Source organism: Leiobunum rupestre, chromosome 3 (assembly GCF_980474605.1).
Source record: "Leiobunum rupestre chromosome 3, qqLeiRupe1.1.hap1, whole genome shotgun sequence".
In the NCBI taxonomy this organism is placed as follows: domain Eukaryota; kingdom Metazoa; phylum Arthropoda; class Arachnida; order Opiliones; family Sclerosomatidae; genus Leiobunum; species Leiobunum rupestre.
This window is the reverse complement of record NC_143386.1, coordinates 61171160-61232107: the sequence shown is the minus strand read 5'-3', so window position 1 is coordinate 61232107 and position 60948 is coordinate 61171160. Positions and strand designations below refer to the sequence as shown.

The following is a 60948-nucleotide window of genomic DNA, read 5'->3' as shown; positions in this document are numbered from 1 at the left end:
ACTAGACCTAGTTTAACTCGACCGGACCTCTAACGGAGTTCCACAGTGGCGGCGTTACCAGCCCTCGCCTCGAGCCATCTGACTGGTAACTGCCAAGATTGAGCTTGCGAAATATACTTCGCGCTTTGACTAAAATCGGGATCCTACAAAGTGAAAGTTACACTTCAAAAAATAAAAAGGTTGGGGGGGGGGGGGGACGAAATTCGAGATGAAAAAATGGGGCAGCCAACTTTGGCTCCTTTTTGGATTATATTAGCGAGGGAGGCACTCATATTTTTTTCTTTGAGCTGGCCGATTTCCGACTATAAAAGACGGCGACCGATCCGTTGTCTAGTCAGTAATTTGCACTACTCCGAATAGGAAAAGCACCCAGTCATGTTCGCTAAAGTAAGCCCGCATCAATCCATCGAACGTGAAGCCAACTTATTATTTGTGGATTAACGTTTTTTTTCCAAATCCTTCATGGTTTTGCAGATCGCTCTCTTGGCCGCTTTGGCTTGCGTCGCTAAGGCCGGTGTCATCGGCGCTGGATACGGCTACGCCGCCGCCCCAGCTTTGGGTTACGGTCTCGCCGCCACCCCAGTTTACAGGACCGCCCCAGCCGCCCAACTTTTGGCCGCCCCAGGTAAATATCCCCGAAGCGAGAGAAGGTCTTTGGATACGTTGGACGTCTTTTTCTAATAGAATCCGTGTCTTCCAGCCCTCGGAGTCGCCAAGGTCGCCGCTGCCCCACTTCTCGCCGCCCCAGCCATCGGAGTCGCCAAGGCTGTCATCGCTGTAAGTCCTATCACATTTATTAAACATTGTCTCCAGTTATTTCTTTAAACAATAGGGTTAAAGGTTAGAATGGCATGTTTGTTATTTTCGCCATGAGGGTATATGGTGTTGAGACTAGTTTTCGCTGCAAAAACTGTATTAGACCTAACGCAATTTTTTGCGTCAACCCAGCGCTTAAGGAACAGTTCAAATGTCTAAAAAAATAGACTTGATTTCTTACACGGTAGCGTTTCGGATCCCTGGTAATCTCTAAGACGCCATTTTTACTATAATGTACAGGAAGCTCCACAACCATACGAATTCGGATACTCCCACCACACCGACGATGGAGCCGCCTCCAGCCGTCAAGAAATCAGCGATGCTGGAAACGCCAAGCAAGGATCTTACTCCATCCAAAACCCAGATGGAACTTACCGAGTAGTCACCTACGTCGCTGATGCCGCCGGATTCCGCGCCGTCGTCAAGACCAACGAACACGGAACCGCCCCACAAAACCCAGCCGCCACTCAAGTAAGGAAGCGTTTTTCACGTCGTCCACCTTACAGATATACGTAGTTCCTACCCTAATCTTTCATTCGCCACCCTCAGATCCTCGCTGAAGAGCCACCGTACAAGGTCCTCCCAGCCGCCGCCCCAATCGTCAAGACCGCTGCCATCGCTACCCCTGTTTACGCCAAGGCTGCCGTCCCCGCTCTCGGTCTCGGTCTCGGAGCCGGATACATCCATTAAATTATTAAATATCTATTAAATTAAATGTTATTTATAATCAACGCCGGTGGATGAACTTTGCAGGGATTACACAAACCGTCCGTGTCAGCTCGTTCCATGTAATATATAACAATTCGCTCAATGTTGTACAGAAATTGACTCAAATGTCTCCCCACTGTTCGTCTTCGTTTGTAAATTAGTTCGCTAAGGGTGCTTAGAACGATATGTATTATCGAATGAGTTATTAAAGCTGTTTGTCGTTACGCGTTAAGTAAATACGAAGTGTCTTTACTCACATACAAGTAAGCGCCGCGGCATAACCTAAAGGATTAATTACCAACGTTCGATTTATCAGTTACCACTGGTGGAAGGGGCATAAAATTGTTTGAATATTGAGGGTGGTGCTACATAATAACGTGTATTGAGAAGCGGGAAGGTCACGTGACGGGAAAGGAGGAGCTAGCTACTTGGAATTCGGCCAGAATTTTCCAAACGATTCTGTGTAGCAACATTTTTCTTTAGGTCTGAAGAAGATGACATAGTTGCTTTCTGAAAGCCATAGTTTATGGTGGGAGCACTGGAGTAGGACAGGTGCTAGAGAGATTTTGGGAAAGGCAAACTGGTAAATCCGGTGTGAACCGGTTAAAAAGGGAATTAGAAGTTTTCATAAAAGGTCCACACCAGATTTTGAATTTCACTACCCTGGTGGCATTGACTGGTTTTACCGGTGGTTGCTGTTTTTGAAGATCTTATGGCAGTCGGCTGATTGCCATTATTACACTTCCTATAGCTTCCAAAGATCACCTTAACGCCATCTTTGGGCCAACTTTCGTAAGTATTTGTACCTTATGATAAACTTTTACTCTACAAGCATTTTTGCGCTTCTGAAACAACCACACACTAGGTTGGCGAATTGGTATTTAACGAGTCGGTATGTCGCATTCTTACCGACTTGATCATTGCCGATTGTTTTCCGAGAGGATTTTAAATTTACAAGAACAAGGAAATGTCTATATTTTGCGATTTAATGAAACAAATTTAAATGATTCTTTGTTGAGCTCCATTCCTAAAATGGAATACCATAATTAATTATAATAAATTTACTTTAATACAATTACGTTTGAAGAATAACATTTTTGCAAGACTTTGGAACGCTTTGCAAACGTTGGAGGGACTTTGAAAACGTTCGGGATGCTTTGCGAGCGTCGAAGGTTAGGTTTGCAAATATCAATTTGCTTTGCAAACGTTGGAGCTGCTTTACTAACGTTGGAGCTGCTTAACAAACGTTGGAGCTGCTTAACAAACGTTGGAGCTGCTTAACAAACGTTGGAGCTGCTTAACAAACGTTGGAGCTGCTTAACAAACGTTGGAGCTTCTTAACCAACGTTGGAGCTGCTTTACAAAAGATTGATTTGTTGTGTCTGTTTCTTGGGATGTTTAAACTTTCTGGCGCACCATAATATTATTCGTCCTCCTAAAATGATACTTTTCTGCCGATACCTTGAACTAAAACACTAATTTGAAGACCGCTTTTGAAGCTCTAAAAACCTTAAAAAGTTCAGTTGACTACATGCGGCGGTAATATATAGTATTAATCAGCTAGGCTAATAACCAAGGTACCAGCTTAGGCCCAAGTCTTCTAGCGACTTTTATTGCCATTAAATCAGGTGCCCGGGTTACACTGCTTAGAAGGTGGTTGAAAGCCTTTCATGCCACACGAACCAACGGCTCCATGCAGGGGCGTACCGAAGAGAGTACGTTGGGGGGGGGAGGTAAGTGAAATTTGCCAAGTAAAAACAAAGTTTGTCAAGTTGTCTTAGTTTGGATTGTTGCGGTAGATTTCAATTTAAATGTTTCATTAAAATTATAATCGGTGGCGCCATCCGCTGTTAGCGGCGGGAACTATATACTATACAATTGAATTAATAGTACTAATGTACCTTGAAAGTTATAGATGGCGCCACCCGTATAATGATAGAGTTGACGGCTGAGTGCGCCAGTGTTGGAAATAAGGTGGTGGCGTCGGTCAAAGACCAGTTTATTTTGGGCTATGACCAGTAAATTAAATGGAATCTGGGGGGCTCACTGGTCATAATGGCCAGTTTATTTTAAATTAAAAGTATAATTCTATAACATAAAGAGCAGGAACGTCATTTCAGGATTTTACAGGAGGGGGCAGAACTATAGAGCTCCGGAAAACCAGTTTTTTAAAAGGACAAAAACCCATCAAATTTCATATTTTTGGGATTTTTAATCGAAATAGTTATTGCATATTTGCTATTGATTTTCAGGATAATAGCGAGAACCAAAAATTTCCCAAGATATGCATGAACATTTTAAGATCATAGAAATCCAGGGGGGGGCAATGCCCCCCCCTGCCCTACCCAAATGACGTCCCTGATAAAGAGCAAATGATAAAAGCGTTGCGCCATCAGTTTCTCACAGCCAATGTAATTGCCGATTTTGACTTATTTCTACTATTAAATCGAGCGTATTTCGTGGCATTTGGCAGTATTGCAATTTGACGTTCTTCCGCTACAATCAGTCAGATTAGTCGAGCTAAATGCGAAACATCTAGATCAATCATTAAGAATATGTTTAAGAAAATAAGCATAGAGGACATTGCAATTTCTTTATGACAAAAAGGAGTAAAACTGTTTTTATTCGAAGAACAAGAAGATGATGAAATATTTTTTAAAGTTCCTTAAGAAATGTGATAAATAAAACTCATTATAGTTCCTAATCGCTATTAACAATTCACTTTCAAAGGTAAAATAAAGGGGGAGGGGAGAGGGGGGTAGAAAAGGGTGGTCATGACCTGTACTTTTAAAAAGCTTATTTCCAACACTGGAGTGCGCCGACTCGAAATTTCAGAATTTGTTTCGCGAAAGCACGACTACCGAACGCGCCTATGTCATTCTAGCGGTACTATTCCAAATTTAATGGCGAAAACGGCTCGGCGTCTAGTTATAAGCATTTGCGTACACTCTTTATACAGGGTGTCTCAATTTGCTCGATCAGGCCATTTGTCTCAAAATCTATTTATGCTAGGGTTCTGAAATTTTCAGGGTTTATTTGTTAGGTATGGAAGGCTTTGGTTACTAAATTTCAGAAAAATCGAACGATTTTGTGCCGTTTTGGAAAATTTATTTTTTCACCGGTAGGTGTCACGCAAAATGTTTCAATAGAAAAGTTGTAGGGCATAGTCGAAAATGTAAAAATAATTTTGGTTCGGTTGAAAAAGACCTATTTTTCACTGAGTTTGGTACGTAGTCTAGATTATCTTTGGTTTGGAGGTCGGGGGAAAAACAAGTTGTACTAGCAGGCAATAGCCTTTTAACGAATTGTAGGTAACATGCATTTCAGTTATAAGATTTCGAAAAATAAACAAATAATAATTAGCCCAAGTGACAAATGTTTTTTAATGACTTCTACAAAATGTTTTCAAAAATGCCACCTTCTGATGCAATGCACAAATATGCACGATGTTGCATATTGCGAAATGCTCCCCGAACCATTTCTGGAGTCACCCGGCGACATGCTTCGATGATTCTTTGTCGTAAATCTTCAACGCTCGTCACAGGTGTTTGGTATACGTAGTACTTTACGAATCCCCAAAGAAAAAAGTCGAGTGGTGTTAGATCAGGAGATCTTGCAGGCCAACGAACAGGACCAGTTCTTCCGATCCATCTTCCCGGAAACTCGTCGTTTAGATATGCAACCACGTCACGATATTGGTGAGGTGGCGCCCCATCTTGCTGGAACCAGATGCGTTTGTACTCGGCCAGAGGAATGTCGTCCAACACGTTGGATATATCATTTTGAAGGAACTCCAAGTAGTTTTGACCGTTCAGACGATTTGGTAGGAACAACGGGCCAATAATTCTGTCACCTAACAGACCAGCCCACACATTTAAGCGAAACCGCACTTGGTGGCGGTGAGGAAATCCCCAGTGTGGATTCTCGTAGTCCCACATATGTTGGTTTTGACGGTTGAAAGGCCCATCTCTTCCGAATGAACATTCGTCGGACATCAGTAGTTGATCGTGAAAATCCTGGTGTGCGTCAGCCATGAGGCAAAACCAATTGCAGAAGTCGAGTCGGCGCTGTCTATCACCGTCATGCAGTCCTTGGTGAAGTGTCGCTCGATAAGGATGAAAATGGTGTCTTTTGAGTGTTCTCCAAACGTAGTTTCGATCCAACCCTAAGTCAAAGCTGGCAGTTCTGACGCTCGCTCGAGGATAGGCGACGAAGTAGGCAAGTATGGTGTTTTCCATGTCAATGTCCTGGAGACCACGACCACGAAACCTCGGATTGATATTACCCCAGTTGTCGAAGTCGCGGACCACTCTAAGAACCGTCGTATGACTTGGTCTGCAATTGGGAAATCTTCGTCTAAATAACTGACTTACTAGAGTAGCATTACGACGACCTTCTCCGTAAAATAATTCTAGCATATGAGCGCGCTGATCTCGAGTGTAAAGAGGCATACTGGACAACAATCGGCCAAGCTGAGATAATGTTTTAACTTTGAAATGTAAACGCTTTAAATACTACTCGGACAATTGATATTTCACGTTAAAAAACAACAAAAGAAAAATAAGCGTAATTTTTGGTCTACAAATCTTTGTTTGATGATCTTACTCGTAACCACGTCGAAATGGAAGACGCGGTCTTTGTCTACTTTGTCTAATTAGGTGTTGAACGTAATAATTTTCTTTAACAATAACTTTTTGCAGATCTGATTATTAACTACATAGCTGAAAGCATAAGTTCCCTAAAATAAATGTACATGTGTGTTGTGATTATGTACGATTGTTTACGTTAAAGGCTATTGCCTGCTAGTACAACTTGTTTTTCCCCCGACCTCCAAACTCAGTGAAAAATAGGTCTTTTTCAACCGAACCAAAATTATTTTTACACTTTCGACTATGCCCTACAACTTTTCTATCGAAACATTTTGCGTGACACCTACCGGTGAAAAAATAAATTTTCCAAAACGGCACAAAATCGTTCGATTTTTCTGAAATTTAGTAACCAAAGCCTTCCATACCTAACAAATAATCCCTGAAAATTTCGGAACCCTAGCATAAATACATTTTGAGAAAAATGGCCTGATCGAGCAAATTGAGACACCCTGTATATAAAGCGAGATACACGAAGAAGAAAAAAGAGATTGAACGATACTACAGCAATTTAAAAATCCCATCAAACCCGCTCACTATTTTCTCGTCGTGTATCCCGCTGTAGTAAAAAATAGATACGTTTCATCCTGACGAATACTAGTTGTTGTTTAACTGAACTGCTTTGAATAACTGGAATTATTCCTAACCAAATATAACATAAACAATTCAAACACTTGTTACTGAAATGTTAACGTAAGAACAACCGACACTGTATCGCACGTTATCTTTACCCAACGCAACTTTAGGAATATTGGCTTGTGAAATTTTCACTTTCCTAAAACATATCACTATACCTTACCTAATTTACCCTAAGTAAAAAAAACTGTAACATCTCCTATAGAAATTAAAACTAGGTATTTTTATAAATTTTATACAGATTGCCAAATTTAACGTAGAAAATTAACACTGAAATAATAACGAACAACCGATATTCTCTATCACGCGTCTATCTGCCTTTCAATTTCAATAGGTGCAGTAGGAAAAATGACTAATTGACTATTTAAAAAGCTTTTACTACAAGGCTGAACTAAAGTTCCTACACACTAGCTGCCTAGCATAGAAATCAGGTCTTGTAAGTTATACATAAGGAGAAGCAACTACATAGAAATCTCGAACATAGTTAATGACTTTAGGGAAGTAAATTGCTGGGAAATTCTAAATGATTTGTTGCAACATTAATTTAATTAACTAACATGTTTCATAATTTTCATCTTGCCAAGTCCACCTCGACGTCTACAAAGCTTTGGGGGGAGCCCCCCCCCCGAGCCCCCTGGCTCCATGCACTTACTATTACCCCAACAAGTTTTTAAGGTAGGGGAAACCGAAGTGGAGAGACCTTGCAAATTCTACACCAGTAGCGGCGCCAGGATTTTTTAAGAGGTAGGCCAACCATTTGGAGGCCCCCTGACCACAATTTTTTCAAATCCGTCCACGTTGATTTTTTTTAAGCAAGTGGTGTAATTTTTGGCTAAAATGGGTACGCGACGAACAAATTAGAACTCATTATGAATTTAAACATTACTAAAAACAGAGTGTGTGTTGTTCCTTTTTTGTGTACCGATAACACTTAACAAATGAGTCTATCAATTTACATTAATTCCTTCGATACTTCGCGTGTACATCCCTTAAAGAAAGTTTAAGAACCATTTATTTGTAAAGATAAAATTAAAGATACAATTTGGAGGTGGAGCTGCTAGATTTTCATACAGATTTTTCAAACTTCTCTAAAGGGAATATAACCTTCAATACGTTTTCTACTGAAGACCCTTACAATTTTAAAGATTACCTGAGTACCTCCGAAACAAATCACCAAACAGGGTCAAAATGTCAAAAGCCACAGGAGGGAGCGGTCAATATTGGAAATATTAGAACCTTTTCCATTTAATTAAATAATCAACTAGGCTAATAAACCAAGGCACCCCACCATATGCCCAAGTCAGCTAGCGACCTTTATTGCCTTTATATCCGGTAGCCGGTTATAATACGTAGGATGGTGGTGGAAAGCCCTTCGTAACGATGTAGGCACCGGCGCGCCGCCGATCGGTTTTTTGCGCCGAACGATTTTGAACGGCGCGCCGCCGATGGTTTATAGTATTTTTTAACAGGGCTACCAGATTATCCGTTGATATCAATCTCTTGTCACGGTTTATATATTTACACAGGTTAGACTACTTGTACCTTCATACGGGCTAGCGTTTTGAGCCTCTTAAGTTCTTCTGACAGGCAACCCTGTTTTCTACTATGCTACTGGTACGCCCTCTAAAGTATATAAACAGTACTAATTAATTTATTATAAATTAAATTTTTATAAATTTTAATTATAAATACACTAATGAGCTACCGTATTTATAATTTGATAATATGTATTTTAAAATTTATTAATTATCTACGATACATTTAAATTTAAAATATAGGTGGCGCTCAATTTTTATATATAAATATTATTTTAACCGCTGCCTACGTGTTTTTAGAATGATAATACTAAAATATTCTTTTGTAAAATGCAGGCAACACACCTTAGATTCTCTCTAGCAGTCGACGCAACCTAACTTTCTACAGCAAACGGCGGGAAAACTAGGATTTAAAATGTGTGACGTCACGAAGGTCCAATAAACAGCGCTCGCGGTGAGAGAATACGGCGACTTAAATTGCCAAAAAAAAATAGGAAATGGGAGTCGCGCACGGGCCTTGATTAACGTAGGCAGCGTTTTAACAATAGTTGATTATAGTTCAGAAACTTTACACAAGCCGACGCTGTAGGCGCGAAGTAGAATTTTTCAAATTCTCTAAACGCGGGAGTAGCTCATAAGCGTCCATCTCTGAGCCCGAGTAGTCTAACCTGTGTAAATATATAAACCGTGCTCTTGTAGTTCTTTTATCGCATTTCAATTATTACTTTCGTATTGCAAATATATGACAATTTATTTTCTACGAAATTTCATATTAACGCAGCGCCATGCCGACGCCGCCGTTAAGTTTTGGTTCTACGCCTCCGCCGACGGAAAATTCCCGGATCGCCGCCGCAGGTCAAAATTTCGCGGCGTTGGGGTCTATATTTCATACCACACGAACCAACAGCTTTCTACACTAACTAACACTCGCTCGTTACACTGACTAACACTCGCTATTACCGTTATTAGTTTTAGCATAAGTAACATAAGAACAATAAGTATGACAATTAACGAGATTTACAACCAAACTGATTTTCATAGTTATTGGCTTATTGCGTAATTAAGATGTTTTATCAGCACAGAGCCCTCTAGTGCATAAAATATGCGAGACTTCCGCTAACCCGAAATATCTGGTTACCGATGGTTAGGCGGAATATTAGGCTAAAATGATAAAAATTAAAAAAAGTTATTTTCGGCGCCACGAGCTCATGTTTTTTTTATCACGCGTGATTCGCACGCGGGCTTCTAAACCAAGCCAAAGCCCTCGTGACTCCAGAAATTTGTATCAAAACGTAGTCATCCAAAACTGAAAGTCGCGAGTCCAAGTCACAGCTTGAAGAGAGTATCAGTGCCGAAAAAAGGTTCGGGTAGAAAATTAGCATTAAAGCAATATTATGTTACTTATGGTTTTAGTGAAGTGTAGTTCTGTTAACCCGTTCGCAAGCATTAAACTCTAAAAAATATTTGTCGGTTTCAATCTAAATTACTGTGAAGAAAAACTTTAGGGTGTTTACTCTTGAAAATGCCAAAAAAAGACCGTAAGATTTAATCTAATACAATGACTAAAATAAACCTCCCTTTGTGATTTTTCTAACGGAAACTTTGACAACCACGAGTGGGAAATACCCCGTTCGCATCCCACAGCATGAAGTGGGTTCACGGTAAATACGAACACCGTGATTCATATATTGGCAAAGGATAGACTATTTATATTTGATAATGGAAACACTATGAAAAAATAAATATCGATAAAAGGTTCTTTAAGTTACGTAAATAAATTTAAACCTATAAATATAAGTTAATAATTATCTTTGACATTAGTGTGTTACTTTCGTTTATTAAGCGTGTACATTTTTTACTAAGATATATTTCTGAAATGTTTGGTGAACTTCAGACTGTTATTGCGTATTTTTGTCACTAGAGGCGCTTATCTTTATGAAGATGACGTCAATTCTACTTAAGCTTCTTAATAAATTTATTAATTAATTAATTAATTCATTCATTTATTAATTTATTTTATTACTCGAAGATCTATTTGATCCGAGATTCGCGTTTTTTGCTCGAAGACCTATTGGTACGAGTTATTAGTAAGTTTTTTAATTTCTTCAAATTTGTTTAGGATTTAGCTATATTATCCCTTTTAATTATGGACTAATCTACTTTTTCGCGTATTTTAATAAATAGACAGACTAGGTGTGGAAAACAAAACGATTTAGACTTTTTCTTAATTTTAATTTAAAATATTTAAATCGATATTTTAATCAAGTTATTTAAAAAGTTATTGATTTAAATCACGTATTATACTTCAATATATACAGGGTGTTTCAAAAGGTTATGGAAAAATTTTAAGAAGTTGTAGGGGGTGAGTTGAGAAGTATGCTTGTTTTTTCTTATACTCGCCCACACGCAATTCAATCAGTTCTACAGAAAGTTCGGTGTTGCTATTTTACCTTATGTTAACTTGTTTAATTGCGAATTAATAAATAATAATAGATTTACGTTCGAGTAATTGTCTTGGGTCATCTCTTTCATGATTACGCTTTGCTGCTAATTGAATTAATTTTAAAAAATTTCAAAATGTGTAGGGAAAACTTGTAGTGGTGTTACGTTGCTTTATTGTGTACGATCTACACTACTACAATTCCCCCGTTCACGTTTTTGCTTAACCCTAGGAGCAACAAACACAGCACCCCACACAAGGAGAAAGCAATCCGTCAAAAGTCGTGCATTTTCTGGCGTACATTTTCCATTGGTTAGACGCCTTAGCGCCTGCTGCCGTCGGAAGGGAAAAATTCGGTAATTGTCTTCCCCCCTTTTCGTACAACGTTCGGCGTAAAGGCTCGTCCAATGAAATTTGTACACGACACTGCGTTAGCGTGTTTAAAGGCTAGCTGCGTTCTCCTTGCGTTTGTTGCTCCTAGCTTAACCTGTCTATTAACAAAAAGATTTTCATCCTGAAAACGTCATCGACTGGGTGTATAACGTTTGGCAAAAAAAAAGTGACACCAGGAAAACTTTCAATTTCTGTTTCTTTCGAAAAACACCTCCTTGAAGGTGCGTGGGAGATCAGAAGTGGCCTTCTTCGGCGAGGCACGTTCGCTACAGGTGGCGCCCATTAATCCTATTTTTATTCATTTATCCGATTCATTTATTTCGGTTTGACCAAGATAAATAATTAAATTCTATTGGGGGTAAAAAAAACGTCAACGAATTGCAAACCATTTCCTCGTTAGCCGAAAAAAATTTCGTCTTTCGTACGTGCCAGGCGTTCGTTAAGATTTAAATAATAAAGTCGCAGTCCCAATTACAATCGGACAGTAATTGCTTTTCACGTAAAATTTTAATAGCCGATGAATGAACTCACGTAAGACAATAGGGCATCATTCTCGCCCGTTTTATGGTAATTCTAAGATCTCAATAATACCCGTTCCGTTTTTTAAAGAGCTTCACCAAACCGGAAGACACAGTCGTCGACGACCTCAACATTCCTAAGTAATTTCATTTCAAGCGAGGGTACTATAGAATCTTCAGATTCTCGTAATATTTTTGAATTTAAAATTATAATATACAACGTATCTCCGATCAGTTTGGTGTGTTCTTTCAGTCAAAATGTTTAAAATAGTTCAATGAACATAGGGTGCTTCGTTTCAGAGATATGGGCATCCGGAAACTAGTCCACTAAAACAACAACAGTTCATTATTTGGGAAATAATTTAGTAAAAGGTAAAATACCACTGCTGTTTATTTGGAATATAAGAGGAGTTTTATGCCAATGCCTCAAAGAAATCCTAGATGATAACAAATTATAAAATGAATGTTAGGGGATTTAAATACTGCTTTATCCATGACGCTCCTATACCTCCAATAAATTCATGAAGATCTAATTGCCTCAAAGGAATCCATTCGGATACATTTACCTCAAAGGAATCCATGGTGATATAATTACCCCTTAAGGAATCTCTATTAATACAATTTCCTCAAAGGAATCTATATTAATAAAATTACCTCAAAGGAAACTATATTAATAAAATTACCTCAAAGGAATTTATATTAATAAAATTACCTCAAAGGAATTTATATTAATAAAATTACCTCAAAGGAATTTATATTAATAAAATTACCTCAAAGGAATCTATATTAATAAAATTACCTCAAAGGAATTTATATTAATACAATTACTTCAAAGGAATCTATATTAATAAAATTACCTCAAAGGAATCTATATTAATAAAATTACCTCAAAGGAATCTATATTAATAAAATTACCTCAAAGGAATTTATATTAATAAAATTACCTCAAAGGAATTTATATTAATAAAATTACCTCAAAGGAATTTATATTAATAAAATTACCTCAAAGGAATTTATATTAATAAAATTACCTCAAAGGAATTTATATTAATAAAATTACCTCAAAGGAATTTATATTAATAAAATTACCTCAAAGGAATTTATATTAATAAAATTACCTCAAAGGAATCTATATTAATAAAATTACCTCAAAGGAATTTATATTAATACAATTACTTCAAAGGAATCTATATTAATAAAATTACCTCAAAGGAATCTATATTAATAAAATTACCTCAAAGGAATCTATATTAATAAAATTACCTCAAAGGAATTTATATTAATAAAATTACCTCAAATGAATCAATGGTGATATAATTACCCCAAAGGAATCTCTATTAATTCAATTACCTCAGAGGAATCTATATTAATACCATTACCTCCAAAGAATCTATATTAATACCATTACCTCAAAAGAATCTATATTAATACCATTACCTCCAAAGAATCTATATTAATACCATTACCTCAAAAGAATCTATATTAATACAATTACCTCAAAGAAATCTATATTAATACAATTACCTCAAAGGAATCTATATTAACACAATTACCTTAAAGGAATCCTAGAGGATTCAAATACCTCAAATGAACTTCTGATGATCCAAATACCTCAAATGTACCATAGCCAATCCAAATACCTCAAATGTACCCTAGCCAATCCAAATACCTCAAATATAATCTAGATGATATAAAAACCGATAACAACTTCTAGAGGACTCAACCTTAACATTTAAAAATATCGTAGATGAGCTTATCATTTAGGGAATTTCTAGGGAACCAAAATACCATAAAAAATCATGAGTTATCCTGATAATTCTTAACTCATACGAATCCAATCCTTTAAAAATATAGAAGATAACCCTAATGTCAAAAAAACAAAATTCAAATTATGAAAAATATAGTACCCATAAATACACCTAAACTACAAAAATCGTTTTAAAAATACACTAATAAAGGAAGATTATATAAAACCTTCAAACTTTACCTTGAAAAAAGCATCAATAAATAATTAACTAAGTGTTCTACGATCTCCGGGAGACATTGAAAAGAACAATTAGTCGATGACGGCGTAGGACGTAATTAGCAGGCTGCAAAGCTAAACAGCATATACATTCAGTCAAAGGTATAATGGCAAAATGCGTGAGCGCCACAGGAAGCAACAGAAAGATTGAGCGAAGCTTCGTAGACTTTTAAACGTAAACGTCAGAATGCTTTGAAAGCTGCTCAAAGCACTTTTGAAATCTAGACGTTCTAGTGGTTTAAGAAATGTTCGTGACCTCGGAGTCATCGTACGTGGCACCGCAACGGAAGTGAACAATATAATACAAGAACCTAATTTGACATCTCATCCAAATACAGGGATTACGAGATAAAATACGACTTTCTAATGCCAGGTGATGCTAGTAATAAGGATTTACTTTTGAGGAAAGTATTTGCGAAAACTCACGCTGAGGTTTTATGATATTTGACCCGGCGCCGCGTTTATTAATGAGGTCAGACATCCAGTAAAAGAAGAGAGACTAAACTCGTGAAATTTGCAAATACAAGATATAAAAATCTGAAAATTCTTCCGAATGTGGTACTACATAATCCGATATCATATTTTTTATCGAAATTTCACCACTAATGGTTGCTCAATCCGGAGTTTACATAATATTCGTAGAAAATAAAAAATTTAGCTTCAAGATATAACGAATTTATATTTCGCATCCTAGTGATAAGTAACTTCCGGTAATTGGTGATATCAGGCCTATTGAAAATTGAAATGCTTTCAAAAGTGTAAATAACGCTTACTTTTGGAAAATAATGATGAATTATTGAATCGGAAGATAAAAGTAACTATTATAAACACTGGCTACATTTCAGAAGTTAGTTTTTTTCGAATTTCAAACTTAAACGCGTGTACGCTCGTATTTCTCGCCATCAAACTAACCAACTATTTTGCCAACGGAAAGAGTAGGAAAGGACGAGTTTCCTGTTCGGAAACTTCCTATTTCGCAGACATTCCACGACAGACTATCATTAACCGAATTAATTAACCGCTTATGATTTAAACCAGGCCTGGAATAATGGCATTTAAATTAACTAGCTAACTTGGGTCTCAGATGATGCCAAGGGTATTAGCGTAGCTGATTAATTTTATATTATAACAATGTCGAAATATTTGTCATGGTCGTGGGCATGGCAAATGTGAACTGATTTTTATGAAATTTTGAACGTAGCTTTATCATTCTATTAAAGAAATGCGTGCTAATGGAGCTCAAATTTTAAATTTATATTAATGCATGATAACCGCAATTAAGTGCGTCAATCAGGGCGTGTGCATTATAAATGTTTCGATATTTTTATGTATATTTGCCACGTTTGCTTATTGACGTACTAATTTAATGTAAATGTATTTTCAAATACCACTAGTACAACCAACTTCAATAGTTTAGACACGCGCGTTTATTTTATCGCAATTGAACAAGGTAGTACTTTTGCGCGAGACTAATTTTAAGTGCTCAATTTTTAAACATTAAAAACCCTTAAAAAGTAATTTATGTTTAATTTTTTTATTTTTCCGGAAAATTAACAACTCTAGTAAACAAAGTGCATTTGTAAAAACATTTTGAAAATGGTTTTTCAAAATGCATTTTGTATTTTTATTTTGAGCTGCAAAAACCATTTTACATTTATAAAAACCAATTTTCAAAATGCATTGTGTATTTTACATTTTGAGTTATGGAGAAAGTATTTGGTATTTTGCATTTTGAAAAAAAAAAAGCATTTTGTACATTTTATTTTCCCGATCGATGTATAGTTTTAAAAAGTCACTTTATGACGTATTTCACTCCACACTATTTTGAGATTTTTCGAAAAATTAGTGGGAGCTTGCGATTAACATTAACAATATAGGGAAATTAATACTTATTTCTAAAAGTAAAATTATATACTTTTGGCTAAATTAAGGCAAATACCATAGCTTTCAAAGCTACCACTTATTTATATTTTGGAGAGCCAAGAATTTGCAATCTCTCTTTCCAATCTCGACGAAAAATAACCGTTAATATTAAATTGAAACGGTTAATTATTCGAAATTTGAAAACACGAAGAAAAATATTTCCGAGAATTGCCATTTAACGTTTTTCAATTAAACGCAGTCTTCAACCTTGACGTTTTTGGCACACGTATAATAAACGATAATCTCAAATCCTCAAGTTTATAACAATAGCAACACGTTTAAAAGAAATTAAAAAAAATCTACTAGAGAACATCAGAAACAAGTTTATCCCACCGAATTCATCTTCAAATCGAGTTTCCAAAACAACACAAAGAATCGAGGAGTAGAGCCTACACAAGTCAACTATTATTATTCGTTTGGGAAAAATCATTAAATTTAAAGAAACTGCGATCTATCCAGTTATTCCACGCCTAATTACTAATGTCTTCTGATGCGTGGACAAAAAAAAGATAAATTTGTAAGAAAATGAGGTTTTAACTCTATCATTAAACAAACGCGTGGATTTCGCGCAAAAAGCTACTATGTCTTCCACAATACTATATTTAACCCTTAGCTCACTTTGAAAGTGTGGTAGTTACGTTTCTTTTCACTATAAGGAAAATGTAACGAAAAATATTTTGTGAGTCATAGTATAATGAATACTCAAATATAATGGAAACCGAGGCTTAGGTTATAACGAAAGTCAAGCAAGTCGAGATACGTTACTTTTGAAAGAATTTATAAAATTAAATTAAAATTGTTTAAAGAAACAGAATATTATGGTTATTATGATAGATCAAAGAAACCTTAATTTTATCATATAAGGTTTTTAGATTTACATGATTTGTGCTCTCATACAGAGATAATGTACAAAATCAATACGTTAGTTCTTTAAGAAGTTTCTGAATGTTAGTGCTTCGGGGAATCACAGAGCAAGACGTTCATTTGTAAAATTGTAAGTATAAAAGTTACTATTTTTCATGTTTAAAGTGCATAGTTTGGTTAAATCTTAACGCTTTATAACTAACAAACAGAAGCAATTTCTCGACTATTCCATATTTATGTCAATATTGATTAAGTCCTAGTTACCGTAATTTGGCACTGAGGTTTCAAAATTATCATAATTTGGAGAGATGCTAAGACACACTTCAATTGTAGGTTCCCTTAACAAGGGGGTTGTATTTGAGGGGGGTTACCGTGTCCAGCGAATTTATAAGGATGAAATCTGGTATTAAGGATTTATAAGTAGACACAATAACAGGTAGTTTTTTGTAAGTGCTTCGCGTCTTATAAATTGCTTGGAATCTCGCCACCTACAAGTATCTGGCCGGGTGGGTTGGTGTCGGGGGGCGACAAAGGTCTTTAGGTTTTGAGGTCGCCGCGATATAAAAAGAAGCGCTTTATCTGGAAGCGAATTCTTCGGTCGCTTCTTCATTCCAAACCAAGACATTCCCCACGAATTTCAGAAATCGAAAGTGCTCCCGCTCGAAATTCGATTTTCCCCGAACAGCATTTTATTTTTTCTATTTCATTTCTTTTGGATACGTTCACGATTATACAGCAATAATGGTGAGTTTATTAAGATTATTTTAAATTTTATATCAAGAATTCATTAATGAATGTTATGTAACAAAAATATTTTTTTACGTGAACATGGGGAATTTTTATCCGGAATTAAACAAGTGCAGCGTAATTTAAAATATATTTCGTTTTTTTTAAAGTCTTAGGCGTGGTTAATTTGTTTATTTAATAGTAATAGTTAGGATACTACATTATGTAGGTTTTTCTTCAAATAGTATTAAGATTTAGTTAAATATTTAAGCGAGCGAGTATGTATTATTGATCGATCTAATTGCTGGAGGAGGAGATATGTTTAAAAGCTGATGATAAAATATACTACACTTTGATCATTATCCCACTTAAAACATATTTTATTCAAAGTCATCTATTTTGTTGATGCTAAACGATCACTTGATTTTGGACAAACGATGAAGAAATAATAAGGTTTCCGTTCTAAAATATAAATCTCCATTCGTCTGAACAGAGAAAGCATTTAACTAAGCTAGAATGTAGACAAAGATGTTGATATTTGGAAGGGAAAACACTATTTTTTTTTAGATTTTAAACGTAATAAAGTTTAGTATTCCCGCTCCAAACGATAAACAACGTTATGATTAAATAATAAAATATATATATAATTATCAGCTAGGCTAATACCCAAGACACCACCTTAGGCCTAAGTCATCGAGCGACTTTTAAAGTCATTAATTCATGTGGCCGGGTTACAATGCGTAGGAGGGTGGTGGCAAGCCCTACAAGCCACGCGAGCCAACAGCTCCCTATACTAACTAATACCGTTAACAAGTTTTATGGAAGGGGAAAGCGAAGAACTCGGAGAAAAACCCCATAAACCAGTGGGGAGAGAACTTGCAAACTCAACGCAGAAGGAGTTGTTCCGAGTATTTACCCAGTGCCACAAGTTGGGATCGAACCCGCTTCCTCTTGCTGTGATTAAATTTTATATATATATATATATATATATATATATAATAAAATTTATTTATGCAATAATAATTGCTTATTTAACATCATTTTTTGCTTTAAACACGGTGGTAATAACTAAACAGACTGCAAATGGATAATCTTAGCCAATAACGGTCCTGCACAAATGATCACGGCCTTGATGATTTTCATGGTACCATCGTTAAAAGCGAACCGTACTTGACTATCAGTCCTCGAAAGCGGACATGCCAAAGCTTTTAGTGCTGTAGCGGGCCCCATTGAAAAACTAGGAATGTCTTTCAAGAGGCCTGACAATTTGAAACGTACCCGACAAAATTAAATTTCTGTAACTTTTTCCCACCTAGTATCAGCACCTAGTGACTGTCTCGCTCTGTCTATTCTTGTCCGGGGTTGTCCATTCGGCGCCGGCCACGAACCGCAGGGACCAAAGACGAGTCCAGACGCAAGCACCCAAGGCCCCTTACGTCGACCCGTACGCTGACGTAAGTATCTTTCTTTAAATAACCTTTGCTGCCCCGAGATCATAGCGAGTGGGTTGATGAAGTCTTACCTTATCGAAGAATCTTGTTCCCGGTTCAAACTGGTTTACGAAAAACATGGTCTACCGGTTGAAACTACCGCTAACCGATAAAAAGAGTGATAAAACATATATGCCGAATGATTGACGCTAATTAAGCGGAATTTTAAAATCGTGGTACCTGGTAATTAACGTGCAACCACATCGTCTAGACATTATTGACAATTATAAATGTTTTATTTAATTGCATCTGACGCGTTACTTTATAGAACATTCTATAAAATACTATGCTTATTGAGAGGCAAAAGGTTTGGCCCGGTTTTTCATGAACCACGGAGGCTCAAAAAAGGATTCTGTGTCAAACCTGCCAACCTAGTAGTTTGGATAAATAGTGGATTTTTGATTAAACTCCTACTCTTTTAACGGCTATAGTTTTCTACAAACCATTATTAATAGTTAATTAACTATACCGCATTATAGGGTAAATAGTTCAGTTATGGACTTACTATATTTCGAAATATACTATCTTCACGTAGGCTACCTTAGCTATATTTTGAAAATCGACTTTAGGCTGACACTTCTGATTATACCAAATAGGATTGAGCATAAGCAGAATTTTTAAGACCGAAGAATAAACAAGTTTGAAAATCCTACTGAAGTAAAGCTATGTTGTCTTTGTGAAAGTGTTTGATTTGTTTTGCTAGGCATTTACAGAAAGGTCTATTTATTAAGACGGCTGGAAACAATATCGTATCCATATTACGCTGAAATAAAAAAAATCGATAAAGATATAACTACAATATTTTTAAAAGATTCCCTGGCAATATCGAGATAGTTTTTTAGGGTAAAATTTCACTCTTTACGCGGAGTAACGATGTATACGAGAACGTTAAGGAACCAGCACCGTAACCAGGATTTGATTTCAGGGGGGGGGGGGGGGGGCACGCAATGGAAAAAATAAAAAAAAAAAATGTACATACAACCATACGTTTCAGGGCGGGCACGGCCCCCCCCCTAGTTACGGCCCTGTAAGCAATTAAATAAGAATGCAAAGGAACTAGTACAATAGAATAAATTTTAATTGTTACACCCAAATTCTTTTAATAGATGGAATTCTAGTGCAATTTGTATTTAGTAAGACTTTTAAGATGTCAATAACTTCCTGGGAAGTGGGTAGAGACTTCGGTTGAGGCTTAGCAGCTTGAACGAAAGCCACCAGGTAGCGTAGGTAGCTTTGACGCAATTAAAAAAAAAGCATATGGTGGCTATGCCCCTCCCTTTCTAAACGTAGGAAAGATTTCTAATTTCATTGACTGCGTCATCTTGTTTCTTTTTTGGGTCTATGAAGTTTGAGAATTTATACCTAAGCCTAGTTTATTGCAATGTTTTGCTTAATTAAGGATATAGTGTGGGTTAGCATAAGGTTAGTTTAGGTTAGCATAAGGTTAAAGTGGGTTAGTGTGTGTTAGCATAAGGTTAAAGTGGGTTAGTGTGGGTTAGTGTGTGTTAGCATAAGGTTAAAGTGGGTTAGTGTGTGTTAGCATAAGGTTAAAGTGGGTTAGTGTGTGTTAGCATAAGGTTAAAGTGGGTTAGTGTGTGTTAGCATAAGGTTAAAGTGGGTTAGTGTGTGTTAGCATAAGGTTAAAGTGGGTTAGTGTGTGTTAGCATAAGGTTAAAGTGGGTTAGTGTGTGTGAGCATAAGGTTAGTGTGGGTGAGCATAAGGTTAGTGTGGTTTTGCGTAAGGTTTGCGTAAGGTTGGTGTGGGTGAGCGTAAGGTTAGTGTGTTTTTGCGTAAGGTTTGCGTAAGGTTGGTGTGGGTGAGCGTAAGGTTAGTGTGGGTTTGCGTAAGGTTAGCGAAAGGTTCGCGAAAGATTAGTGTAAGTCAGTGGCGCAACCATAATTTAATTGAAGGGCCTGGTGGCTTGTGGGATGTCTCGTATATTAATTAGTATGTTCTGGAGGGGACCCGGGCCCCTCGGTTTCCACCAGGGTGCACCATTTGTGTAGATTAGCAAAAGATTAGTATAGGTTTACTTCACAAATGTCTTTGGGTTCTGATAGGAGTTTTAAACATTGAAAATTTAGAAGCGTTGCAACGTGTCGTCACACGTTTGTTCTACCTTTCTATTTCTCCCTCTAATTTCTATTTTACTCACCAGGAGCCACCATACGCCTACGACTTTGGTTACTCCATACACGGGGACGATGGATTTTCGTCTTACCAACGCGAAATGGGTGACCACGCGGGTAGGAAAACCGGATCGTACAGTTACCAAGGACCAGACGGCCTTTACAGGACAGTGACGTACGTCGCCGACGAGAAGGGCTTCCGAGCTACCATTCACACCAACGAACCAGGCACGGCCGAGCAAAAACTGGGCGACGTCAAAGTCAGCACAAGCCGACGCAACCAAGTTCTGACCAGGGTCAACGCCGCCGCAACCACAGAGTCCAGAAGAATGCACCAAAAGTTCGAGCTAACGCCCCTGGGACTGCCCAAGAAGAAAATACTATAAGTTACGATTATGGTGATGTACAGTCAACAATATTCACTGCCATGTCTCATATACACTGTATGAAGCGTTCCATTTGCTATTTTAGTCAAAGGCTTCAGTTATTATTTTAATAAGTAATTCATTTTAAATATATTTGTAATGTGTGCATTACGTCAATAAACATTCGTTACTGTTGAAACATACTTTGGTACGAGTTATTAGTAAGTTTTTTAATTTCTTCAAATTTGTTGAGGATTTAGCTATATTATCCTTTTCAATTATGGACTAATTAATCTACTTTTTCGCCAATTTTATCATCCTTCGCACAGTCCATAGGTGGTTTCTTCTAACTTCACTTATCGAAACTTACACTAACTAAGGTAGTAAAAAACACAGAACTTCCTGATAATGAGAAGGCCCGATATTTTTCTGGACGTTATGAATCTGCAGATGTTTAGCGCTGGATGTCGCTCTTCCAGTTGTGTTTTTAAGGGTTAAACACAATTATAATCATTAGCTAGGCTAATATCCAACACACCACTTAAGTCCCAAGCCAGCGAACAACTATCAATGCCTTTAATTTAGATTGCCGGTTTATATTGCGTAGGAGGGTGGTCGCAAGACCTTCATGCCACAAGAGCCAACAGACTTATATTACGGTTAATCTCAACAAGTTTTTATGGAAGGGGGACACGAAGATTTCTGGTGAAAACTCTTTCAACTCATTGCACCCCGTGCCACATGAGATCAAACCCGGTTCCTCCTGTTGCGAGGTGAAACTGCACCTCACCTTACATTCCCAGTTATCCAAAGCGAGGGAGATTTCAAATCCGGTCCTTGCAGGGAGTATAAAGTTATATCATAAGTCTATAATATTGTTCCATAATTTTGTCACTTTGGGGAATATTTTACTGAAAGCTAATAACGGAGTGACTGTGAAGAAAATCTCCCCCTAGCGAGGCGCCGTCAAAGGCTACGGGTGACGCGTTAGCAAGCGGAATAGCTCTCAGTAAAACGTTTGCACGTGAAGAATATGAAGTGTCATACTTTTGTTACAATATTATACACTTATCGTTATATTTATGGTGGATCACCTAATCACGGCCAACTTTGATCTCTCACTCTACAGCGGCCATCTCATTCATTGACGTTTCTGTGTTAACATATGAGCAAAAGATGTGTATGACGTGAGCGCCCCTAGCGGATTATTATTTTTAGAACAGCTTTTACATTGCAGCCAATATAAAAACCGAGCGTGGCGCTGAACGCCTACACGTTATAGTACAGTTTATAGGTTAAAAATCCTTGCTCGCGGAATTTCGATGAATGTGTTGGCGCTGTAGCGCGAGCAGCGCGTGATCAAAGTTGGCCGTGACCTAATTCCCTCAAATTCTATTAAGTTAGCTTATGTACAAAACTAAAACCAACCTACTAAAAGCTATTGACACTAACAGTGTGTACTTTTGTCTAATCTGCCATCTTTCGTCGTGTATCCTACTTTACTGAAACATTCGTAAAATTCAGTAACCGAAGATATTCTTGAATATTTCCGCTAAATCTGTTATCAGATTGGTACGGAAAAAGCTAGAGACTTGTATACAGGGTGTTTCAAAAGGTTATGCAAAAATTTTAAGGAGTTGTAGGGGTGAGTTGAGAAGCATGCCTGTTTTTTCCCCATTATCCTACGATGAGTTAAAAGAGCTCCAGAGAGCTTCAAAGTGTGGCCTACTAGCCCCTGGAAGTAGGCTGCAACAAGCGCCAAACCAAGCAGCAGGGAAACGCGAACATTAAGTTTTGGGTTCGTGTGATAGGTAAAAAATGACTTTGTAAACAAGTCGATGTAACCATCGTAAAAAGGTAACTTAAACGGTGCTGCTTGGTTTCGGGCTTGTTGCAGCCTACTTCCAGGGGCTAGTAGGAAACACTTTTTAGCTCTCTGGCGCTCTTTTAACTCATCGTAGGAAAATGGGGAAAAAACAGGAATACTTCTCAACTCACTCCCTACAACTCCTTAACATTTTGCATAACATTTTGAAACACCCTGCATTGATTAGAGGAGTGATCATCCCTTGCGTTAATGTATTGATTAGAGAGAACAATAGTTAAATAACGCAAATATTATAATGAAACATCTCTTAATAAAGCTATTAACACGATTATTAAACAAATCTTGACCATGGGAGAAAACAAAATTCCGGACAATCCTTACCATTTAGTAGCTCTAATAAATTAAAGAATGACCTACCGGTTATTGCTGAATGTTCCACCGAAGACATCTTTCTTGTTTATAAATATTCCACATTCACAATCATTACCCTTTCAAATGAGCCGTTTGTCCAAGAATACTGATTTCCAACGCAAAGTCAAAAATAAGACACGACGAAAAAAATTGTTCGTTGAGCATTTCCCGAAAACAAATACAAAATATCGGGTCAAATTTTATCTTTCGATGTCTCAATTTTGGTTAAAAAATAAACAAACATTTCGGGCAAAAAACGCGGAATTTGAAACATCAGGTCGAGATAGAAAAATGAACGCAACATTTTATATAAAAATTCGAAAAAGGGTAATCTAGGGTAGATCACCGTTCGTTGGAGTTATATGACTCTCGTAAATCTTAATAACTTCAAGCTATCTGACAAGTCAAACGGCATCTAACCCTGGGTACTGAACTTTGAGGATATAAAGAGTCACCTGGTATTAAAGTCACGCTACTATTTGGATTAGTGGAATTGCAACGAGTGACCGAAAGGTCAGCAACACAACTGATATTTAAAATCCGCAATCAAACCCAAGAAATAAACAGATAAACAGTTAATTACGATTTCCTAACAAACCCACAAACATTCCATTAAAAGTGGAACATCATTTCGGTATATAAGCCCCAGATTAAGGCTTGAGGATTAAGAAGCGATTTCAGTTAAGCGCGGGTTCCGTCATCGAGGTCCCGTGATGTTACTCAAGGTAGGTTTCTTTCAGATATCTCATTCTGTCAAAATTCTACAATGATAATTCCTATTCAGTCGGTATGGTTCATTTGGTGTCTTGGTATTGCCACCTCCGCCGGAGGAATCAGCTCTCTACGAAAGGAAGATGGATTATCTCAACGGTTAACGTCGCTAGAGGACGCTTTTCTGGATAAGCAAGACCAGATAACACAACGAGATGATCAGCCGTCGAGTGCCATTAGCTCAAGGCAGGAGGGCACCTCGGGTGTATCAAAAGCGGATAAAGTTTCGTCGAGAGTGGATGACGCGGTAAGCATTGATGACCCGGAAACAGATGTCCTGACATCAAGGCAGGATTCGGCCGAGCGATTCCTCAATGCTAGAAGAAACGAAGCACCCATTTTGCCTCCTGACCGAGGCATATTCGGTACTCGAATTACAACCAGACAGGACGCTCCGTACACTAAGGGCCAAAGTTATCAAGCGGTACCAGTTGCCACAGCATTTTACCGATCCGACCGTCGGAGTGTTTCCAGTTTAAGACCGTCACGAAGACTTACCGCGCAAATAGGACAAACTAATACTGATACACTCAACTCTAGGTCATTTAATGTTGAATCTGGATCTTTAGATGCCGATTTAGAAAATCCTTTGAGACGATTAGGGCCAAGGCTACTTCAGGGTCAGACTAATTCCGCAGATATCAGTATATCCAGAACTTCTTCGGTAGACGGAACTCCACCATTAACTACGCGCTCCTCAACAGCTAGACTAGGGAAAGATCTTTCTCCTATTAGTCAAGATAAAGTGGCCATATCTATAACATCCAGATCAACCAAAGATTCAGTCACTGGCCCACAAAACCCTATATCCAGGACCGCAATTGAGCTAGGTCCAATTGGCGCGTCACCACTTACTCAAGAGATTGTCCCGATACCCACAATTACAACTAGGACGGTGCAAGAATCACCACCTATAGCTCAACGAAGCCCCATCCAGCGGACATCAATTGGCTTACGAAAAATCAGTCCACCAGCATCTCCACTTATTCAACTACAACTACCACCGATTCCATCGAGGAATAACCTTGATACTCTGTCACAAGTTAAACTTGGTCCTTTTGAAAGATATTCAGGTGGATTACAGCCAGCTCGAGTTATAGGCCCATCACCCCTTGCTCAAGAGATTATACCAGTAGCACCGATTTTACCCACAATTAATTTAGAACCACTAGCTGGTGTTAAACGGGGCCCGATTTTGAGAACTTCAGTAGGGTTCGGACAAATTGGAACGAGACTCATCCCACCACCCATCACGCAAAACATTATACCAAAAACACCAATTGAATTAGCTCCTCTACTTAATGGAGGGAAACTTGTAAAGACACCAGTGGGGTTGGTTTCCGGACCTCCATCACAGCTCAATCAAGAGATAATACCGCTAACTTTCGGTTCTAGAACTTCCCAAGAACCTGTTTCAACAGCACAAGTAAGCCCAGTTTCCAGAACATCAGTGACTAACGCAGCCGCAAGATCTTTAACTCAACAGGGTCCAATAAGTACTTTGTCATCACGAAGTTCAATAAAGTCAAGGGTATCTGAGCAGGTTTCCCAAATAAATGCTAGAACGTCAAGTATTCCGGAAGCCCAACTACAATCTCCAGTAGCTAGAACGTCAGCCGTAGATATTGGATCCACCGTATCTGGAGCGGTGGTTGGACCCCAACCCGAATCGCAAGGCTCCGCCGGAATAAGCAGAACTACTAAAACTTTAAACCCAGTGTCTCCCTTTTTGGAAAGACCGTCTGCGATTGGACCTGTAGTACCCACTGGAGAGTTTTTGAAAAGGCGTACCATTGGTGCGGGTGCTGTACCAGCCATAGCCCCACTGGCAATAAGAAGACAAGTGGGTTCAGTACCTTCAATTTTAGCTCCAGCACCAACCCTAACGGGATTACGAAGACAATCAGGATCAGTACCTCTAGGTTTAGCACCAACCACATATCCAGTAGCAGCCCTACCGGCATTACGCAGACAATCGGGACCAATTCCCTTAGGCTTAGCACCAGTTGAATATCCTGTACCAGCTATAGCCCCACTGTCAGTAGGAAGACAAGTGGGACCTTTACCATTTGGTTTAGCACCAGCCACGTATCCAGTACCAGCTATAGGGCTATTACCACTGGCACCAAGACTACCACCACCAATTAATCTAGTACCTCCACCGATTGCAGTGGCTCCACCTCAAGCAATCCTAGAACCACAGGTAAATACACTTCTAAATCCAACTAAGAAAGCAGGCCCACCCTGTTCATAGATTTTGGGAAGGTTAGCAAGTGAAAAGCACGTTGTGGAAGAAGAAATTAAAAGTTGAGACGCAAGTGTGGTTTAAAATTCACAAAATGTTCCTCTTTCTTCAGTAATGTGAAGGAAATAAACATTATTGTGAATTTCAAACCGTCAAGTCACCCCCAATCCCCTTTCAAACATGGCTGCCAGAACTTTAACAACAGTTTTGGCAGTATAAAGTTGCAATCTGGGTAGAACCAACTCTATATTTGATTTTAGCGATTATTTGATAGACACAGTTATTCAATTTCCTGATTTTTAGAAAATCAATATTCACGGAATATTTAGCATTAAATATTCTGTTATTTTGCCCAAAGGCGACATGTGTGGGGGAAAAACGGTAAAAGTTAAAATTGGGTAACATTTCGTATTTTTCATTATTTTGGCCAGAAGCGATTCTCCTGGTTTATTCGCGAAATGTGGGTCTATTTGAAAGCAATAGTAAAAGAACGCTAGAGTCAACGCCCTATCCGTAAAACAGAATCCCCGGTGTAAAAACGTGTTTAGACAAACTACTGACATCTAGTGTCACTAAAAGAAAATTTTCATGAAACTTAAATTCGCATTTAATTTTTTTATTAAAATTTAAATTAATTAATTATTATCATAGTCGAATTGACCAAGTGTTAGAATAAAAAAGCGTTAAAATAATAAAAGATAAAATTAGCTTAAACGCGCCATCTATGTTGAAACGAAGGAACTAACTCGAATGTTCCATTTTAGTTACCTCCAGAGCCGTACGAGACAGGATACGAGTTTATAACACACGATGGCGGCGCGGTCTTCAAAAACGAAAGAGGCAACGAATTGGGTTTCAAGGCTGGAACTTACTCTCTTCAGTCGCCGGAAGGTTTTTATCGAGTCGTGGAATACGTCGCTGACGATGGTGGCTTCAGGGCGCTCATTCGAACCAACGAACCTGGCACTGACAACCAAAATCCGGCAGCGGTGGACATCCTGTCCGAGTCACCGGTGGCGCCATCGGTGGCCGTTGCACCAGCACCGTTACCAATTATACCAGCTCCACTTTTACCGGTCCAAATAGCACCCCCACCAATAGGTCTACTAGGTCAACCCTTGATAAGGCGAACTCAATTACCTCTTCGAAGAACAGACGGTATTTCTTCAGCACCAGCACCAATAGCAGCGACACCAACTGGTCTACAAAGTCCACCCTTAACACGTCGTACTCAATTACCTCTTCGAAGAGTAGACGGTATTCCTTCAGCACCAGCACCAATAGCATCGACACCAAGTGGTCTACAAAGTCCACAATTAATAAGTCGTACCACCCTACCTCTTCGAAGAGAAGACGGAATTTCTTCAGCACCAACACCAATATCACCAACTGAGTCGTCTGTACAACTGGGACGCTCACTTGGTTCAACTCGTAGAAACGATGGTTTGAAAACCATCAAAAGTTAAAACTATATTTAATTTTATATTCCTTTATTTTCGCCTTTGTTTCGGTTTGTATTTGGTATGCATTTGCCAGTCGACCTGGATCGCTAACCTACCCTTACAAACTCCACCTTTATCAGTTTTTCCATATAATATATTTAAAAATGTTACGTTTCTTTAGACACTTTCGTATGAATTTATTTTAAACATAACTGTATTGCTCTAATTTGTTAAATAAATTTAATATTTATTTCAAATGGGGTGTTTTTGTGATTGAATTAAAAATATTAAAAATAATTAATATTACAAGCTAATATCATTGACTAGAAACATATACCCGAGCCGGTACATTCTTATTTTTTCAAAGGAATGTTTAAGAAGAACAATTTGAAATTACATAGTTTAATGAGTTTTAAAACTATAACATACGGAGCTTAAGTTTTATAATTTACTTCGTTAGGACAGTAATAAACGTCGTAAATGTTCAATACGCGGGCTGGTTGGAAATTGGCGTCTATTGGAAATTGTCATTTATATGGTTTAGATGGATACTTCTCTTACAAGAGGTATATTATACACTTCTGAAAATAGTAATTTGATACAGAAAGAAACCATTCCATAAAATACTACTGAAGCTTGGCCCAATTTTACATAAACCAGGGCGGCTCATTATGATATTTTATCTGGCAAACATGCAACACTGGTTGGCTGGTTGATATAAAATTTAACCATAAGTAACATAATAAACATATGTATGGCACAGAACGAATTCGGATCATAAGCCCAATTCTTAAAACCAAAGAAAAAATTAAAGTTGCTAGTCCTACAGCAATAGCTTTGAAGTCTTTGCCAAGGGTTTGGCTGGTTTAACTTGGATTTTAATCATTTTATAGAATGGTCTATTTTCGCTAAATGTTTATAGTAACAGTTTTGAAAAAAATGCAATGGAAATTCCAAAAATAAATTTTTTAATCACAGTTAAAATAACAGAAATGTTCACAAAATGACAATTAGCAGATTGTATAACTGAAGAATAGGTAGGAGGCGAATCAAACTTAACAAGTAATGGAAAACATTGAATAAAATAATATACTTCCAACAACAATCCATAAAAGTGGAACGGCTATTTCAAATTTAAACAATGATGAACAAATCGTATGAACGCAATGGCGAGTAAGAATCGGCTTTGGAGTGAAGAAATGTGAAAGTAACGGAAGAGATATAAAGTAAAACATTGGGAAACGAGAGGTAGCCTCAAATATTTTAAAAAGTAGAACTAGACACGCGACGAAACTTAAGCTAGTCGTCTGACCAACGTGCTGGCGGCTGGGATAGCGGCGGCCACTGGTTCGAGCGCTCTAGCAGGCCTGTACGGTCCTCGGTAGCCCGGTTGGTATCCTCCTCCCAAATAGTTGCGATTGTACCCTTGGGGTCCATACCCTTGGGGTCCTGGTTGGACGTATCCAGCTGGTAATGGTTCGGAGATCAGTTGGACATCAGCGGGACTCGCGCTTCCGACTCCGGGTTCGTTGCTTCGGACGGTAGCTCTGAAGCCGAATTCGTCGGCCACGTAGTCCACAGTTCTGATGAAACCTTCTGGGCTTTGGATGGTGTAAGATCCACGTTTGGCTCCGCTTTCGTCCCCGTCTTCTTGTTGAGAGAATGAACCGCCATCGTCGGTGAAGACTTGGTAGGCGTTGTTGTAAGGACGTGGTGGGCCCTTGATTAAGACATTAATTTTACAATGAACACCCTGCTACCATTTGAATTCTTTTAGACGCTCGTACGATACTCAACATCAATAAAGACATTAGAGAAATAGGATATTTATTGATAACCAAGGATACCATTACTCGTGTTTTCATACCAGAGTGACTGAGATAAATCAGTTCACCTCGAAAAGGAATCGAACGCCACTTCGATTGAACTATACCGAGACCACGAATTAACAGGACTCGGACGCCCCATTTTCGGGCGTACTAGATAGAAATCAATTACTGAAAGCAACTCACAACTGGGTCAGCTTCCCGGTAGGATGCTCTTGCTGGTGGAACGTAGGCGCCTCGGTTGTAGGCGTTAGGCGCGTATCGAGGGTCGTACCCTGCGGATACAAGCAGAAATAATACAAACGTTAGGTCATCTTTTTAAAGATTGGATGAGGGGCTGGTTTGTATACCTGGGGCGTAGGCCCTCGCTGGAGAGCGAGCGGCCAAGTAGGGGTCCACAGGAAGGGGTGCTGCTGGGTCTACTGGTTGCGCGACGGCCACTGAGGCTACGGCTACCAAAAATGCAATCTGAAATGGTTTTGCAAAAATATCGCCAAGTTATACTCACGCAGTTAAACCCAGTTAAAATAACCAGTTTCTTATTACTCTAGCAGCGATTGAAAATCTATTGCAGATTTAACTATTCTTAATGCCAAATTATTTTCTTGCAGTGATTGGAAATCTATTCCAGATTTAACTATTTTTAATGCCAAATTATTTTTTAGCAGTGATTGGTAATCTATTCCAGATTTAATTATTCTTAATGCCAAATTATTTTCTAGCAGCGATTGGAAATCTATTCCAGATTTAATTATTCTTAAGGCCAAATTTTTATAACATTTAAAAGAAAAGTCTACATGAAATTTCCGAAAAATATTTTAAAATTTAAATTATTTATCTAGAATTAGATCTAAATTTAAAAAAATACAGATTAATTCTTTTCATTTTTAAACTTAAAGCTTTGCCACGATTTCTCCGAAGAACTCAAATAATAAATTATAGAAAAGATATAGAACCTAATATTTAAATATTTTAAAGTAAAAATTAATTTAAGTTATCGAAATTAAATAAAAATGGAATAATTTTGCATTACTTTATAATTATTATTCATTTGAAAATCGATAACAAATCGAACTTGCAATCTATCAATTCGAGACTGAAGATAGCCTAGACGAATCTTAAAAGCCAAGTGGTAACTCCAGCCGGTAAAAACTCAAAAAACCTTACCAAGGGAATCATGGTAACAAATGGGTTCGAAATCCACAAAAGCAGCAGCGGATGGAATTATCCTTTGGGATGACTGAATCGAAAGTGATGCTCCTCGAAGAAGCGACCGCCACTTATATAGGCTGGCTGCAATTGCTCTCAAGCCACTAACTAACTTTTCCAACCCCTTCTCATCATCTTCGTGATCTTCTTAACCCCGCGGGGTCACCCAGATCCCCCCCCGCCCCTCCGGGTTCCAACACCGGCAACATCTCTCAGGAGTAACAACTTTCATTCTTCGAGAAATTATGACCAAATACATCATTAGAAGTCACCCCCCTTTTTGGGGGGGCTTGGAATAATAATAGACAAATCAGAAACATATCCGGCTGTCACGTGACCCGTTCTACCTGCTGAGAGGGAAAGCGGGGAGGGGTATAAAGGATGATACCCACTGGCGCATCAATCAAAGGAAAAGTTACCTTCTAGCGCTCCTCTAATACGCCCCCGATCAACGAAGCGCCGAAAACGGTCCACGAAAAATATCATCTTTGAAATTTTGCCCGTATTAGTTACTTGGTATATTTGTTACGGGTATGAAAATGCGCCAAATTTCTTAGGGTCGGGTATCAGGTAATATATACAGAGGGTAAGACATGGTCATTAATAAAAAATAAGGCTTCTTTAATTTCCAATATTTTTCTTATTGTCGTTAGGTCTAGACTAGTTCTATTTTGCATTTTTAAATTTCTTACCGGTTTTTTTTTGTTGTGTGGTAGGCCTAATTATATCTATTTGTCACGAGCTTAAAAATATTCTTTGAAATTTAACAGAAATAGTGTCTTTGTACTCGCATGCACGCGTTTGACCCTAGAAACATTTTTTGCAAAGACAGAAAGCCTATAACCGCAACCTATTACCAGTAACGACTATCGTTATCGAATGGAATATCAATGGATAACGACTATCGTTATCGAATGGAATATCAATGGGTAACGACTCTCGTTATCGAATGGAATATCAATGGATAACGACTATCGTTATCGAATGGAATATCAATGGTTAACGACTATCGTTATCGAATGGAATATCAATGGATAACGATCGATAGTAGATTCGAAATGGTTTTTGTGGGTGTTTGAGTATTCTTCGCTAGATTTTTTTTTAAAGTTGAAAATTTAGTAGTAAAAATTTAATATAGGAAACTCCAAAATATTTCGTTTTCTCTATTAATATAATATAATTATAATTCACATAATTTTTTTTTGAAATTTTATAATAAGATCAAAGTGTAGTGTAATTTCGCATCAACAAAATGGATGACTTCGTAAAAACAATATATTTTTTAATCTAATTATTAGCTCATTCGTCGATTAACTAAGACCAAAGTGTAGTATCGTTTCACATCAAGAAAATAATTGAATGAGTAAGTCACTAATTACTTGGCCCTTAAACCTTAATATGTAACTCTACTGATAACTATTAATAAACTTGAACTTGAACTTGATATTATTTTTGAAATTTACTTATATGTCTTTGTCTTTTTGCTAAGATCAAAGTGTAGTATCGTTTCGTATCAACAAAATGGATGACTTCGTAAAAAATTATTTTTTGAAATTTAATAATAAGATTCTTCATCCTTTGCCTAAGATGAAAATGTAGTATAGATTCTCATCAACAAAATGGACGATTCAGTATAAACGCTTTTTTTAAATCTAGTAATAAGCTTCTTCGTTGTTTGGATAAGATAAAAGTGTAGAAACTGACTAAGATCAAAGTGTAGTATCGATTATCATCAACAAAATGAACAGCTTCGTAAAAGTACTATTTTTTGAAATGTAATAATAATCTTCTTCGTCCTTTGGATAAGATCAGCTGTAAAACATATCCCAATAGATGTATCGTAGATTCAAATAAATCTTTCCATCGAACGACTAGTAATTCGCTGAAATCAAGCCGAATGCTACATATAATTTTGTGTTTTTTTCGTTAAATTTAATACGTTAAGTATAGAAGTTTCCGTTAGTCAGTAAACTACGCGTAGGCGTTAAAGGGTGGAGGTTCAACGGCGTTTCTTTTTTTAATATCTCCAGTGATACCCTGACCCGATTGTAAGATTTTAGTGATATCGCGTGATGAGTCGCGTAGTTTCCTATCCGTGGTACGTGATTTGTCTGCCAAATGAACGGCGCTAAGCATAAAGCACGCCAAAACCAGAAATATTTCACCGATTAATTGTCGTATTGCTTTGTGTCAAAGGCTAATGGAGTGACTATATCTTGCTAAGGATTTCCTTGTTTCGTGTTCGATTGATGAAAGACCACGAGCGTTCGATATCGACGAAAATAAACTCGAAATGTTAAGCTTGTTTTCCACTGGCGCGCGCAACGACGCGTTTCTCAGCTTTGAAACGTTCAAACGTTTTTACGCGCGTAAAGAAAATAACATTATGACGCGCGCTAGTGGAAAACAAGCTTAACACGTGAAAAATCTGTGAACAACAAATACACCCCACACAAGGAGAACGCAACGCGTTTTTAGACGCGCATTTCCGTGTGTACATTTCTCATTGGCTAGACGCTTTAGCTTCTGCCAACGTTGGAAGGGGAAAGCACAGTAAGTCTTCCCCCCTGCCCGTAACTGTACGCCAGAAAGGGCTAGGACGTGTAAAGGGCCTAAAGGCTAGCTGCGTTCTCAGTGCCGTTTTAATACCTGCGTAAGCCCTGGGCAATAAGATCTGTGTAGGCCCTATTTCTCAGAAGATACATTTAATGTAATTCTTTCATACTCATAAACTTAAGTAGGCCCCTTCAAACCTTCGAAGGCCCTGGTTACAGTACCCAATGTGAGCATTGGACAAAACGGCCCTTGTGTGTTTGCTGCTCCTAGGTGTCATGGATTGTCATGGGGTGTAAAGCTCCAAATTTTATGTTAGATCACCTAGTTTCGCCTTTCTGCGAACCACATTTAGCAGAAGCTAGGGCGTGAATAAAATTGTTAAATAATGATTAAATGGATTGAATAATGATTGAAATTGTTAAATAATGATTAAATGGATTAAATAATGATTAAATGGATTAAATAATGATTAAATGGATTAAATAATGATTAAATTGATTAAATAATGATTAAATGGATTAAATAATGATTAAATGGATTAAATAATGATTAAATTGATTAAATAATGATTAACTGGATTAAATAATGATTAAATGGATTAAATAATGATTAACTGGATTAAATAATGATTAAATTGATTAAATAATGATTAAATGGATTAAATAATGATTAAATGGATTAAATAATGATTAAATGGATTAAATTATGATTAAAAATGTAAAATAATGATTACATTCAAATTGAGCTGTTTAAATTCAGCTTGAAATGATTAAATTATAATTAAAATGGATAAATAGTGATTAAATTCCGATTTAAATGATCAAATTATGATCAAAATGGTTAAATAGTGGTTAAATTCAGATTGAAATGATTAAATTCAGATTAAAATGGTTAAATAGTGAATAAAATAATAATAATAAGTTAGGCTAATACCATTGGCACCACCCTAGGCCCAAGTCAGCTAGCGACTTTTATTGCTTTTAATTCCGAGGTGTACCGACCCTTGTTCAGGGGGTACATTTTGAACCGCGCGCTAAGTTGTCTTTTATGTAGGGGGCGCCAAAAACACTCCTATCTTTCAAATATCAAAGCTATTTATATATTTTTTTTCGAATATAGGGGGCGCCATTTTGAAAATTTGAACCGGTTACCATATTCCATCGGTACGCCTCTGCTTTTAGGACACGCGTTTGATTGAGCGCGTTAAAACGACGAACGCGTAAGTACTCCTGCATCTATATAAATAAAATAAAAAACTACTGTTTGTTTGTGTGTTGGTTGTTCGCAATACGGCCTCAATTCTTAATCTATTTTGATACAACTAGCGCTACAGCATCGCGACAGTCCGAGGAAGGTTTATATATATTTATAAATGAATGTTAGTTGTTCGTTTAAGGTGGTTGTGGGTGGTTTGGAGCTGTTTTAAGGTGGTTTGGGCCTCTATCTTTATAAATAAAATACTGGGTTTGTGTGATTGTTGTTCGTAGAAAATACTATTTTTGGGATTGTTGTTCGTTTAAGGTGGTATGGGTGGTTTTGGGCTCTATCTTTTCAAATAAAATACTGTGTTTGTGTGATTGTTGTTCGTAGTTTGGAGCTGTTTTAAGGTGGTATGGGTGGTTTTAGTTTGGAGCTGTCTTAAGGTGGTATGGGTGGTTTTGGGCTCTATCTTTACAAATAAAATACTGTGTTTGTGTGATTGTTGTTCGTAGTTTGGAGCTGTTTTAAGGTGGTATGGGTGGTTTTAGTTTGGAGCTGTCTTAAGGTGGTATGGGTGGTTTTGGGCTCTATCTTTACAAATAAAATACTGTGTTTGTGTGATTGTTGTTCGTAGTTTGGAGCTGTTTTAAGGTGGTATGGGTGGTTTTAGTTTGGAGCTGTCTTAAGGTGGTATGGGTGGTTTTGGGCTCTATCTTTACAAATAAAATACTGTGTTTGTGTGATTGTTGTTCGTAGTTTGGAGCTGTTTTAAGGTGGTATGGGTGGTTTTAGTTTGGAGTTGTCTTAAGGTGGCATGGGTGGTTTTGGGCTCTATCTTTACAAATAAAATACTGTGTTTGTGTGATTGTTGTTCGTAGTTTGGAGCTGTTTTAAGGTGGTATGGGTGGTTTTAGTTTGGAGCTGTCTTAAGGTGGTATGGGTGGTTTTGGGCTCTATCTTTACAAATAAAATACTGTGTTTGTGTGATTGTTGTTCGTAGTTTGGAGCTGTTTTAAGGTGGTATGGGCGGTTTTAGTTTGGAGCTGTCTTAAGGTGGTATGGGTGGTTTTGGGCTCTATCTTTACAAATAAAATACTGTGTTTGTGTGATTGTTGTTCGTAGTTTGGAGCTGTTTTAAGGTGGTATGGGTGGTTTTAGTTTGGAGCTGTCTTAAGGTGGTATGGGTGGTTTGAGTTGGGAGCTGTTTTAAGGTGGTATGGGTGGTTTGAGTTGGGAGCTGTTTTGAGGTGGTATGGGTGGTTTGAGTTGGGAGTGGTTCTAAGGTGGTTTCGGTGGTTTGTGCCTTGTTAGTTTCTCCATGGTCATAAGTAAAGCGCAAGGGCAGTGACTCAAAACAAGGGGTTTCAACCTAGAACCCCGTGTTTTTCCCATGGACATCTTTATGTCGCCTGCTTATAGGTCAGCGCTATTGAAAAGATCTCTTTGTCATAATTTTACGAGAGACTGTTTTTCGCGTTACTTAAATGTTTTGCTTTATGAAACTAAAGAATGTATTTAAGTCAATAGAATTTGGGCAATCTAAACTTAAGTAAATAGAATTTGGGCAATCTAAACTTAAGTAAATAGAATTTGGGCAATCTAAACTTAAGTTAATAGAATTTGGGCAATCTAAACTTAAGTTAATAGAATTTGGGCAATCTAAACTTAAGTAAATAGAATTTGGGCAATCTAAACTTAAGTTAATAGAATTTGGGCAATCTAAACTTAAGTTAATAGAATTTGGGCAATCTAAACTTAAGTAAATAGAATTTGGGCAATCTAAACTTAAGTTAATAGAATTTGGGCAATCTAAACTTAAGTAAATAGAATTTGGGCAATCTAAACTTAAGTAAATAGAATTTGGGCAATCTAAACTTAAGTTAATAGAATTTGGGCAATCTAAACTTAAGTTAATAGAATTTGGGCAATCTAAACTTAAGTAAATAGAATTTGGGCAATCTAAACTTAAGTCAATAGAATTTGGGCAATCTAAACTTAAGTAAATAGAATTTGGGCAATCTAAACTTAAGTTAATAGAATTTGGGCAATCTAAACTTAAGTAAATAGAATTTGGGCAATCTAAACTTAAGTCAATAGAATTTGGGCAATTTAAACTTAAGTCAATAGAATTTGGGCAATCTAAACTTAAGTCAATAGAATTTGGGCAATCTAAACTTAAGTAAATAGAATTTGGGCAATCTAAACTTAAGTAAATAGAATTTGGGCAATCTAAACTTAAGTAAATAGAATTTGGGCAATCTAAACTTAAGTAAATAGAATTTGGGCAATCTAAACACAAGTAAATAGAATTTGTTCAATCTAAACTTAAGTAAATAGAATTTGGGCAATTTAAACTTAAGTAAATAGAATTTGGGCAATCTAAACTTAAGTAAATAGAATTTGGGCAATCTAAACTTAAGTTAATAGAATTTGGGCAATCTAAACTTAAGTAAATAGAATTTGGGCAATCTAAACTTAAGTAAATAGAATTTGGGCAATCTAAACTTAAGTCAATAGAATTTGGGCAATCTAAACTTAAGTAAATAGAATTTGGGCAATCTAAACTTAAGTAAATAGAATTTGGGCAATCTAAACTTAAGTTAATAGAATTTGGGCAATCTAAACTTAAGTAAATAGAATTTGGGCAATCTAAACTTAAGTAAATAGAATTTGGGCAATCTAAACTTAAGTCAATAGAATTTGGGCAATCTAAACTTAAGTCAATAGAATTTGGGCAATCTAAACTTAAGTTAATAGAATTTGGGCAATCTAAACTTAAGTAAATAGAATTTGGGCAATCTAAACTTAAGTAAATAGAATTTGGGCAATCTAAACTTAAGTAAATAGAATTTGGGCAATCTAAACTTAAGTAAATAGAATTTGGGCAATCTAAACTTAAGTTAATAGAATTTGGGCAATCTAAACTTAAGTAAATAGAATTTGGGCAGTCTAAACTTAAGTCAATAGAATTTGAGCAATCTAAACTTAAGTAAATAGAATTTGGGCAAAGTTAATAGAATTTGGGCAATCTAAATTTATGAATGTATTTAAGTCAACGAATTTAGGCAATTTAAATTTATGAATGTATTTAAGTCAAAAGAATTTAGGCAATTTAAATTTATGAATGTATTTCAGTCAATAAAATGTGGACAATCTAAATTTATGAATGTATTTAAGTCAAAAGAATTTAGGCAATTTAAATTTATGAATGTATTTAAGGTGGTATGGGTGGTTTTAGTTTGGAGCTGTCTTAAGGTGGTATGGGTGGTTTTGGGCTCTATCTTTACAAATAAAATACTGTGTTTGTGTGATTGTTGTTCGTAGTTTGGAGCTGTTTTAAGGTGGTATGGGTGGTTTTAGTTTGGAGCTGTCTTAAGGTGGTATGGGTGGTTTTGGGCTCTATCTTTACAAATAAAATACTGTGTTTGTGTGATTGTTGTTCGTAGTTTGGAGCTGTTTTAAGGTGGTATGGGTGGTTTTAGTTTGGAGCTGTCTTAAGGTGGCATGGGTGGTTTTGGGCTCTATCTTTACAAATAAAATACTGTGTTTGTGTGATTGTTGTTCGTAGTTTGGAGCTGTTTTAAGGTGGTATGGGTGGTTTTAGTTTGGAGCTGTCTTAAGGTGGTATGGGTGGTTTTGGGCTCTATCTTTACAAATAAAATACTGTGTTTGTGTGATTGTTGTTCGTAGTTTGGAGCTGTTTTAAGGTGGTATGGGTGGTTTTAGTTTGGAGCTGTCTTAAGGTGGTATGGGTGGTTTGAGTTGGGAGCTGTTTTAAGGTGGTATGGGTGGTTTGAGTTGGGAGCTGTTTTGAGGTGGTATGGGTGGTTTGAGTTGGGAGTGGTTCTAAGGTGGTTTCGGTGGATTGTGCCTTGTTAGTTTCTCCATGGTCATAAGTAAAGCGCAAGGGCAGTGACTCAAAACAAGGGGTTTCAACCTAGAACCCCGTGTTTTTCCCATGGACATCTTTATGTCGCCTGCTTATAGGTCAGCGCTATTGAAAAGATCTCTTTGTCATAATTTTACGAGAGACTGTTTTTCGCGTTACTTAAATGTTTTGCTTTATGAAACTAAAGAATGTATTTAAGTCAATAGAATTTGGGCAATCTAAACTTAAGTAAATAGAATTTGGGCAATCTAAACTTAAGTAAATAGAATTTGGGCAATCTAAACTTAAGTTAATAGAATTTGGGCAATCTAAACTTAAGTTAATAGAATTTGGGCAATCTAAACTTAAGTAAATAGAATTTGGGCAATCTAAACTTAAGTTAATAGAATTTGGGCAATCTAAACTTAAGTTAATAGAATTTGGGCAATCTAAACTTAAGTAAATAGAATTTGGGCAATCTAAACTTAAGTTAATAGAATTTGGGCAATCTAAACTTAAGTTAATAGAATTTGGGCAATCTAAACTTAAGTAAATAGAATTTGGGCAATCAAAACTTAAGTCAATAGAATTTGGGCAATCTAAACTTAAGTAAATAGAATTTGGGCAATCTAAACTTAAGTTAATAGAATTTGGGCAATCTTAACTTAAGTAAATAGAATTTGGGCAATCTAAACTTAAGTCAATAGAATTTGGGCAATTTAAACTTAAGTCAATAGAATTTGGGCAATCTAAACTTAAGTCAATAGAATTTGGGCAATCTAAACTTAAGTAAATAGAATTTGGGCAATCTAAACTTAAGTAAATAGAATTTGGGCAATCTAAACTTAAGTAAATAGAATTTGGGCAATCTAAACTTAAGTAAATAGAATTTGGGCAATCTAAACACAAGTAAATAGAATTTGTTCAATCTAAACTTAAGTAAATAGAATTTGGGCAATTTAAACTTAAGTAAATAGAATTTGGGCAATCTAAACTTAAGTAAATAGAATTTGGGCAATCTAAACTTAAGTTAATAGAATTTGGGCAATCTAAACTTAAGTAAATAGAATTTGGGCAATCTAAACTTAAGTAAATAGAATTTGGGCAATCTAAACTTAAGTAAATAGAATTTGGGCAATCTAAACTTAAGTAAATAGAATTTGGGCAATCTAAACTTAAGTCAATAGAATTTGGGCAATCTAAACTTAAGTAAATAGAATTTGGGCAATCTAAACTTAAGTTAATAGAATTTGGGCAATCTAAACTTAAGTAAATAGAATTTGGGCAATCTAAACTTAAGTAAATAGAATTTGGGCAATCTAAACTTAAGTCAATAGAATTTGGGCAATCTAAACTTAAGTCAATAGAATTTGGGCAATCTAAACTTAAGTTAATAGAATTTGGGCAATCTAAACTTAAGTAAATAGAATTTGGGCAATCTAAACTTAAGTAAATAGAATTTGGGCAATCTAAACTTAAGTAAATAGAATTTGGGCAATCTAAACTTAAGTAAATAGAATTTGGGCAATCTAAACTTAAGTTAATAGAATTTGGGCAATCTAAACTTAAGTTAATAGAATTTGGGCAGTCTAAACTTAAGTCAATAGAATTTGAGCAATCTAAACTTAAGTAAATAGAATTTGGGCAGTCTAAACTTAAGTCAATAGAATTTGAGCAATCTAAACTTAAGTAAATAGAATTTGGGCAAAGTTAATAGAATTTGGGCAATCTAAATTTATGAATGTATTTAAGTCAACGAATTTAGGCAATTTAAATTTATGAATGTATTTAAGTCAAAAGAATTTAGGCAATTTAAATTTATGAATGTATTTCAGTCAATAAAATGTGGACAATCTAAATTTATGAATGTATTTAAGTCAAAAGAATTTAGGCAATTTAAATTTATGAATGTATTTAAGTCCAAATAATTTAGGCAATTTAAATTTATGAATGTATTTCAGTCAATAAAATTTGGACAATCTTAACTTAAGAATAGATTTAAGTCAATAGAATTTGGGCAATTAAATTTAAGAATGTATTTAAGTCAATAGAATTTGACCCTTCTAAACTTAAGATTGTATTTAATTCAATAGAATTGGGACAATCTAAACTTAAGAATGTATTTAAGTCAATAGAATACTATAAACGGTCAAGTAAACGTTATCAAAATGTCTCAGCATCAAAGTGGCCATCTCCTCAAAGTAATCCATTAGTTTAAACGATGATAATAAACTCATAAAGTATGGGCGCGAATGAAACGCGTTGAATATATTGGATTAGTCGAAAGTGGGTCCGTTCTGGTTCCCATGGCCTTCTCTGGCATAGGCACATTTGATAACATTGTAGCTATGGTGGCTCCAATGGATCTTCGTGACTTTTCGAGAACGAAATGCGTTTTTTTTTGCCCATATCAGATTTTAATCGCTCATAAAGCTTCTTTCTTTTTGCCTTTTGAGAGTGACGCCTTCCTATTATTATTTTTGCGATCGCTCATCTACACCTCAAACGAGTTTTCTTGTTCATTTCCACCTTCAAAAATTAAAAAGGCGTATACATTTCCCTCGAAAAATAATTTTACTCAAGAACACCACGTAAAATCGTCGTTATGAACCCATCCAGGAAGTGGAAATAATTTTAAGGTTTACATTACGTATAATATTATTTACTATAATTGACTAGTAATAACGGCATAAATATATTAGAGACGCCAAATGGCGGATGTCTACGTTACAGGATGGATAACATTTTTAATTTTTAATCGAAAAAACGATGTATTTTATTTAGAACGGATTTTTATGATTTCAGTTGAATTTTTAATATTAAAATATTTGGTATGACTCTTCCTAGGAAATTTACTGGTAATTTGCAAACTAAGAATTAAACTAATCTTATTTGAATATAATTTTATTTATTTTGCTTTGAATTGTCGTAATTACCGCCAACATTTTTGTAAATTTCCATAACATTTTAATACATTTCGGTTGTACGCCTTTTCTACTAGGCAAATTTAGTAATTTACTTATAATTTGCATACATTATTGCAAACTAAAAATTAAATTAGTCTTAATTAATTTTAGTATTCATTTTACTTTGAATTGGCATTAATACAGCAAAAAGTATTTTGTAAATTTTCACAAATACCTTGAAATATCAGAGGTGATTTAAACACTTTTTTTTTAGTTGTATGCCTTTTCTAGTTAGAAAATTTACCTATAATTTGCATGCATTATGACAAATTACAAATTAAACTATTGCCAGGATTCGAAAACCTGGGAAACCTGGAAAAGTCAGGGAATTTGAAAATGCTCCCAAAAGGTCAGGGAAAAGTCAGTGAATTTGAAAATGTTCCCAAAAGGTCAGGGAAAAGTCAGTGAATTTGAAAATGTTCCCAAAAGGTCAGGAAAATTGAAAATGATCCCAAAAGGTCAGGGAAAAGTCAGGGAATTTGAAAATGATTCCAAAATGTCACGGAAAAATCAAGAAATTTGAAAATGGTCCCAAAAAGTAAGGTAATTTTAAAATGACCCAAAAAATTCAGGCAAATAAATTTTTGAAAGGAAATCTTTTTCACGATTTTTACCTCAAACCATTCTTTTATTCTACAAAAATGGTCAGTTAAAATTTGGCAATTTGGTCAGGGAAAACCTGGAAATGTCAGGTAATTTAATTCCGGAAATTTTGTACGAACCCTGTATTCCTAATAAAATTTTATTAGAGCTCATTTTGCTTTACTACGGCAAACATTTTTTTTTGTTAATTTTCATAAATACATTGAAATATCAGAAAAAAAATATGATTTAAAGGAAAATGAATTTAAGCGCTTAAAATATGAAATTACGCTAAGAACAGTGCAACTATATATTGCAAAACATGCCAAAACAAATGGTCACGAAATCGACCATTATTAAAAACCTATTAAATACTCATTGGCATTAAATGATTTCAACTTTCGTACAAAATTTATACACCGGTTATAAATTAAAAAAATATAGCTCGCACTGGGAGGTTAATTTCGGGTTAGACAATAAAATACCCCATCTCCAATTCTCACCTCTTTTTTAATTGCAGGAAAATTAAGAACGGACGACAAATACGGATAATATTTTTCAAATTATCGAAAACAATAGTTATTTTGTCGTTAAATATGATGATTTCCGCACCTGGCGACCCAACAATTTCGCCTCTTATTACTGACATTAAATCTCTCAATCAATGGCATTCAAACCCAGTCGTTATAATGGAGGTGCGAACTGTATTTGAAAAAAATAAGGTCAATTAGGCCAAGGCTAATAAAAAGTTAATTTCAAAGTTAAAAATCAATATAAAAAATCAGGCCTAAATATTAAAAAGGCAATCATTTCTCTTTTTTTTAAATTAAAAATATATAAAATAAATATTGGTAGTTTTTTTTAATCGGGTTTCTAATTTCTTCCCAACTGGTGTCTGAACTGTTCCAATTGTACCATTTTGCAATTTCGTACGTAAGAAATGCCACTCGGAAAGTGTCTCGCTGTAGACGTTTACGGAATCGCGAACGGCGACTGAGTTAACCAGTTTTTCTTTTATGGGTTTTTTATTTAAACACAAAAATCTCGAAGACAATTGTACTGTATAATTATAAAGCGATAGAGCCTTGGCTAATTAACGCGGTATGATATGGTACAAAAGTCCCACCGAAGGTGACTAACAATAAGGTAGAAGGTGGTAGTTAAGGATTCATTCGGTTCGTCAACATAACGAATGGCAGCGTTTTATATCGCTCTGTTTATGAACCACCCTGTATAATGGTAGGAGGATATTAACGTCGAATTAGTTATTAGCGTAGACGTACGAATTATCCACTAATTAAAATTACAAAGCTAGATCCTTAATCAAATGGGGTGGATTACATTATCAATGGAATCCATTACGTTAGAAGTCGACGTATCCCAGATGGTCTTGTGCAAACGACACTTTTATCTGAAACGAGGGATGGACCCTGGGTTTTCCTCCTTATAAACAACGAAATAAAAATTGTGAAAGTAAACGTTTTTTCGCTGCTCGCTACAAAATAATCCACAGCGAAATTAAAAATTGCGCAACTAAGCTACAAAATAATCCACCCACTCAAAACCTTTTGTATCTTATAAATGTGAAAAACCAAATAAATGACCTTGACTCGCTAGTTAATTAAACCGCCTTGATTAATTGGGATTGTATTTTTAATTAATAACAAGCTTGTTGAGGGATTTTTATTTGGGGTCGTTATATCACTAGATCTAAAGTGGTACCGTAGAGCACCGCATCAAATGAAATATTTTCTAGTATAGACCAAGACGGAAACGGTAGCCTGTGTGCGAAAGTAATTAGCGGTGTTTTATAGTTAATCACGATTTAATTGAGGTTAATTACACTGTTTAACGTGATTTGTAAGGCAACTTTTTGGTCGAGGGATGTATCATATTTTAAACCAAAAAATATGTTAATATTTTGGATTTCAGTAAGTTCAAAATTGGCTGGCTCAAGTAATAAAATTCGGATTTAAAGTTTTAATTTTAACTATATTCATTATAAATCATAATAATACCAAGAATGTATTTATTTATACTGAGTATAAATAAATACATTCTTGATAATACTGATACATTATTTTATTTAATTAAAAATGTATTTTAGAGTATTTGAGAGTATTTGAAATTTAACAAAACATATATTTAAAATTATTAATTTCACTAAGTTCAAAGTTTAAGTAACGTAAAACAATTTAGAATGATAATAATTGATGATTAAATTATTATTAAAACTAATGTCGAACTATAGTTACGCTCTCGAGCGCTTATGGAAAATTTTCGTTTATATGTATTTAAATATGTATCTAATTATTCCATTAATTTATTTTCTCTTACGTTAATTATTTCGACAACTATACAATAAATAAATCACTTTAAGCCAAAAAGTTTCAATTTTGTCATCATTTCACAGTCTTCAAGAATATATGGCATTACAATGAGTTAGTTTTCGAAGCAAAGTACCTCCAAATTAGGCAATAAATTGGAAGAAACCTTTCATTTTTTTCATATGCCGGGATTCACCGGTCAATGATTAATAACGAAGAACTCTGAATTCATCTTCATCCAATGAAGAATGGCCTTCGAATGGAAGACGTCATTCCGTTTTAAAAGAAAACCCAAAAAATGTTTAACGGTGCGCCCGGCTGAAAGGGTTACGGACCAAAAAACTTTGAACAATTTCAAGGCCACCTCGTACGACAGAAAAGTCTCCGAAGACAATTAGTCGAAATAGCAGATTGAAAAGTTCGTTATTGTCTAAAACCCATCCTAAAAGGGGTGCAGCTTTTAAAACTGATTGCCGCGAATACACGAAACTATTAATTTCGAAAGTTAAAGTTGGCAAAAACAGCGTTTATTGGAAATTAGAGAACCAGTCTTTTGTAACGTCAGGTACTACTTAAGCTCTCTATTGTTTGAAAATTAATTTAAATGAGGACGATTTGGAAGAGCGGGTAAAAGGAGTTTTGCGAAATTACCCGTGTTGTTTCGCTTATTAAAACGATGTTTAATTTATGGCAAGTATCCCGAAAAATGGGCAGATCGTGAACCATCCTTTCCAAATGAGACTTGACCCGAATGCTAAACGCTTATCGGAACGAACTAGCCAGAATGTGGAGCTTATAGTTGCGCGAAATATGTCAGTCTTTTCGAGCAAAAGATGAATGTGGAATACGTATTTTATAGTAACAGGCAGGCTCGTACAAATTCCTCGGGCCCGTGCAGCCTTGAGGGCCCGATTTGGAACAAACGAGGTATACTTCACCCTTAATTTGTATAGTTATCTCCAATAGTTAGGGCTATGTGGGGTCCCGAAATTAATATTTTGCAGGAGCTTGGGCCCGTCAAGCCTCGAGAGAACAAATGGAGTGTATTTCTCCCCTAAAATGTAAAGTTATCTCCAATAGGCCTTTCCATAAAATATTTCTACGTGCTTTCACTGTTTTTTCTACGTCACCCACCACCAATTTCGCTAAAAGTAAACAAAAAGTTGGCTGTACTTTTGCCATTTTCGGATTTTTCGGTAAGATTTCTCCAAACATTTTACACGGAGCTCGGGTTAGGCTTAGTGACTTCGGAGTTCAAACTGATTTTAATTTAGTTTTGATACTAATTAAATGAAATATTATGGGCCCGTGCAGCCCCGGGGGCCCGATTCGGAACAAATAAAGCAAATTTCTCCCCTAAAATGTATAGTTATCTCCAATTGTTACGGCGTTATAGGGGCCCGAAATTAATATTTGCCATGGTAACAGGTCAAGTTTTCTTTTTCAGATGCTTAATTGTTCGAATAATTAATCGAGCTACTAAAAGAATTCAAATTCCATTTCTTGTGTTTTGTCCCGTGGTTGAAATTTTTGCCATACTGTAAAGATTTTGGTGTAATTCTGTAACACCCTTTTCGAAAAACCTAAATAAAACATTTGTGTTAGATGGCACCTCGGAAATATTTTGTTTTGTACAAAATGGATGATTTAGTATATAATATTTTTTTTCATATTTGATAATGATAAGTTTCTTCGTCGTTTGGCTAAGATCAAAGTGTAGTAACATTTGGCATCACTGGTTAAACCAAAATCAAGTTCCGTCCACCTTCATACTGAAACGACAAATACGATACATACTAAATCGTTGTTTCAAGTTTGGTAGCTGAACATTTTTTACATTTTCGAGCTAAATAATAATAATACAATTCCTGCCAATCACTTTGGATGTGTTCGCTGTTAATGCCCCTAAGAAATATCGCCAGTCCCGCAGTTTACTTACGGCGTAACTGAAGAAAAGCTAACGAGAATCACTGGCGCACCTTTAAAAACAAAAAAGAAAATGAACCCCTGTAACAAGGAACGGATGGTGTGGACAAGTCATTACCGCCAACCAGTAGGGCAATGATTTTATAAGTAGCGCGAGCTTGACCCAGCACGTCGCAACAATATAATGGGCGATACGTTTAACAAGACACTGGCGAGATTTCTCTCGTTAGATACCGTAATGATATATTGCCGCTTATAAGGTCCATTAAGTCCCGGCGCTGACGGAAGGCGCAAACGAGTCATGGAAATAAAATTAAGAACTACACGACCATTTTAGCCCCGCTCAAAAATTATATCAACGGATAAGAGGATCCAAGAATTGATTCGGGTGAACGGAGGATATGTATACACAACGACAGTAGATACAGGGACGAGAAAGTGTATTGGCGGCCTCTGTTGGAATATATCACCTAAAACGACCTAAACGCGAGGAGAGTTAGTTGTAAACAAAAAAATGGCGGTCACCTAATTTTAGCGGTTCTTGACGAGGCTTAAGTGTTCAAAACAAATGGGCATTTTTTATTTACGCTCGTAGTTTTATTTTTAATTTAACATCAAAATGGTAAAAACTAACTACAATAATACTGTCCATGGTGAACCACGTCTTAACAATGGCCGCGGTTTGTTTACATCTAACTCCCCGTGAATATGAAGACGTTTAAAATCGAAATTTTTGTTCCTGCTTTCTCGTCCCTGTATCTACTGTCCTTGGTATACACCACCTTTTCGCATCGGGATGTCACGGAAGAAAAGCCATGCCCTCAGGGCCGGATTAAGACCTTGCGGGGCCCTAGGCCCAAACTAATTTTGGTGCCCCTTTCCGTGGCGAGTGAGCGAGGCACTCTCGCAATTTGTAATTGACATATGGATAGAAAATACAATTTCAATGTAGACTTTAATAAATGATATTGCTTTACATGGTATTGAAAAATGTTGACGCATTTACTAAAATTACTCCGGAATAATTGTTTTTTCCGGAAAGTAAATTTAAATTTATTTTTTTCGAAACTTCTTGGTGCCCCTTGTAGACTTGGTGCCCTAGGCCCAGGCCTAGTCGGCCTATTGGTTAATCCGGCCCTGCATGCCCTCATCCTTTCCTCGTGTAATCTTTCCCCCCTTTTCCGCGGTTAGAGGGGGGGGACTGAGGTGCGATCGCGGGCTCTCACCCGGTAGGCGGGGGATATCTTCCGGGGATCATGGAAACTGAGGATATCGTTGCAGTTATATATTCTCTGTTCACTTTATTGCATTCTTGGAGGAATTCATTTTATCAAATAACAGCAGCTCAACTCGCTACCTTAGAGCAAAAGTCAAGCAAGTCTAAAACTTACGATCTGAGAAAATCTAATTTTAAAATTGAAATCCACATAGACTATAATGTTAATCTAATATTTAAAAATATTAAAATAACGTTAAATAATGAAATGATGTATGAGAATTGAGTCAGGAAATATGTAAAAACACTCAAAGATTCTTATTCTGATTTTCTTTCAAAAGTCAAGTATCTCGACTTGCTTGACTTTTGCTCTCAGGTAGCGAACTAGTCATGTTGTAAATTACATTTTAACCCTCGATTTTAACTCGAAATAAAAAATGACGAATTGTCAAGTATTGCAGTGGGTTAAGAAAAAGCGCGTGTCATATTATTTAGTACATTCATTAACCTCATTAATATTTAACGTATACATTACATTTAAGAAAAATGATACGGGTGTAGCTTTTAATTGAAACGATTTCCTTTTGTAACAGCTATAGGTAATTTTTTTGGAAAAATTTCTGCCTAAGGAATTTAAGCGTTTGAAAAGGGTTAAGAATTTTTTACCTCTATTAAATTTAATTATTTCTATGAAATTATTAGGTAGCGGTTTAAAAAGTTATTTTAAGTTTGTAACCAATGGCGATTATTGTATAATATGATTTTTGTTAAATATGTTCTTCTTAGCAATGTACAAAATAAAATATATTTAAAATATTGATACGGTGTGTTGCAGCTAAATAAATCAAAGGGTTTAAAAATGTATACTTATGGAATTTGGGAATTTGAACAGGGTTAATAATTTTTTGCTTAATTTCATGTATTTAAGTTAATGTACTTAAGGTGATGTATTTAATGTATTAAATTTAATGTATTTAATTTATTGTATTTAATCTATTAAATTTAATGTATTAAATTTAATGTTTTAAATTTAATGTATTTAATTTGAATTAATTTACATTAAATTTATTTTTAAATATTTTTAATTAATTTATATTAAATTTATTTTTAAATATTTTTAATTAATTTATATTAAATTTATTTTTAAATATTTATAATTAACTTATATTAAATTAGTTTTTAAACGTTTTTAATTAATTTATTATAAATTTATTATTAGATATTTTTAATTAATTTATATTAAATTTATTTTTAAAAATTTAAATTAATTTATATTAAATTTATTTTTGAATATTTTTAATTCATTTATATTAAATTTATTTTTAAATATTTTTAATTATTTTAGATTTATATTTAATTATTTTAGTTTTATATTTAATTATTTTAGATTTATATTTAATTATTTTAGATTTATATTTAATTATTTTAGATTTATATTTAATTATTTTAGATTTATATTGAATTATTTTTAATTATTGTTAATTTATTTTTAATTTATTTTTAATTTGTTTATTTATTTTTAGTTTTTAATTTATTTTTAATTTATTTTTAATTTTTTTAATAATATTTTATTATTTTTATTTATTTTGGTTTTTATTTTGTTTGTAATTAGTTTTTAATTTATTTTTAATTTATTTTTAAAATAATTTTTTTAAATATTTTATTATTTTTATTTATTTTTAATTTTTATTTTGTTTTTAATTAGTTTTTAATTTTTTAAATTGTTTTTAATTAGTTTTTAATTTATTTTAATTTTTTTAATTTATTTCATTTTTTAACTATTTTCAATGAAATTTTTTGGTAGTTATTTGATAGTTATTTTAAATTTGTAACCAATGACGACTATTAAAATGTATTTTCTATAAGGAAATATTTTGATTAAATATAATGAAAATGAAATCGCGTCGTCTCATTTTGCTGACTTGTTTGACGCAAAACTTCTCCATTACGTAACTACTCAATTCAGAATTTTTTATTAATTTCGTTTAACAGCAACCATACAATTGACATAACTGTTTTTTGAATCAACTGAGAAAAAAAAGGTGTGTTAACTTACACAGATAAATCCAATTTCGGAACAAGCGATAAAAATATTTCGCCTAAGTTGTTCTCTTTCCCTAACTACTAGAGGATTTCGGAAAGGGGGTAGGAAAGGGAAGTAAGTCTGTGACGTATGTTCAACAGCAGTGCCATCTATGTACAGATATCAAAACTATAAAAAACGTTAAAAACAAATTTCGTCTGCTGCAGTATTTTTGTGGGGAACATAAGCCTTAGCAAGAATCGTGGCCTTACGCGAACGTTTCTTATGATTAACACGTAAATTATAAGTTAAAAATATCAAATGAATCGTCTAATTGGAATTGGAGGATCTGTTTGCTGTTTTATTTAAATGCTATTTAATTTACATTTATCAAAAACATTAACCAACCTTTTCTTTGGAGAATCCATCACTTCAAATTTGCCCATTCGCGAATTGCGAATTCGTTAGACTGCAAAAAAAATCGTCGAAGTTGGCCGTAAATTCCAACCAATCAGAGAAATCCTCTTTTTCGCAGGTTTACGCGAGGGAAGTACTGATGGGAAGTCTCCTCGTAGGATAATATTTTTACCGGCCTATTCATTAAATTTCTGGAATAATCTTAGTCGATAATTCAAAATAACGGTTGAAAAAGCCGCAAATATCAGTTTAAGGAAATATTCACAATGTCCGCCATTTTTTTGTGTGGAGAAACAGCGCTGCCAGGCAAAAAGAAAATAGGAGTGTTGTCAGATTTAGGTTTATTTGTTTGAATTACAGATTATTACACCGAAAACGGACAAATTTTGTTTTCCGACGAAGTTCGAAGTTATAAAATTTATGTTTTGCGGCTTAGTATCGACCATGCTTGGAAATAAGGTTTTATTTTAAAAAGTGGTCCTAGGACCTACTAACCCCTTATTATCTAAGTGGTCCTTATTTTATGGCGAGATTAATGATTGATTTGTATATATTTTTTTCTGGGGAATTTTAAGTAACTGTTTTTAACGATGAGTGCTAGAAACAAGAACTTTTAAACGGGGTTGGCTGGTTTAAACCACACTGGATTAAACCAAGTTATTTTTTAAAAAAAACCAAGGGTTTTTAAAATAATTTGTTTTTTTTAATTAACCAAAAATTATTTCAAAATCTTTGTACATTTTCTTACCAAAATGATTGATTACATTTCTAAAAAATGTACAAGGTGACACCGTTTCCCATATTTTCAATACCTTCCTATTCACCCCTTAGGTTTTCTCATGTAGTATATAATATAGTCGTGTACCCTTCTTCATCCTATATTTTACTTAATTTTATCTACTGTTTCTCGATAAGAATCCTTATTTTTGCTTATGGGTTTTCCTATATTTTCCTTTAACTCACGTGAAAATTAGCTATTTTTTCAATAACATTTTTTTGGCATTTTCCTGATCACGCGGCATTTATACACAATCAAAAATGAAACTATAACTAAAACTTCGTTCTGGTGAGACTTGTAAGAAACGAAACTAAAACTAAAACTTTGTTCAGGTCACGTGAGACTTGTTATAATACTCTTATTAATTTTTAATGGATTTGTAATATAAATGCATGGTGAAACAAAAGCAAAAAATAGATTAGGAGTAAAATAAAGCAGTTTTTAATGAAAACCTGATTTAAACCCAAATAAACCGGTTTTTTGGGTTTAAAGTGGTCCTTTTTCAATTTTTATGAAAAATTAAGAATTAAGAATATGGTCTCATTTCAATTTTTATGAAAAATTAAGAATTAAGAATATGGTCTCATTTCAATTTTTATGAAAAATTAAGAATTAAGAATATGGTCTCATTTCAATTTTTATGAAAAATTAAGAATTAATAAAGTCGTCCCAGGGACCACTAATCCTAATAAATAAAGTGGTCCAAACAATTAATGAAGTGTTTTTTGACTAATAATAATAATCAGCTAGGCTAATACCCAAGGCACCACCTTAGGCCTAAGTCATCGAGTGACTTTTGAAGCCATTAATTCAGGTGGCCGGGTGGCAATGCGTAGGAGGGTGGTGGCAAGCCCTGCATGCCACGCGAGCCAACAGCTCCCTACACTAACTATTACCGTTAACCTCCACAAGTTTTTATGGAAGGGGAAAACGAAGACCTCGGGAGGAAACCCAGGGCCGGATTAAGACTTTATGCGGCCCTAGGCCCAAGTTAATTTTGGTACCCCCTTTCAATAGCGAGTGAAGAGAGCTAGGCACTTCCCTAATTTAGAATTGAGAAATGGAAGGAAAATTCATTTTGCTGCCAGATTTAGTATGTCGTCAGGAGTTAGACGGCAGTCCGTCAGAGAATGTGACAATCAAACGTTTTTGGTTCATAGGGGTGGACGCATTTACTAAAATTACTCCGGAAAATATTTTGTAAAAAGCAAATGATTAAAGTTATCAGAAGAAAATAGGGGGAAGTACGCTTCTAGTCAGCTTTGGAAAGGCGTCACTTTTCACGAATTTTCGCGCCAAAACGGTTTGGCGGGAAATCGCGGATGAATACATCGTTTAAAAAGTCATTTTTCTTAAATTGAACAATTGTAACATATTGCCCTTCTCATTCTCTGCTATTTGAGCTAAGGCGTATTTGCTTTCGTCGATTATAGCCGTGTTGAATCAAAACAAAAGTAGGACTACTTTTTCAGTTTGGTTTATTATGCGTAAAAAGGCGTTTTCGTGGGTCACACGACGACTTCTACGGCTCAAAGCTACAGATACGTACTTCCCCTATTTTCTTCTGAAGTTATGTACTTTTACTTTTTTCGAACCCTCTTGGTGCCCCTTGTAGGCTAGGTGCCCTAGGCCCAGGCCTATTCGGCCTATTAGTTAATCCGGCCCTGAGGAAACCCCTTAAACTAGTGGCGAGAGAACTTGGAAATTCTACGCGGAAGGAGTTGTTCCGAGTTTTAACCCAATGCTACAAGCTGGGATCGAACCCGGCTCCTCTTGCTGCGAGGCGAAACGCTAACCACTCCGCCACCCCATATTTTTGACTATGCTTGAAATCAATGTTATCCGAGACCACTAAAGTGGTCGGCAATTAACATTAATAAACATCCGTGTGACTTCATTATCTGCTCAATAGATGGCCCTAATCTTCTTCTGCTTTTAATGGCTCAATATTCAAATAAGATCACCCACAGACCAAAAGCTATCCCACGATTTACGAGCTTTTCACTCAAGCTCACGCAGAAAATTCATCATGTTAATTTCTGTCCAATTGTTAGTTCTTAGTTGTAAAATCTTTTGCGACAGTGTTGCCATGATATTTTTAATGTAGAAGCGGATGTTATTACGGATGACGGTAGTTGAGGTAATTACGTCACGGTGTTACATTAAATTCAATTTTGAAGTGGGAAAATATTTGTAAGAAAATACAATTTCTTTTACAAACCGTTTCAAGCTATTACTTCATATTAGTGGCAGACCATAAATTTCACCTCACTCTATTCCAATAATATTTATCACAGTTCCCCGCCTTTGCTAGTGGTCGAAGGTAACAGTGATTTGGAGTATAGAACTCTAAAATTCACTATTATCGAATGACGTAATCGGCCAAAGCAATACTATAACCAACGATTTTCCTATCCATAGCGTATAATTTCTTAGCAATACTTATACTTTAATTTAAATGTAATACGAACGAGACGGTAAGAGAAAATATCACGCTCAATTTCCCAATACCATACCGGCTCGACATTCCAATATGTAAAATAATATTCGCCCTTGGCAATTGAAAATTAGCATCTAGGAGCCCTGGTATTAACCCCAAAGAAAAAGAGTCCGTTTAATCCTTAATGACTTCGCCTTAATTATAGAGTTCCAAACACGGCACTTTCACTTCCATCAAAATCGCAGTCACAAAACATACAAAAAACAATAGTATCGGACATGGATTATCTCTCTTAAACGCCTCGAGGGTCCGCGTTAAAGAACTTAATGAAGAATTTAGGGCTTACTTCGCTTCGAAATATCACCTCTAAGCGTGCCTGGAAGTATTTCCCTGATATGTAATTAAACGTCAACTGTAAACAATCCGAATATGGGGCAAAATTTACGGATGATATAAAAACACGGGGACATCGTGTACCAGACCGCAGACATAACTCTTTACTCGCCTTTACAGGATATCGGTATTATCATGATCGCTCAGGTACGAAGGATCTTTACGGATTTTCGAAAAATCGCGAAATTTTATATCTTTAACGAAACGTTGACATTTTTGCAGTTGGTTTTGTTCGGAGTCTTGGCTACCGTGGCCAGAGCCGGAGCTCCAGCTTACGGATACGCGGGTGGACCTACCTACGGTGCCGGCGTCGCTTATGGCGCCCCTGCCGCCCTCAAAGTGGCGGCTCCAATTCAAGCCGCGGTCAAGGTAGCCGAACCAGCCGTAAGTTTTATTTCGATATCTGAAATATAGTTAGTGGAAAACGGGAATCAAAATATTCAAAAAGAACCCATATTTTTTAAATAAGGAACCGAACATTTTATAAAATTCTATTTTCAAAATAGAACCAAATATTTTGAGAATATGAACCAAAATTTCTAAAATACAATACAATATTTTAAGAAAAAGAACCAAAAATTTCAAAATAGGAATAAAAATTTGGCGAAAAACACCCAATTTTTAAGAATAAGAACCACAAATTTCAAAATAGGAATAAAAATTTGGCGAAAAGCACCCAATTTTTAAGAATAAGAACCACAAATTTCAAAATAGGAATAAAAATTTGGCGAAAAGCACCCAATTTTTAAGAATAAGAACCAAAAATTTCAAAATAGGAATCAAAATTTGGAGAAAACGACCCAATATTTTAAGAATAAGAACCAAAAGTTTCAAAATTTGGAGAAAAGGACCCAATATTTAAGAATAAGAACCAAAAATTTCAAAATAGGAATCAAAATTTGGAGAAAAGGACCCAATATTTTAAGAATAAGAACCAAAAGTTTCAAAATTTGGAGAAAAGGACCCAATATTTAAGAATAAGAACCAAACATTTCAAAATAGGAATCAAAATTTGGAGAAAAGGACCGAATATTTTTAGAATAGCAACCAATGGTTAATATCTTTATTTGAACCAAATTATCTCAAAACAACTGATAGTTTTTAATTCTATAATTCGGAAAAAAATTACCTAGTTTACAATTGGTAGGTTATAACTATTGTGTATCGATACGCCATAGATTTGTTAACAAAATAAAAATATCATCGGTATTGCGTTTTCCTAGATATGTTTAAAATCAGGAGCGTAGGAACGGGTGGGGAAAGGGGGAAATGCCCCTCCTTAGAATTTTGCTGGGAGGGGCAACTAATGCTATTGCCCCTACAACTTTTTGGTCAGTTGAAATCTTCAAAACGCTAAAATTATCATTTAAAAAGCCTTTAAAGCTTATAGAACCTCAACTGTATTTAAATTTCAGTCTTTTCCCGCCAATTTACATAGTAGTAAACAGTACACATGAATTCGGAGAAGCTACACTCCATTAAAAATTCAAAACCATTCTCCAGACCCCTTTTCGTTTCTCTTTGCCCCTTCCAAATTCTAGAACGTTCCTACGCCCCTGGATAAATAGCATACTTTTAGTATCGAAAACCGATTTTCGGTGGTTCGAAAGTTGGTTTTTATAAGACACTCTTTTTGATGTAAAATTCGTTGTCCAGTACCCACCCCACCCCTACGAATACGGATACTCCATCAGCGACGAGCACGGACACGGATCTTTCGGCCAACAAGAAACCGGGGATGAACACGGGAACAAGAAAGGATCTTACACCATCAAGGGCAACGATGGTCTCTACAGAACCGTCGAATACGTCGCCGACGAACACGGCTTCCGCGCTCACATCAGCACCAACGAACCAGGTACCGCCCCGATCAGCCCCGCCAATGTCCATCTCGATTCCCAACCAGTAACGGTCCACGCCACCGCTCCAGTAGTTAAGGTAAATTTCAATAAAATCTTTGAAAATTATTGACCGAATTCTACAGTTTATATACTTAACTATCCTTAACTATTATTACAGGCCATCGCAACTACACCAGCTATCGTCAAGGCTCCGGCTTACGCCGCCGCTCCAGCTCTGCTCAAGGCCCCAGTTTACGGCCACGTAGCCCAAGGTTACGCCGCTGCTGCCGCTCCCGTTTACGCCTCAGCCTCTTACGCCGCTGCTCCAGCCCTGCTCAAGGCCCCAGTTTACGGCGCCGTAGCCCAAGGTTACGCCGCTGCTCCAGCTGTTCTTAAGGCCCCAGCTTTGGCCGTTGGTCCAACTTACGCCGCTGCTCCGGCTCTTCTCAAGGCGCCCGTTTACGCGGGTGTCGCTCAAGGCTACGGCAGTGGTGCTTACGGCGCTGGAGCTTACGGCGCTGGAGCCTCCCTTCTTAGGGCTGCCGCTCCCATTTACGCCTCCACCTCTTACGCCGCCGCTCCGGCTGTCCTCAAGGCGCCCGTTTACGCGGGTGTCGCTCAAGGCTACGGCGTTGGTGCTTACGGCGCTGGTGCCTCTCTTCTCAAGTCGGCCGCTCCCGTTTACGCCTCCACCTCTTACGCCGCCGCTCCGGCTGTCCTCAAGGCGCCCGTTTACGGAGCCGTCGCTCAAGGTTACGGCGGTGGTGCTTACGGCGCTGGTGCCGCTCTCGCCAAGCCAGCTTTCGCCGCTTCCGCTCCAACCTACGTCAACGCTGGCCCACTTCCGGCCTACGGCAAGGCTCCAGTCATCCAAGCCCACTACTAAAGACTATCTACTCTTCAACCTATAAGTCTTCTGACCCTTTGGTTTCCTAAACTTTATCGACTAAAGCCTGTATCGATCTTCGCGTTGAACTTTAACTTTATCTCACTTACTTTATTCTTTCCAACTATTTATTTGATAGATTTATAATATATGTTTCTATTGCGAATAAAGATCCTTCTTGTCGTAATCTATGTGTGTACCTCGTTTCACGTTTCTTGCGTGTTCCACGCTGAGCACATTTTAAGGCATAAATATTATTGAAAACGTGTTGACTGTCAACCAAGACCCACTTATAACGTAATCTATAAATTACAATGATTTTCCTTTTAATTTCCGAGGTACCAACGAAGAACCTCCGTAATGGGAAGGTTGTTAAGCGTTATGTCAGTAATAGTTGTGGCTGGGAACGAGTTTGGCGGTAGTAATTTTCACGATCTGGTAACGCCCCCTTTTATGAAAACCTAGTTTCAACTTGAAAGATAAATATTACTTTTTTAGTGTGCATTTTTTTGTATTTCCTTCTATCTCTAGCTACTTGATTTCGCGTTTCAAGCCAATATACTACACTCATAAGTAACGTAATAAAATTTAACATAAAAACTTTTTGAGGTTAACGGTAATAGTTAGTGTATGGAGCTGTTGGCTCTCGTGGCATGAAGGGCTTGCCACCATCCTCCTACGCATTGTAACCCGGCCACCTGAATTAATGACTTGAAACGTCGCTTGATGACTTAGGCCTAAGCTGATGCCTTGGGTATTAGCCTAACTGATTATTATTATTTATTTATTTATTTAATATAAGTATGACACTTGCCCTTCTCCCAAAAACTATTTTTTTAGTAATAATTTGTTTCGCCAATGACCATATAAATAAATGACTAAGGACTATGAATTATTCTAGTCTTTGAATGTGTTGGGTAACGGTGCCCGAGATATCGCCACCAACCGCATATTTAACGGATCAGACAAGGCTTATTTGAAATTGAAACGCTTTCCAACATTAAAAATAACGTTTACTTTGCAAAATAATGATAAATTATTGAATAGGAACATAAAATTGACTATTATAAACAATATACTTATAATTATAATTAATTAGTTATTATTATTTCTTATAACTTGTTTATTATTATTTATTATAACTTATTTATTATTATTTATTATAACTTATTAATTATTATTTATTAGGGTGGTTCAAAAAAATGCAAATATCGAAATGTTTTGGTGCACATGGATTTTCTTGTTCATTTTGATGAGAACATGACCCACGAAAAATTTTAGGTTATTTCATTAATATTTAGGACTGCCTCAACGAGGTTAAATTTTACCACTACGAACTAACCCATTTATAAGCAAAAATCAGTTATGTCACTCAAATACTTTACTTGAACGAAAAATTTAATATTTATTACTTATTTAGGTTTTTATAAGGTTTATTATAGAAATAAGTACCGGTACACAATAAAATATTTCGCAGAAAGCCCCACTAAACCAGGTTATAACTGCTGAAAATCACAAGTTAGGACCTGGTTTTGTGGGGATTTCTGCCAATTATTCTATTGTGTACCGGTACTTATTACTATAATAAACCCTGTGTAAACTTAAGTAAGTAATAAATATTAAATATTTCGTTCAGTATTTGAGTGACATAATTATTTTTTGCTTATAAATGGGTTTGTTTATAATGGTAAAACTTTAGCTCGTTGAGGAAGTCCTAAATATTAATGAATGTACGTAAAATTTTTCCTGTGTCATTTTCCGACCAAAATGAACGAGAAAATCAATGTGCACCAGAACATTTCGAAATTTGCATTTTTTTAAACACCCTATTATTTATTATAACTTATTTATTATTATATAATTACAATTATATTTATTTATTTATTAATTAAAGATTATTATACAATTACAATTTATTTATTTATTTATTTATTTAAGATTATTATTATAACTTATTTATTATTACATAACTATAATTATATTTATTTATTAATTCATTAAATATTATTATTATAACTTATTTATTATTATATAATTATAATATAATAATTATATAATACTCTTTCATTTTTTGTGCAATATCTTAAAATTTAAAAATAAAATTATATTTTAAATGAATGTAATATGTTTTATGTCAAAACGTAGCTGGAAAAGTCGACAATTTCTTTTATTAATATAAACCTTTAATGTAATGGTATATGACCACCCTGTATATATCTGAAAATTGTTCTTGTAAACATGTTTATATGCAGGTAATAAACTCGGATTGAATTGAATTGAATAATTATAATTATAATTATTTATTCATGAAATATTATTATAACTTATTTATTATTATATAATTAAAATTATTTATTCATTAAATATTAAATATTATTATAACTTATTTATTATTGTATAATTATAATTGTTTATTCATTAAATATTATTATTATAACTGGTTTATTATTATATAATTATAATTGTTTATTAATTAAATATTATTATTATAACTGATTTATTATTATATGATTATAATTATTTATTCATTAAATATTAAATATTATTATTATAAGTTATTTATTATTATATTATTATAATGTTTTATTCATTAAATATTATTATTATAACTGATTTATTATTATATAATTATAATTACTCGGAAGGTAGTTATTTTCCAAATTGGAGACGTACCCGCGTTCCTCTAGTATTTATCGCCATCAAAGAAAGCTTACAATAATATTTAGGGAAATATATACTTTGTAAACGTCACAGAGAAATGCCAAAGCAGGCCATTTTATTTTGTTTCTTTCAAACAAGGTTTTTACTAATAACTCAAGCTGGCGAAAACCCATCAACAGTTTATTTTGTGAGGAAAAATACAATGTTGTTATTCCTGAACTTCTTCAATAATATTGTCTGAGCAATCGCATAAACTATCTATCATCGGAAAAGACAAATGTTTCGTATTTAATTTCGCATTTTGTTTTCTACGTAAATTAACACGTAATGTTTTTATTACGAGCTTAAGAGAACAGTCTATTAAATGCTTTGGTTGTTGTTAAACAAAAAAAAGCAAATGCAGATTTTTAAGTGACGTGGTGGAAACTACTTCGAAATAGGAAACAAGCAGTCGCGTTTCTAAATTCACAGACCCAGACTCTAATCAAATCAAATTAAAAATTCCGTTCAGGCAGACAATTTAATTATCATTAACCGTGAGAAATTATTGGTCTATATCATTAAACAAATAAATCCTGCATTGGAAACCAAAAATAGATCGACTGGATACATTTACATAATTACGCATTTAAACGTCTGAATTAACCGAAAACCCGGGACAATACCCGATTCAAAAATCAATTTGGTCGGCGATCAAAGGAGCGCCGAGAGAGTCCGTAAAACGATTTGGAATCAGAATAGTGATCTCAATAGCCTGGAACCGGTACAAAATTTCGCTTCGATACTTTGCATATTTTTCTAGCTTGTACGATATAAAAAAATTACATTAAAAGTCCCATTTCTTATCCTTTACAGGAAGAAAGTTTCGACGACATAAATTCGAATTAGGAAATGATGGTCTATGTTTAAAGTGATTAAGAAATGATTTTCATTACAGACTATGCAAAAACTATGTCATTAAACGTCTATAGACATGACTGGAGTTTAAAATCATAGAATTAATAATATTACTATTTTATATAAATATTTTAGAAAAAATATTAATATGAATATTTTAGAAAAAATATTAATATGAATATTTTAGAAAAAATATTAACATATTTTAGAAAAAATATTATTATTAATATATTAGAAAAAATATTAATATGAATATTTTAGAAAAAATATTAACATATTTTAGAAAAAATATTATTATTAATATATTAGAAAAAATATTAATATGAATATTTTAGAAAAAATATTAACATATTTTAGAAAAAATATTATTATTAATATATTAGAAAAAATATTAATATGAATATTTTAGAAAAAATATTAACATATTTTAGAAAAAATATTATTATTAATATATTAGAAAAAATATTAATATGAATATTTTAGAAAAAATATTAACATATTTTAGAAAAAATATTAACATATTTTAGAAAAAATATTATTATTAATATATTAGAAAAAATATTAATATGAATATTTTAGAAAAAATATTAACATATTTTAGAAAAAATATTATTATTAATATATTAGAAAAAATATTAATATGCATATTTTAGAAAAAATATTAACATATTTTAGAAAAAATATTATTATTAATATATTAGAAAAAATATTAATATGCATATTTTAGAAAAAATATTAACATATTTTAGAAAAAATATTATTATTAATATATTAGAAAAAAATAACACATTTTAGAAAAAAATATTTAAATATTTTAGGAATAATTTTAATATATTTTGAAATGAAAATTAAATGAAAAAGTTTGTTTATTGTGAACATCAACAGTACAAATGTACCTACAAGGGTGTACACGCAAGAGTTTGAAAATTTGTAAAACATTAGTTAAATACATACATACAAGCCGATTGATCGACACAATGTACTAAGTTATTGTAACCGCAGTATATCCAAGCGTTTACAGTTAAA

At 35.3% G+C, this 60948-nt stretch overlaps 3 protein-coding genes across 3 annotated transcripts; 2 read left to right on the top strand and 1 right to left on the bottom strand.

The window, feature by feature from the left end:
• The first annotated feature begins 346 nt into the window (after positions 1 to 346).
• Positions 347 to 1746, top strand: LOC149953685 (cuticle protein-like). The gene is made up of 5 exons (XM_090170278.1): positions 347 to 387; positions 475 to 625; positions 701 to 777; positions 1057 to 1287; positions 1366 to 1746. The coding sequence occupies exons 1-5, from the start codon at positions 376 to 378 to the stop codon at positions 1504 to 1506; spliced, it is 612 nt and encodes a 203-aa protein (XP_090026404.1). The 5' UTR covers positions 347 to 375; the 3' UTR covers positions 1507 to 1746.
• Positions 1747 to 17228: 15482 nt separating this feature from the next.
• LOC149953684 (cuticle protein 19-like) lies at positions 17229 to 21295 on the top strand. The gene is made up of 3 exons (XM_090170277.1): positions 17229 to 17246; positions 18545 to 18682; positions 20878 to 21295. The coding sequence occupies exons 1-3, from the start codon at positions 17244 to 17246 to the stop codon at positions 21232 to 21234; spliced, it is 498 nt and encodes a 165-aa protein (XP_090026403.1). The 5' UTR covers positions 17229 to 17243; the 3' UTR covers positions 21235 to 21295.
• A 7633-nt stretch (positions 21296 to 28928) lies between these two features.
• Positions 28929 to 31079, bottom strand: LOC149953683 (uncharacterized). Its single transcript, XM_090170276.1, has 4 exons — positions 30904 to 31079; positions 30087 to 30204; positions 29923 to 30011; positions 28929 to 29630 (listed from the first exon to the last, which is right to left on the bottom strand). The coding sequence occupies exons 1-4, from the start codon at positions 30913 to 30915 to the stop codon at positions 29205 to 29207; spliced, it is 645 nt and encodes a 214-aa protein (XP_090026402.1). The 5' UTR covers positions 30916 to 31079; the 3' UTR covers positions 28929 to 29204.
• Between the last annotated feature and the right edge of the window lie 29869 nt (positions 31080 to 60948).

Bases quoted from the DNA above. Each gene is read 5' to 3' on its own strand.
- LOC149953683 (XM_090170276.1), bottom strand. The intron at 30,012-30,086 runs GTATACAAACCA...TTGTATCCGCAG, and splicing joins AGCGAGGGCCTACGCCCCAG to GGTACGACCCTCGATACGCG. The intron at 29,631-29,922 runs GTGAGTTGCTTT...GTCTTAATCAAG, and splicing joins ACCGGGAAGCTGACCCAGTT to GGCCCACCACGTCCTTACAA.
- LOC149953684 (XM_090170277.1), top strand. The intron at 18,683-20,877 runs GTAAGTATCTTT...TTTACTCACCAG, and splicing joins ACGTCGACCCGTACGCTGAC to GAGCCACCATACGCCTACGA.
- LOC149953685 (XM_090170278.1), top strand. The intron at 626-700 runs GTAAATATCCCC...CGTGTCTTCCAG, and splicing joins CCAACTTTTGGCCGCCCCAG to CCCTCGGAGTCGCCAAGGTC. The intron at 1,288-1,365 runs GTAAGGAAGCGT...CGCCACCCTCAG, and splicing joins AAAACCCAGCCGCCACTCAA to ATCCTCGCTGAAGAGCCACC.